The 72,089-nt window shown below is 43.3% G+C and overlaps 1 protein-coding gene across 1 annotated transcript; it reads right to left on the bottom strand.

Moving 5' to 3' along the window:
* Positions 1-42,778: 42,778 nt before the first annotated feature.
* NPY (neuropeptide Y) lies at positions 42,779-51,548 on the bottom strand. Its single transcript, XM_009490516.2, has 3 exons — positions 51,361-51,548; positions 45,916-45,996; positions 42,779-42,803 (listed from the first exon to the last, which is right to left on the bottom strand). The coding sequence occupies exons 1-3, from the start codon at positions 51,546-51,548 to the stop codon at positions 42,779-42,781; spliced, it is 294 nt and encodes a 97-aa protein (XP_009488791.2).
* Between the last annotated feature and the right edge of the window lie 20,541 nt (positions 51,549-72,089).

The raw sequence follows: 72,089 nt of genomic DNA, 5'->3' as shown, positions 1-72,089 counted from the left end.
CTGAGAGAAGTTGCAACAAGGGAAATTCTGTTTAGATATCAGGATTTTTTTTTTCACCGTGATGATGGTCAAATACTGAAATATGTTGCGCAGAGTGGTTGTTCAACATCTGTTGTAGAGATATTCCAAACTCAGCTGGAAATGGCCACAAACCACCTGATCTATCTGAACCTTCTTTGAGTAGGAGGTTAGATGAGATGACCTCCAAAGGTCTCTGACTGAAATGATGCTATTATTCTGTGATTACGTGCAATAAAATGACACAGCCACCTTTCAGATATTAAGCTGAGTGCTGTGTGTTGCATGGACAGCAAAAACATTGACTAAAATAAAGATTCAATGTGTTTACCTATCCCCACCAGTATCCAGCCTTTTACTTGGCTATTCTTTAATAAGCAGAGTAATTTTCATTTCTATGCAAAAAACAACTCTTCTGTTATTACCCCACTAGAGGGTGCTTTAGCAATATAAATCTTAAATACCTGATTTAATGCTTCATAACAGCCAACATGCTAGAGAACTACTTTGCATATTGGAGACTGCCGATTCTTTGAGACACTCTGGAAAACTTTGTAATAATGGATCTAGGATACTGCATTTGTGCATGTGTGATAAGCATGCAAACAACATAAAAAAATACAAAAAGTTGTTTGGGGTCATTTCCTGAAGGCCAAGAAACTGGAAAAGGCTATGCACTATCTTTTACAATAGCAGCTGTCCTGCAAAGCAATCATTTTCTTTTCTCTCTGTTTGCTGGTATCTGGCATCTTGGGTCAGCTCTCCACAACTAGACATAAGAGCCAGTCTATATTCAGATCATTTGAGTTGCTGTTGACAGGATTTGCAGGGTTGTTAACTTTTGTGATTTCAGTGTGAGTGTCCCGATATGAAGAGGTTTTGCTTTTGTTACTGTTTTTAAAGGACAGGTCTTACAGCATGCTGTTTGCTTAGAAATGTTAATGTTCCTTGGCACAAAAAATAATGAAAATACAGCCCCTCTGAGAACATCAGCAAAACCCTTGTGAACATCTGTGGAGCCATCACTGGCAGGCAGACTTAAACTGTGACTCTTAAGTCTTCAAACTTAGAAGGCAAATACAAACAGGCCCCATCCTGATAACTCTCCTGAAGATCCTGGATACACAGGAATGGAAGGAAAATGTTCTCCTTTAGCTCTTGTCATAGAAGTTGACAGATGTCATGTACAATCTTTTCATGTTATGAAAAAATGTGATGGGTCACACAGAGTGTTGGTGATGCTGTTTCACCCAAGCTCTTTTACTTGCCATTATCTGCGCTGTTGCTGAAACTCAACAGAAGCCTGACATTTATCATCAGGTAAATATGGCAAGTAGTGGCTGGGGCATTGTTCAGGTTCACTCTTCTGTAGCTTTTGAAATGCATGACAGCACATAATAAACCTGCAGGCAGTTTTATTGTAAGCTACAAATCTGTCATTTAGCTCCATGAGCAAAGCATTCTTCTATTGGCACGTGGTAGTCCTGCCTTCAACAGTAAGAAGCCAAGTAAAACCAACCTTGTTTTTGGAGACAGTTGTGAAAACTTGTTCAGAATTATATACATATTTATAAAATAATGTGAGAAATGGTAGAATTAATAAAAGGAGTAGGAGCCTTACCTTCACTTCTTATTGATCAGCAATGGCTGAGTTTCAATGCATCCAGATGAGACCTTGGATAATTCCACTTGAAGTCCTCTGGTGTCTTCATCTGGCTCTCCTGGAAGCTAGTCTACTTACCTAGTGGTGGGCTAAAATAATCTCTGACTCCATTTCAAAGATACAAAAAAGTCTCTCCCTGGCTATGTCTCAGCTATTCCCTTTTATTTCTTGAAAACACTTCCTTGTGTGTTAGCACCTTGTCCAACTCCATCAGTAACTCACAGTTAAGTGTTCAGGCATTGGTTCCAAGCAGGAAGAGGTGGATGAAAATGGGGAGGCAAAGGGCAATGTACAGTGTGAGGGGGTTCACAGCTCCTGCAAATAAAAAGAGGGAAACTGATATTATAAAGAGAATGGGTTTCACAGGAGTAAAAACCTTTTGCAGGTAAGTAAAACCCTACTGGAAGTCTTGGAGAGAAACGAGTTCACAGGACTTGGCATCTCCTTGAAGAAGCTACGTGAAGGACAGAAGTGCAAACCCCCTCCTGGCAGAGGAGGCTGTGAGGCACACTCACAGACCAGCACCACCAGCCACAAGCTCTTCTGCTGTCTCAAGAGAAGGAAGCTCCCAGAAACTTCATGTTATTATGGGCAGATATAAAGGATAATTGTGCAGGCACACAACTATAAAAGCTCAGGAGCAAAACAAGATACAGCTCCCCAGGGACACAAGTAAACAGGATATATCAATACTTTCATACTATTGAAATGACTAAGGCAAGAGTCGTCCAGACTTGTAATGGGGCAGGAAATTTTTCTACTGATTACATTGTGAAAAGCATCATCAGTTGACACTAAAAATGCCACTTGGGATCAGGTAGTTAATGTAGTTAACACCAGCAGATGAAAATAAGAAGTCAGGCTACAGCAGGGAACAGGTAGATTGCCAGTGTTCATGCAACATAGAGGCTCCCAGACCCAGTGGTTCAGAAATACCCAGCAGGGTACTGGGGTCCGGTCACACGTTTCAGTTGAGGGGGCATTGCTCGAGCCAGGTTAGGTGTTCACAGTGCCCTGCCAGCTCCCCTCCAGCGTGGAGCCAGGCACTCCTGCTGCTGTGTCTCCATGAAGGAAAAGGCTATTTTTCAGCCTGATGACAGTCCTTGGCCCAGCTCCCTGCTTGGATGTGCCCAGCAGAGAGGGGGTAATGGGGCAGCGACCGATGGCTGTGGCCATTACCTCTGCTGGGAAGCCACTCTGCAAAGCAACCCTTCGGTACCCACCTAGAGCAGCCTCAGAGCTGTTACAGAGCTTCAGAGAACTTAGATAATAAAGGGATTTCACAGCAGAGGAGGGTTAACGCTGTCGTATCTCTGAAAAAGGGAGAAAAAGAGGGATGAAGAAATTATTGACTTGTCAGCTTATCTTGATTTCCTCTCCCATATCTGGAGGAAATAATCAAGCAACTTGTAACCATCTAAAGGAGATAAATGACAGCCAACATGGATTTGTCAAGAATAAATCATGGAAAGTTTATTACCTCCTATAACAAGGTAACAAACCATGTGAATTGGAGAGAGGCACTCACTGTCATCGCTTTAGTACCTTCACTGTCACTACCCTCTCTTCACTGGCCCATACAACAAACCCATAAACAAGTGAGTGAAACGTATACTAGCTGAAGGTGTTCAGTGGTATATAACTGGCTGGGGAACCCATACTTAGGTAATAGCTACCCATAGTTCACAATCAACATGGAAGGATGTATCAAGCGAGATTCCCCAAGGATCTGTCCTCCATCCAGTATAATTCAATATTTCATTAATGACTTAGATAATGTATTAACAAGTATACTTTATTAAATTTTCAACCACACCAGTGCTGGAAAGGCTACAAGCATGTAGGAGGACAGAACTGTAATTTAAAACTTTCTCAATAAATTAGGAAAATGGTCTGAAAGTAGTAGGCAAAAATTCAATAAGGACATGAAAAGTTCTACATTTATTTCTCCAAATACAGGATGGAAAATGGCTGGCCAAACAGCAGTACTGCAGAAAAGCTCCAAGCTTTACAGTGAATCACAAACTGATCATGAGTCAAAAGTATCGCACAGTTGCAAAATAGGCAAACAGCATCCTGGTGTACCTGAGCTAGACTTCTGTCTCTGAGCCAGATGAAGAAAATTCTGCCTGTACTTGGTAGTAATAAGGGTCCAGTTTTGGACAGCACTAGCCATGAAAAATATTGGCCAGCTGCAGAGGGACCAGATGAGAATGGTGAGGATGGAAAGAAGTCTAGAAAGCATGACCTATGCTAAAAGAAGAGATTGAAGAAAATGAGGCTGTTCAGTCCAGAGAAGAGAAGGCTGAAGGGAAATCACACCAGTTCGCAAATATGCAAAAGACAGCCAAAAATAGAGTATAAGTAAACTCTTTTCCATGTTCATCCTGAGAAGACAAGCAGTAATGAGTTGAAATAAAAAGAATTGAGAATGGATACCAGCAAAAACAGTAAGGCAAACAAAGCCTTGAACAGATTGCTTAATGTAGATGTAGACTGTGTCTTTAGAGGTTTTGAAGGACAATTTAGACACTCACCTATCAAGAATGAAACAAGTCTAGGTCACACTGCCTGGGGCAAGGGAATGGTCTCTTGCTCTTAAGGAAACCTCGTAAGCCCAGCTCTCCAAGACTTTTGACTGCTGGTATGAAAGTTTTCAATGAAAAATGTTTGACACAGCTAGAACTGGTTTGAAACCTTTCAACAAAAAACATTCATCACAAGCTTAAGGGAAGATATGTTGTTCTGCTCACATCAACACATGAAGTACGTTAAATAAAGAAAGCCCCAGTATCCCAAAAATTTGGATCTGGAAGTTGAGAGCAGCTAGTGTTTCAATCCTCCAGCCTGGGCAATGGTGGGATCCTTACACTCCTCCCCATTACCCTGCTTCTCCATACACTCTGAGAGCAAGCAGACATGGGCAATGACGCTCACTGGAGTGCCAGATATGTCTATCAAAGTATTTGTCCTGTGTTTATACCAGCAATACTTGCATAACCTGGTGTCGTGGTTTAACCTCAGCCAGCAACTACGCATCACACAGCTGCTCGCTCACTTCCCCCTGGTGGGATGGGGGAGAGAATCAGAAAAGTAAAAGTGAGAAAACTCAAGGGTTGAGTTAAAGACAGTGTAATGGGTAAAGCAAAAGCCGTGCATGCAAGCAAAACAAAACAAGGAATTCCTTCACTACTTCCCATCAGCAGGCAGGTGTTCAGCCATCTCCAGGAAAGCAGGGCTCCATCATGCATAATGGTTACTTGGGAAAACAAATGCCATCACTCCAAATGTTGTTTCCCCCCCTTCTTTCTTCTTCTCCTCCCCAGCTTTGTATTTGTATTGGTTTTGTGTGGCAAGGTTTTGGTAGTTGGGGGGCTACAGGTGGCTTCTGTGAGAAGCTGATAGAAGCTTCCCTTATGTCCAATAGAGCCAATGCCAGCCGGCTCCAAGATGGACCCACCACTGACCAAGGCCAAGCCCATCAGCAATGGTGGCAGTACCTCTGGGATAATATATTTAAGAAGGGGCAGGGGCGGGGGGAGAATGGTGCAACTGGAGCCAGAGAGAGGAGTGAGAATATGTGAGAGGAATGACTCTGCAGACACCAAGGTCAGTGAAGAAGGAGGGGGAGGAGGTGCTCCAGGCACCGGAGCAGAGATTCCCCTGCAGCCCCTGGTGAAGACCATGGTGAGGCAGGCTGTCACCCTGGAGCCCATGGAGGTCCACGGTGGTGCAGATATCCACCTGCAGCCTGGGGAGGACCTCATGCTGGAGCAGGTGGATGCCCAAAGGAGGCTGTGACCGTGTGGGAAGCCCATGCTGGAGCAGGCTCCTGGCAGGACCTGCGGACCCGCGGGGAGAGAGGAGCCCAAGCTGGAGCAGATTTGCCAGCAAGACTTGTGACCCCATGGGGGACCCACACTGGAGCAGTTCCTGAAGAACTGTAGCCCGTGGGAAGGACCCCTGTTGGAGAAGTTCATGGAGGACTGTCTCCTGTGGGAGGGACCCCATGCTGGAGCAGGGGAAGAGTGTGAGGAGTCCTCCCCCTGAGAAGGAAGGAGTGGCAGAGACAACATGTGATGAACTGACTGCAACCCCCATTCCCTGTCCCCCCTACACCGCTCGGGGGAGAAGGCAGAGAAAATTGGGAGTGAAATCGAGCCCAGGAAGAAGGGAGGGGTGTGGGGAAGGTGTTTTAATATTTAGTTTTTATTTCTCATTATCCTACTCAATTTTGACTGGTATTAATTAAACTGATTTCCCCAAGTCAAGTCTGTTTTGCTCATGATGGTAATTGCTGAGTGATCTCTCCCTGTCCTTATCTCAACCCACAAGCTTTTCATTATATTTTTCTCTCCCCTGCCCAGCTGAGGAGGGGAGTGATAGAATGGCTTTGGTGGGCACCTGGCATTCAGCCAGGGTCAACCCACCAGTTTATATGCTGAGCATGACACCATATGGTATGGGATATCCCTTTGGTCAGTTGGGGTCAGCTGTCCCAGCTGTGTCCCCTCCCAACTTCTTGTGCACCCCCAGCCTACTCGCTGGTGGGGTGGGGTGAGAGGCAGAAAAGGCCTTGACTCTGTGTAAGCACTCCTCAGCAATAATGAAAAGATCTCTGTGTTATCAACACTGTTTCCAGCACAAATCCAAAATATAGCCCCATATTAGCTACTATGAAGAAAATTAATTCTACCCCAGCCAAAACCAGCACACCTAGCCTAACATTTCTGACTGATTCTGGTGTGACCTTGTCGTGGTTTAGCCCCAGCCAGCAACTCAGTACCACGCAGCCGCTCGCTCACTCCCCCTACCCCGATGGGATGGGGGAGAGAATCGGAGGAGTAAGAGTGAGAAACACTCCTGGGTTGAGATAAGAACAGTTTAATAATTGAAATAAAGTAAAATAGTAATGCTAATAGTAACAGTATAATAATGGTAATAATAATAATGATACACGAAGCAAGTGATGCACAATGCAATTGCTCACCACCCGCCGACCGATACCCAGACAGTTCCCAAGCAGCGATCGCTGCTCCCCGGCCAACCCCCCCCAGTTTATATACTGAGCATGACGTCATATGGTATGGAATAGCCCTTTGGGCAGTTTGGATCAACTATTCTGGCTGTGCCCCCTCCCAGTTTCTTGTGCGCCTGGCAGAGCATGGGAAGCTGAAAAAGTCCTTGACTAGCATAAGCAGTACTCAGCAACAACTAAAAACATCAGCATGTTATCAACATTCTTCTCCTACTAAATCCAAAACACAGCACTATGCCTGCTGCTAGGAAGAAAATTAACTCTATCCCAGCCGAAACCAGGACAGTATCCACCCCTTATTCTATACCATCTACGTCATGCACAGGCCCTCCCCTTTCCAATGTGTTCCAATTAATCACCACCGCTTTCCCTATCTTGATATACACACAGATATCATTCCCTTCGTCTATGGCCCATCCCTCTAAAATGTCCATTGAGTTCATTTAGCCCATGACTTTGGGTTCCATCTGTCATCACGGTCTTTCAGAGCAGGAGAGGTGGTGTGCAGTGTTGGACTGTTGCATGCTGAAGTCAGTTCTCATTCCAACATGGTTTCATCAAAGTTCATTTTCATTAAGCTGGGCAATTCTTACTGCAATACCATTGATGCGGCATATAGCAATCATAATATATAGTATTATATACTTAATATTAACCTACTATATTATTATATTAACATGCAGTTAAGAGATAACATATAGTTAAGAGATAACATACAGTATTATAAAGCAATTAATATTATACAATTCAGTTCATTGGCTATTTTCACCCAAAATCAAATTCCCTTGAGGTACACATTGGGCTTCCCCATCCTTTCGCATCACCCACCAAGTGCACCCAGGTCCTTGAGCAAAAGCAATCCCACGAATGGGTTTGCCTTTGCCAGAGGGGGAAGTAACCCAGACTGTCTTCCCCAGCATATTTTTCATGTGCACTACAGGAACTTTATCTCCTTCTACAGTACGTAAAAGCTTTGATTGGGCAGGGCCAGCTCGATTGGCAGATCCCCTGGTGTTGACTAACCAGGTGGCTTTTGCTAAATGCGTATCCCAATGTTTAAACGTCCCACCACCCATTGCTCTCAGGGTAGTCTTTAACAATCCATTGTATCGCTCAATTTTCCCGGAGGCTGGTGCATGGTAAGGGATGTGATACACCCACTCAATGCCGTGCTCTTTGGCCCAGGTGTCTATGAGGTTGTTTCGGAAATGAGTCCCGTTGTCTGACTCAATTCTTTCTGGGGTGCCATGTCGCCACAGGACTTGCTTTTCAAGGCCCAGGATGGTGTTCCGGGCGGTGGCATGGGGCACGGGATATGTTTCCAACCACCCAGTGGTTGCTTCCACCATGGTGAGCACATAGCGCTTGCCTTGGCGGGTCTGTGGGAGCGTGATGTAATCAATCTGCCAGGCCTCCCCATATTTATATTTCAGCCATCGTTCACTATACCCAAGGGGCTTGAACTGCTTGGCTTGCTTGATTGCAGCGCATGTTTCACACTCATGAATAACCTGTGCAATACTGTCCATAGTTAAGTCCACCCCTCGATCACGAGCCCATTTATACGTTGCATCCCTTCCTTGATGGCCTGAGGCGTCATGGGCCCACCGAGCTATAAATAATTCACCCTTATGTTGCCAGTCCAAATCCACCTGAGCCACTTCAATCTTAGCAGCCTGATCTACTTGCTGGTTGTTTTGATGTTCTTCAGTGGCCCGACTCTTAGGTACATGAGCATCTACATGACGAACTTTTACAACCAGGTTCTCTACCCGGGCAGCAATATCTTGCCACAATGCGGCAGCCCAGATTGGTTTGCCTCTGCGCTGCCAGTTGCTCTGCTTCCATTGCTGCAGCCACCCCCACAGGGCATTTGCCACCATCCATGAGTCAGTATAGAGATAAAGGATTGGCCACTTTTCTCTTTCAGCAATATCTAAAGCCAGCTGGATGGCTTTCACCTCTGCAAACTGACTCGACTCCCCTTCTCCTTCAGCAGTTTCTGCGACTTGTCGTATAGGACTCCATACAGCAGCTTTCCACCTCCGATGCTTTCCCACGAGACGACAGGACCCATCAGTGAACAGGGCATATTGCTTTTCATTTTCTGGCAATTTATTATACAGTGGGGCCTCTTCAGCACGTGTCACCTCCTCCTCTGGTGATATTCTAATGTCTTTTCCTTCTGGCCAGTCCATGATCACTTCCAAGATTCCTGGGCGACTGGGGTTTCCTATTCGAGCCCGTTGTGTGATCAATGCAACCCACTTACTCCATGTAGCATCAGTTGCATGATGTGTAGAGGGGACCCTCCCTTTGAACATCCAGCCCAACACCGGCAGTCGGGGTGCCAGCAGGAGCTGTGCTTCAGTACCAACCACTTCTGAAGCAGCTCGAACCCCTTCATATGCTGCCAGTATCTCCTTCTCAGTTGGAGTATAGCGGGCTTCGGATCCTCTGTATCCCCGACTCCAAAACCCTAGGGGTCGACCTCGAGTCTCCCCTGGTGCTTTCTGCCAGAGGCTCCAGGTAGGGCCATTCTCCCCGGCTGCAGTGTAGAGCACATTTTTAATATCCTGCCCTGCCCGGACTGGCCCAAGGGCTACTGCATGAACTATCTCACGTTTAATTTGTTCAAAGGCTTGTTGTTGCTCAGGGCCCCATTTGAATTCATTCTTCTTCCGGGTCACTTGATAGAGAGGGCTTACGATCTGGCTGTAATTTGGAATATGCATTCTCCAAAAACCCACAATGCCTAAGAAAGCTTGTGTTTCCTTTTTGCTAGTTGGTGGGGACATAGCTGTTATTTTGTTGATCACATCCATTGGGATCTGACGACGTCCATCTTGCCATTTTATTCCTAAAAACTGGATCTCTTGTGCAGGTCCCTTGACCTTACTCTGTTTTATGGCAAAACCAGCCTTCAGAAGGATTTGGACTATTTTCTTTCCCTTCTCAAAAACGTCTTCTGCTGTGTTGCCCCACACAATGATGTCATCAATGTACTGCAGATGTTCTGGAGCTTCACCCTGTTCCAGTGCTGTCTGGATCAGTCCATGGCAAATGGTGGGGCTGTGCTTCCACCCCTGGGGCAGTCGGTTCCAGGTGTACTGAACACCCCTCCAGGTAAAAGCAAACTGGGGCCTGCACTCTGCTGCCAAAGGGATGGAGAAAAATGCATTAGCAATATCAATTGTGGCATACCACTTAGCTGCCTTTGACTCCAGTTCATATTGAAGTTCTAGCATGTCTGGCACGGCAGCACTCAGCGGCGGTGTAACTTCGTTCAGGCCACGATAGTCCACTGTTAGTCTCCACTCCCCATTAGACTTTCGCACTGGCCATATGGGACTGTTAAAGGGTGAGCGAGTCTTGCTGATCACTCCCTGGCTCTCCAGTCGACGAATCAGGTTATGGATGGGAATCAGGGAGTCTCGGTTGGTGCGATATTGCCGCCTGTGCACAGTTGTGGTAGCAATCGGCACCTGTTGTTCCTCAACCTTCAGCAACCCTACAATCGAAGGGTCCTCTGAGAGACCGGGCAAAGTGGACAACTGTTTAATTTCCTCTGTCTCCAAAGCAGCTATACCAAAAGCCCACCGGTACCCTTTTGGGTCCTTGAAATACCCTCTCCTGAGGTAGTCTATGCCAAGGATGCACGGAGCGTCTGGGCCAGTCACAATGGGGTGCTTTTGCCACTCATTCCCAGTTAGGCTCACTTCAGCTTCCAGTACAGTTAGCTGTTGGGATCCCCCTGTCACTCCAGAAATACAAATGGGTTCTGCCCCTCTATAGTTTGATGGCATTAGCGTGCACTGTGCACCAGTGTCCACTAGAGCCTTATACTCCTGTGGGTCTGACGTTCCAGGCCATCGAATCCACACAGTCCAGTAAACCCGGTTGTCCCTTTCCTCCACCTGGCTGGAGGCAGGGCCCCTCTAACACTGGTCACAGTATTCGCTGTTCACTTCCTGTAAATGTGAATCAAAAGTCCCCTGATCAAGGTCGGAAGTAAAATTAGCCCTCTTACTCTGTCTCGGGAACTGCTCACTGGAAACTGGAGCTGCAATTTTCCTGGGAGAACCGCCTTTCCTAATAGTTTTTCCTTGCAACTCACGCACCCGTGCCTCTAAGGTTGAGGTGGGTTTTCCATCCCACTTTCTCATGTCCTCTCCATAATCACGCAGGCAAAACCACAGGGTGCCCCGTGGTGTGTATCCTCTATATCCTCTCTCTTGAGCATAGGGACGTTGACTCCTAATGGCTGAGACACTGGTCCGTGCAGGTGGGGAGTAGGACAGATCTTCTCTGAGTTGTTGGAACTCTTGGCACAGTTTTTCCACAGCTGAGACACAGGCCTGTAGGGAGGAAGAGAGCTTTTCTTCGTAGTCCCGGAGTTGTCTAGCCACTTCATCCACCGTTGGTGCCTCGTCGTCTTTCCAGGCTAGTATTGCCAACGAGTTGGAATACGATGCTGGTGCGCTCCGTACCACCTTCCGCCACATGGATTGTGTGCACCTGACTTCATCTGGGTCTTTGGTTAACCGCTCATCATTCAGGTCACTGTAAATCACCTCCAGCACGCCTAATTCCCTCAGGTACTGGATACCTTTCTCTACGGTGGTCCATTTGCTTGGGCGGTATAAAACATCCTCCTTGAAGGGATACCTTTCCTTCACGCTTGACAGGAGTCGCCTCCAGAGGCTGAGCGGTTTTGCCCCTTTTCCAATTGCTTTGTCAATGCCCCCTTCCCTGGAAAGGGATCCCAGCTGCTTGGCTTCCCTACCCTCTAAATCCAGGCTACTGGCCCCGTTATCCCAGCATCGGAGCAGCCAGGTGATGATGTGCTCGCCTGGATGACGACCAAAATCTTTTCGCATATCTCGCAGCTCACTCAGGGATAGGGATCGGGTGGTCACCATCTCATTTATGGGTTCTTCCTCCTCTGGTTCTCGTGATGGCCCTGGTTCATCTTCATCCCTTACTAAACGAACTGATTTCCTCGTGTATTTCTTCTTCTGTATAGGGGCAACTGATACCGGTGCAGGTTGGTTCTCTGGTTTAGCCGCAGTGTCTGTCACTGGGGTTTGAGTAGCCGCAGTGCTCATGGCTGTGGCTGGAGTAGCCACAGTGCCTGGGGCAGGGGTTTGAGTAGCTGCAAGGCCTGTAGTGGGGGTTGGAGTAGCCGCAGGGCCTGTAGTGGGGGTTTGAGTAGCCACAGTGCTTGTTGTTTTGTCATCAGATCCAAAGACCTTCTCTTTCTTTTGAGGGTACTGATTAGCGTTGACCACGGCTCGATAGGCATGGGCCAGTCCCCAGCATGTTGCAATGATTTGTGTCTCTCTGGAGCTACCAGGGTGACAACATACTTCTTCCAAATACTTTACTAATTGTTCAGGATTCTGCACTTGTTCAGGGGTGAAGTTCCAAAACACTGGAGGTCCCCACTGCCCTAGGTACTTGCGCATATGTTCCCACACACCCTGCCACTCATAACTATCCAGCCTTGGGGTAGATCTCTGGATGGTATTTTTAAACTGCTTACTGACCTTTATCAAAACGGAAACAACATTCCCAAGAATTATCAATAGAAGTATCTTAACTGCCCAGGGGTGTTCAAGATACAGGAAAGTTGTTGTAATGAAGGAGGAAACATCATAGAAGAAAGCAGCAAAGGTGCCATTCTGTATTTCCTCCACAACAAGCCTCTCAGAGTAAGAAGTATAATTGCTAACTCTCTCTATGAGGTAGTACCCGAAGTACAGTAGTGACTTCTGTATGAAACCCAAATACCAAAGAATGCTCAAGGTCAGGGTTTTGATAAGGAGCCTCCCAAGCAAAAGATCATGAATCACTGCAGAGCATAGCACACTACACAAACTGACAGCAAGCTTTAACGCGTGCTGCAAAAAAAAGAACATGGTGCAGATCAGAAGAACTAATATCGTGACCGGCAACTGTTAACAGACTCCTTAATACACTCTGGTTAATCTGTTGTTATCTCAAACCCTTCGTGCCCCACGTTGGGCGCCAAAAAGGACTGTCGTGGTTTAGCCCCAGCCAGCAACTCAGTACCACGCAGCCGCTCGCTCACTCCCCCTACCCCGATGGGATGGGGGAGAGAATCGGAGGAGTAAGAGTGAGAAACACTCCTGGGTTGAGATAAGAACAGTTTAATAATTGAAATAAAGTAAAATAGTAATGCTAATAGTAACAGTATAATAATGGTAATAATAATAATGATACACGAAGCAAGTGATGCACAATGCAATTGCTCACCACCCGCCGACCGATACCCAGACAGTTCCCAAGCAGCGATCGCTGCTCCCCGGCCAACCCCCCCCAGTTTATATACTGAGCATGACGTCATATGGTATGGAATAGCCCTTTGGGCAGTTTGGATCAACTATTCTGGCTGTGCCCCCTCCCAGTTTCTTGTGCGCCTGGCAGAGCATGGGAAGCTGAAAAAGTCCTTGACTAGCATAAGCAGTACTCAGCAACAACTAAAAACATCAGCATGTTATCAACATTCTTCTCCTACTAAATCCAAAACACAGCACTATGCCTGCTGCTAGGAAGAAAATTAACTCTATCCCAGCCGAAACCAGGACAGACCTGAGGTTTCTTCTTTTCTCTGTTACACTCAGCTGAAGGCAGCAGCATCCAGAGACTTTCCTGTGCTGTTTCAAGAATCTCCTGCCAGGGAATATCCTTGGGTGATCACAGTGCCCATATGCCATCCCTGGCACCTGTGTAACTCCACTGCTTGTGTAGGTATGCAACTAGATTTTTGTAAACCATTCAGTTAAGACTGGTTAGTCAAGGTTAGAAATGCCAGCCTGGTATTTCTCAGCTGTGTAAGGCTCCAGAGAGCTTATGTGAAGACATAATAAATAAGTTTCTCTTGGTCACTAAAATCAGATACCCTGAAACATGTTCACAGGAAGCAATTTCTTTGTTTGGGGCTCATCAATACCCCTCCCTGCTGACCACTGCTGCAGGGTAAGCACACGCAATCCATTACAGCTTGGAGTCAGAGCATTTTTTTAAATATCCTGTCGACTTGGTGAGTTCTCACAATCGAGGAGCAGTAGGGAGGTAACTGCAAGGGCAGGAACTTCTTAACCCACTGGAGAATCTTAACCTGCCTTTCCTCTTGGGAAGCTGCTCATTCCTCACTGTGCAAGTGTCACTTCCCAGGGCAGGTCCAGGGAAAAGAAATGTCAAGCAAATACTTCTATTCTCTCTTTTCCCTAAACTGCTCATCCTGTTTGAACAAAGGATGGTGGAGAACCAAATTCTGCAACCAAGTCATAGTTTCTCATGCATAATTATTTATCATGACATTGTAGGTCCTGTCTTGCCTCTGAAAACAGGAATAGGTCCTATCTGATGCTATTTCAGATTGCCAATGTAATCCCATCTCATCAGAATAAAGATTAACTCCCTGACATCACTTGTCTTATTTTCTATCAGTAGTTTCGTTATTAAATTTATTTACTTTAAAACGTTCATCTAAGACATCTGCCACACAGTAACCAAGAAACTGCATTGGGCAAACTCTGCCAACATTGCAAAGTCCAATAAACTCCAAAACCAAGGACATGCCTGTGTTACTTCATTTTATCATGTTCTTGTGCATGCTTAACATGATACAGCATTTAATTACAAGGTCACATACTATTTAATCCATGGTACTCCTGGACAACTTACTTCCCTGAATGGACAGCGAACCAATTAATGAGAAATTTTATTTTGTCTCAATCAGTATGTGGCCTCATGCACACGTGTCGGCTCCTGACCTGAATAAAGATTTGTTAATTTTCTCACCGGTTTTCTACAAGTGCTGTCCTCTCAATACATTAGGGCTCAATTCACCATCAGATTTAGGTGCCAAAAGTGGTCTGAGGAGCTGACCATGACTAATGAAATTACCACATCTTAAAGCCTTATTTCCTGTCAGTTGAGCCATAGCACCGCATATTTAACGGTTGGACTGGATGATCTTAAGGGTCTTTTCCAACCTAAACAATTCTATGATTCTATTTTCTCTTGGCCTAAATAATTTCTTATAGAAATAGATTACCTTCTAATTCATTTTGTTACACAGGTCAGCTGAAATATCCAGCTCATCTGTGGGAAGTTCGTAACATAAAGCAACTCAATCACGTAGGATAGGGTCAGCTTTACCAGGGACCTACTTACAGAGAGAACTGAAAGGGACTTTACAGGGACCTTTCAGGATGGGTAGGGAATGAGATGATGGGATTCAGGGGTGCCTGGAGTAGACCTAAATGGGTCCACGGTGTGTAGAAAAGCCTCTCCAAGGGCAGCTGGGAGCAGGTGATTAATTATCCCTAGAGTTTGGGACTGATATTATGAGGCAAGTGGGAGTGAGAGAGTGCAGTACCTTTTAGCCTCTTTGGCCAACTATGGCAGGAATTAATCTCAAAGAGACCCAGACATTTTGGAAGGGGGAATCCATCCCTATCAATGTCCTTTATCATTTCTGCATCCATTCCCAATCACAACAGGCTGTGGCCTCATCCTCACTAGCAGGACTAGGTGTGCTGTAAGTAGGTTCAGTGACAACTGAATACAATAAACCCTTAATGAAAACAAAAATCGTTGCATTGATTAGAGAAACCTCACTAGAAGGCTTCTTTGCTTTGAATAAGGTTTAAATCTACATATTCTAATCATACCTGGAGAGCTACACAGATGCATGTGGATCACGGGAGCCTAGTGGTGTAGAGTTGGATCAGGGCACCACTATGCACAGATTACGAATACAGCGATTACACCAGGGACATTGAATATGTTCCCTACAAATAGGAAGGGGAAACAGTTTTCACTGGTGCACACTATGAGCTTGCACACTGTGAGTGCAGCCTTTTGATGTGCAAAAGAGCAGAATTAATGCGACATTTTGTTTGATAAACAGTGGAATAGCATTGTAATATTTAGCTATTGGTTACAATACTTTATAGAGGTGTAAGTCGTGACGACTACTGAAGTGTGAAGAAAACAACATATGTCATTATTTTACCTTTTGTGTAAAGAAAAAAAAAAGTAAGAAGCAATTGTTCAGCCTAATTGTTGTATTTGGTTGTGATTTCTATGCCTGCCAGATAGCAGTTAGCAGGACTATTAAAGTGCATTAGCTCTCTGCTGGTGTTTAATGACAAACAGACATGGTCCATATTCATCAAGCAATTATTTATACCACGACCTTTTATAGAGCTGTGAATTACCCTTAAGACTTTTGCAGTGAGTGATATTTCTAATAAACTGTTAATTTTGCTCCATAAATTGTTCATATTTTTAAGCTGGGAAACTAAAAACTGTGAAATTAAACCTACAGTGCAAGCTGTGCAGATGGGATCTATGAGACTAGGATGCAGTTTCAGGTCACTCTAATGCAATAAAAGTGCATCATTACAACAGAAATTAAAGGGAGCTGCAGATATTAATATCTGCACAATAGACTTTTATGAGAATAAATGTATGTGACCTGCCAAGGTAAAGAATGTGCACAGATTTCTTCAGTGCTACCAGTGGGACAGGCTCAGAGATGGCATCTGCATCAGACTTACCCTCAGACCTTTAGCTGCAGCAGCTCAGTTAGACACCCTTACCCCTCACTGCTGCTCTGCCAGCTCCCTGCCATCAGGATGGCACTGACACACACACTCCGAAGCTTCCTTGTGTTAGCAACACATTTCTGCTGTGATTCAAAAAGTAGAAGAAAATTTTGGGGCTCAGGCCATGCACTTCTCAGTAAGGCCAGATGTATTCTGATGCTAATGGAGGTGTTGTCCCAAAGAGGAACACATGCTCAAGACACACCTGGCTCCTGCCACAGCATGCATGTCCCAAATCAGAAACTTGTTTAGGCTTTGTTCAGTTCTGCCAAGGGGCCTGATTTTGCAGGTACTTCACAAATTAATGTTGCAGACAAGCATCTGGCAAGCTTATCATGAGGGCCTTGGAGATAATTTCCCACATTAAGACATCCAAATGCTTTAAGGAAAAAAAATATGGTCCTAAATGACTCTGAGTGGCTTTGCCTCATTTTCAGAAGTGATGGAGGCTCTGCAGACTCTGTCCACCAGCCTGCAGAGAGGTATCTCCTTCCACCTGGGTTTCCCCAAGATCAGCCACAGACATCCGCCAGACACAGACATCCACCGCCACCATCCTTCAAACTACTGATGGCCATGAAGTGCCATTGATGTCCAAGCCCCACCTGCAGGGTGGACCAAGACAGGTAGGAGCCCATGTGTTACTGAGACTCAAACAGCCTCTGGCTTCTAAGGCTGGAGCCACAGAGGAGACTGACACAGACCATCATATGCTGGGCGATACTCCCATACATATTTCTTCCTAAACACAGTTTCCTGCTAGTAGATGTTTGGATAGTGTACTAATATAACCAGAAATTGAGCACTACTTATTTGGCCAAAAGCATTAGAATGGATCTTCAAATAATAAATTCTTACATTTCTCTAACAGGAACCAAAACCAGAAGAGTAAGACGACATTTCTCCAGGACTACCATCTTTATTGCTACATTCTAGCACAAAGCAATTTTTCAGGAACAAGGAACAAATTCCAAAGCTAGAGTTCAGAATAGAAGCACTGATTTTACAGTTTTGAACAAGAACCTTATCATTCGTGTTTCTCATGAATGTTTTATATCTCGACAATTTTCTGTTCCTCAGCAATGTACACCATCAGAAAGCTTACCTCATTATGTGCTTTCTAAATGGATTTTCCTCCTCTTCTCAATGCAGTATTGCCTCATAGTATGTGACTGATCTAGCAAAATACTTTAAAATTGCAGGGCATTAAAATGTAGTTTATATTCACTCAGCACAAACTAATTTCTTTTGTTACCCGTTGCCTTGTCGCTATCCAAATTCCAGACCAAGAATCTGCAACTTTACAACAGTACTGGGGCACTGGGACTTCCTGGGTGTTGAGCTGAAATAACAACTAATTAATTAATTTAAAAGCCTACAACTCCTTTTGACAATACCCTCTGATCCCCGAAAGATACAGCATAAAGTAGGGCTCTTACTTTACCTTACTTGGTGCCATTTAGCACCATAGGAAGGGGTGAAAGATCATGCTTCATCCTGTAGAGAAAGTAGTGTATCAGGCAAAGGCTATGTACATAAAGCAGCATTCAGGGAGGAAAGGTAACTGAAGCAAAGCACCTATTCCATCCTCTCCAGCTCACGTAATCATTTCAAACTGGCATTTATTGGTGAGAAGATACTGGCAGAGTTAGCTCTGACTGCTTCATTGCTAGCAATATGCAGCCCTGAAAATAATGATTCAGAAATGGGTTTTTTTCTTCCAATGTACCCACCATGAAAAAATTAGAGTACCACAATAAAAACTGCAAAACCAGACTGTTACGTTTTCCAGCTGTCCACAGAGAAAAGTAAAAATAATCTTTTTTTTCCACACAGGTGCTTTTGTACAATCTTGCAATATCTCACAATCTAATTTTGTTTCAAATCCCATCTCCCAGGAAAGTACCAGTAAGAACTTACAAGAGAGTACAGTACAGAGCATATTTCTGTCATGAAGAAAAATCCTAATATGCTTTCAAGGCTGTGGTGATTCTTGTTTTTGGAAAGAAATTGAACAATTACAGTACATGTAAGTTTGGTGGTGGGTAACTGGAAAAGATTAATACTTTTGCCCTACAGTTAATGGACTGGTATACTCCACTTGCTTAAGAATACAGTGATACTATTGAACCCAATGGGTTTGTAATTGCTCCTTCAAATATGGGATGAAGTAACAAAGAGGGAAAAGACTGCTCACTTTGAAACATCTCAGGTAGATGAGGAAGTATATCAGTAACTTTTTGTAACTTCAACTACTGATGTTATTTCTAAGTAATAGAGCCTTCATGGCCTTCCTGGTGGCATTTTTCAGACTGTTGATGGTATAGATATTTGTGGACACAAATGTGAAGCTCTATCTCCTTAGAGTGACATGACTTTCCAGGAATTCTTTTTATTTATTTAGGAAATTGCCATTTAATTTTCACACCAATTAATGAGCTAGTAGATAAGATGTTGTTGATTTAGCAGAACATCACTGGCTGCTTCTCTGCAGAGGAGTAGAGACCTCACACATTTATGCTTGCTACTATCTAATGGCCGCACTGACTGTCAACTGCAATCACAGCAAGAAATAGCTTGCTTTCAAAGTAAGAGTGGCTGTTAAGTAAAGATAGGGTCTTCCAGATAATTTAGCAGTTGACGAGGCTTAAGGTGTCATCTGGAGTGGGTTGTCATATAGGTGCTCAGTTCTGTATTTCACAGCCCCAGAAAGGACTTTGGTTTAGTAGCTGGATAAGAGGCCACCATGCAACAAAGACCTGCATACCTGGCTCAGGGAAGGGAGGCACCAATGTTCTAGTGAACTCAGGGATGGGTAAGGATGGTATGAGTCATAAAAAACTAAAATAATTTAGGTTGAAATGGACTTCCGTATGTCACTGTGCTGGTTTTGGCTGGGGTAGAGTTAATTTTTTCCATAGTAGCTAGTATGGGGCTATATTTTGGATTTGTGCTGGAAACAGTGTTGATAACACAGGGATCTTTTCATTACTGCTGAGCAGCTCTTACACAGAGTCAAGGCCCTTTCTGCTTCCCACCCCACCCCACCAGCGAGTAGGCTGGGGGTGCACAAGAAGCTGGGAGGGGACACAGCTGGGACAGCTGACCCCAACTGACCAAAGGGATATCCCATACCATATGGCATCATGCTCAGCAATATAAAGCTGGGGGAAGAAGAAGGAAGGGGGGGACATTTGGAGTGATGGAATTTGTCTTCCCAAGTAACTGTTACACATGATGGAGCCCTGTTTTCCTGGAGACGGCTGGACACCTGCCTGTCGATGGGAAGTAGTGAAGGAATTCCTTGTTTTGTTTTGCTTGCGTGCATGGCTTTTGCTTTACCCATTACACTGTCTTTATCTCAACCCACAAGTTTTCTCACTTTTACTCTTCTGATTCTCCCCCCCCATCCCACCCGGGGGAAGTGAGCGAGCAGCTGTGTGGTGCTTAGTTGCCAGCTGGGGTTAAACCACAACAGTCAGCTGGTCCAACCCTCCACTTGAAGTAAAAACAACTTAGATCAGACTGCTCAGAGCCTCGTCCAGTCACATTCTGATTATCTCCAGGAGTGGAGATTTCACAGCCTCTTTGGGTAGTTTGTTCCAGAGTTTTACTATCCCCATGATAAAAGATTTTCTTCCTGCTATCTGATTGACATATTTCTTGCTGCAACATGTGTCCCTTTCCTCTTGTCCTATCCCTGTGCACTTCTGGGAGGAGTCAGGGCAGAGTCCCAAAGAGAGAAAATTGATAGACCACTTTGAAATAAAGACATTTCTGATAAGATGCCTAGATAGGTATATGGTAGTAAGCATTTTGAAGGCCAAGATATACAAATTTCCCTGAATGGTCAGGAAAACTGAGGTAATACCAATTCTGAGTCTGAGCCAGTGAAAAGATTCTTGTTTCTAAGTCCGCTAGGCATTACCACCCTTCATTCTGTTCTGGAATTAAAAATAACCACCATCATAAAACTTTGCTCTTTGTCTCTGAGGTGCAAGAAACTGAGTTTTATTGCAGTCAAGGCCTGCACAGCGTTCACTTTCTGCCAAACCAGGCTCATCTGAGAGAAAATTCTGAGAATAAATAGGACAGATGATAGATAAGTTTCAGGGCAGGAAAGACAGACACTAATTCAGATGGCCTCTGGCAATAGTGTCTAAGAGCCTGCTCTCTGAAATGATGGAGCATCTTCCTGAATGGAAGTGAACAAACTTCTCTCAGGAGGGATGCATGTAGGAGGAGAGGAAGGTTAAGGAGAAAGTTCATAGCTTCTCTTTGTCTCTTTGGGGTGCCAGCAAATGAGGACAAATAGATAGAATTCTTCCTTAGGTGTTATCTTTCCTGGGTTTTGTGCTGTTCTGCTTACCACAACTAACAGTAGACTGAAGCCGTGCAGCTGGCTACAGCTTCTGAGCCACAACACACATGCGTGACTCTGCATTTCTCTTGGTGTTTGGGAAGAAGATGTCAAGACACCCAGCAATGCCTCCAGACTCAGGTGTTTTGTGGACTTCCATCCTTCCAAGCCTGAGTAGGAAAGTCTTATCAACGCCAGCCATGAAACCAGACACAGAGGCCCCTGCAGAGCAACAGAGGTGCTCAGGGTTCTGGGAGCAGAAACATAGCCTGCAGGGAAACCTGGAAGAAGGCTTGGGAAGGGACCTCTGCTGTAAGTCATGACTTTACACATGCTGTGTCCTCGCTAGTGTCAGTGGGAACAAAACTGATCAGTGTGGCCTGGTTGATGATCAGACACATTAGAACAAATCTGGTAATTTGTTAGGTGGCACTGTAACAAGGCAAAGGTGTAAATCCATTTCCCAGAGGCATCCAATTATCTGCTGTCATACTAGGATTAATAGCTATAGCTGCCAGGAGCAAAGACCACAGGTGACTAAACATAAACATGGTCTCTTCTGTAGAGACTTCATATCTGCCATTGTTTCTCATAGCTATGGGAAGACAACAGGCTGCACTATAAGATCATGGCTAGCTCTATGTTTCTGTCCTGGCTTTAAAGCTAGTTCTGGCTTTCTTCAGATGATGAGCTTTTCCATAATATGTACTGGAAAACTTCCAACAGCCTCTGACTTCTGTAGTCCCATGATTAATTCTTTGGAGACATTTGGCTATTTTAAGAGATCTTGAAAAGATTTCTTGTCACCAGTGATTGAAAAGAATTTAACCCTTACAACTGACCAAGCTGCGAAGTTACTTTCAGGAAGGCCACTGCAAAAGAAAATGTGTCCCTGAAAGCTGAAGAATCCTGAGAGCACCCTAACAACAACAGAATCAGAAGTGAAACAGAAAGAAAAAAGAAAAAAAAAGAATTAAAAAACCCCAAACCTTATTCTATGGAAACCTTTGGGAACAGAGAGGCCTATACCTCCCCACATGTCAGACAGTGTCAGACATATTGTGCTTTATGTACTCACACACCAAGCATGAGAATAAGTAGGTATGAACCCAGCTTTATGGATACTATGAGAATAAAAAAATAATCTGGTCTTTAGTGATAGTTATTGAAGCCATATACACCTTCACAACAGGAATATAGCTCTGGTTTATCTCTTGAAAATGGAGCTGGATAAGCTGACACTGAAAATGCCTTTCTTCTGAGATATTTTTCTGGATTAAAACTGTCAGTGAACACACTAGATGCTTCCAAATTTCTTCCCAGTTAAAAATGTTTGCATGTTAGGTTATGCAGATATGCTTCAGACCTTGAATTAGTCACAAATGTTTTGCTGGCAGGATTGATTCTTGTAGCCAGACTTCAGCTTTTGGACTGAACTGGGAGACCCCAGCTCAATCAGTAGCTGTGTGTGCGGGTCTCAAGGGACTGTTCCTCTTCTTTAGAGTGACCAGAACCACCTGGATTTTGAGAAGGAGTAAAGATGAATGGTCTTTGAGCAATGGGTACCTGCCAGATGGCAGAAATGTCCCTGACAGCCTGGCACACGAAGTTTCATTCATCCTGAAGGCTGGTCTACCCGAGAGGACGTGAGTCTTTTATAACAGCCATTCGATTAGCTGTCATTGCTGACTAGCCAGAGCTCCATACAAGAGGTAAAAAGTCCTCACTGTTAATCAAACATCAGCAGTAGCACAGCTTGAGAAATTACAGGCTTTACATAATATATGAAGCTGCAAAATGACACGTGCATTGTCAATCCTGTTGAGAAAATTAGCATTTGTGTTGACTGGACATTTTTACAGAAGAAAGTGTGACCTTCCTGTGACCTAGCAGCAGGTAAAATGTCTCATTGTAAAATCACAAAAGTACTGTGCATTGCTGGCCCTATGCCTGTAAAGGAAAAAGCAACAAAACAGTCAAAGCAGAATTATAGGATTTATAAATGTACTAATTTTGTATGAAGTATTGCTATTTTAAGTGTACTAAATATCAGCCCTAGGAGAAAATAAGTAGTACTACACCTATAAATTTATATATAAATGTCATGGCTTGAGTAGAGAATCATATGATCAATAGATAATGACCTGAGGCACTCAGATATGCCTCACAAATGTCAACTCTCACAAAAACTCTGTGATACAGAGAAAAACTCCCTCATCTCCATTTTATAGCGGGGGCAGTTGAAGACCCTGGAGACAGAGGGCAGGAATCACCTTCCTGACCATCAGGCCTTTGACCACCGTGTGACAAGTGCAGAGAGAGGCAGCTCCAAAGCACAAGCTGGTCTTTTAAGTAAAAAGGGTTTTCAGTGATGATGCTCTTCATTTAAACATCTTCTTTCTGTTCTTAATTACACCTAGTTAATCTCAACATGAAAGGCTTTCCAAAGTGATAGGACATAGTGGTGCTACAAGCAGGAGAACTCAGTAGTCCCAACCTCTAATGTTTCATGCATGATTATTTCTTTCTACAAAAAGCAGCTTTCTTTAGCTTTCTTCAGGTTTTTTCATAGTCATGTTTCTCGGCCGAATACAAATCTGACAAATACATTTGGCATTTAGTTCTCCTCTGTTACTACTGTACAGGCTGCCTGTTGGAATTACTTGCATGAGAGTAGAAGAATGATTTAAACCTTTGCTGTTACTAGTCTCTGACTTTTTCCCAAAGTATTGGTTATGAAAGGTTTGCCACTGGCTTCTCAGAGAAAACATACAGGTCCAGAAATAGTGTTTTGTCTTTAGCTGCCAGCTTTAAATTAAACTCCTTCAGGGTGTTGGCTTGGAAGCAGCAATGAACCAGCATCCAGTGCACTTCAGATCTGCTCATCTCAGACCTACAGGGTGAATGAATGCATTTCTCCTTCTTCTAACAGGGAGGCCATGTATGCTAAGACTAGGCACCATTATTTCTGTAATGGAAGGGGGAGCATCTCTTCAAGCACAGCAGGATCCCCTTAAGTGGCGAGCAAGCCTCTTTTCAAACATCCCTGAAACATGCACATGCCATCATCAGTATTTTAAACATATTTCATGCAATCATAGAACAATTCAAGTTGGAAGGTACACGGAAGAGTGGTGCTTCTCAAAGGCTTTTCCTTGCAGAGGTCTTTGAAAAGGGATCCTATAATGGCAGAGGAAGGGCCTACCCCAGTATCCCTTTAGACAAAGTATGCACGCTCACCAGTGCAGACAGCTGTGTGGTAAAGGACCTCTGGAAGAGCTAGCAAGGAATTGCCTTGGAGCAATTTATTCCCCTTTCTTCTTTCATTAGGAGTAATTGTAGTGGGAGTACAGAAGCAGGAACCTCAGGTTCCTCCTGAATCCGCATTCAGGTCATAGGCTTTAAACTTAACAAAATATCTGATGGAAGAAGCATTAAAGTCAATTTGCAGCACAAAAGAGCCTTCCAGGAACTTGCAGTAAAACACAAAATGTCTCAGTCGCAGGGATGTTTACAAAGCTGGGAGTGCAACAAGGAGGTAAAATGGGGATTGGGATTGCCTTATTCTCTTCAGTAATGAAGGGGTTAAGTCTGGACATAAAATTGTACTGCACTACCCTGTTCCCCCTTTTATAAAACCCAGTATGAGAGTGGTTTCTTCCGCTTTTTATTCTATCTTTTTGAATGACGTTTTCCCTATGAAGTACTGAGGACTCTGCATTAGAAACAGAAGCTCCCAGAAGACAGGGAGATCACAAAAGGTGTAATACCTCCACAAATATACCTAACTCCTGTAAAAGGCAAGGGATTTGGTATGTTTCCATGGGTTAAGAAATACACAAGCATTCATAATTGAAATAAGCTGTGTAAATCACACTGCTTTCTAAAAGCTTGATCTAAAATTCACAGAAGTCAGTGAAGTCTTTCCACCAAATTAGTCCAACTTGGAAATCAAGACTAAGTGATATTATTCTTAAAATAATTAGGAATAATTTGAAAAAAATGAGTAATCTAAAATAATTATTAATCACTTGGATGTAATTAGAAAAGTTAGGAATGATACAATTATTCTAAAGATAATATATTCCTAAAATATATTATTTTAATACTAATATTAATTAATTAATAATAATAATTAATAAAATTAATTAATAATAAACCACCCTAAATAGGGTGGTAGCTAGAATCATTAATTATAGCCAGATGTAACCAGCTATAAACCTCTTCAAATCCTTCCCAGTCTTGTTTGGAATTTTTCCTCACTGGTGCAAATTATGGCCCATTTTGGGATAATTTTGTGGTTCACCAACTCATTTCATTTAGGCAATTCAACAGCCATCAAAAGCAACGACATCTGAATGAAGTGCGTAATCCTCAAGTGAAAAGCAACACATGCCATTTTCAACCTCCTTAGCCATCTGGTCTCTCATCACCAGATTATTTTTAATATCCACAGACCACAGCCATAAAACCTGCTTGGGGAATAGAGAAAAATATAATTAATTGCTATGACCTGAACTGCTTTTTTCCTACATGGAGGACACTGATTATTTAATTAACATTTTGCTTGATTGTTCCGAAGGGCTGGAGGGATTATTATCTGGGCTTAATTACCAGCATTTCACAAAGCACTACATACTCTGATGAGAATTGTTTACAAATTGATGAACTGATGCAATACCTTTGTCTGGTGTACAAGTTTTGTCACTCCTAATTAGATGTCCCTTGAAAAAGAATGCCAAAAAAAAAGCTTAGGATGGTAATGACACAGCAGGCACCAACAGGGATCGACATAATTGTCTCTATAAAACCAGAATGATGGAGCATTGTGCCACTTTCTGCTCTTTTGCAATGAGCATGCACAGGGCAAATGCTCCATCAGAGGGCTAGATGGGAGAGAAGTGTGCGCACATGCACGCGCGTGTGTGCATGCAGACCACATGCAGAACATCAGCTCTGCACCAAAAACATCACGGGGCTCAGAAACTGCAGGTCGTGGGTGAGGTGTTGTCCTAGGAGGTCCCCAGGGGAAAAAGCCCAAGGCTGGACCTGAGCCAGAAGTGATTGCCATGGGTGAAGCAGCAGTCACTGAGAGGACAAGAATGCCCAGGGCCAGCCAGGTTATGGTATCACTGAAATACCTCCCACGGGTATGGATCTCATCTGGCAAAAGTCTTTGCAAGCCTGTGCACTTATGGCCCACCATCAGATGAAGAAAGGTGACCCTCGTGCTGATGCACAACCCAGGTTAGCAGTCCCTGACTGCAGCATGTACGTGTGTGTGTGAGGGCGAGAAAAAGAGGGGGAGGATGTAGCAGCTTGGTAAAAAGCCATGGCACAGAGGCTGGAGAAGGCTGTCCTGAAGTGCCTCTGGTGCCCCAGTTGGCATATTGACCTCAACCAAGATCTCACCTTAGCGAGAGCTGGTTTCGGGGCAGGACCTGAGCACCATGATTGTCTCCCTTTGCCAGGCCTCTGCAGATGTACAAAGCAGCAGGCAGCTACATTACTAAGCTCCTGGAGACCCCTGCGAACCAGGGCTGGGGGAGTTTCCCTCTGTTCCAAAATCCTCTCCATCTCCCAGAGGGCTCCTGACCTTCCTCCAGGTCTTTCCCTCGACGGGACACCTTCTCCTCATCCACCCGGCCATGGCAGAGGCAAACTGCCCCTTGCAGAGGATGCAGTGTGCTCCAAAGGTACCAGTTAGGCTCTTTGGAGCTTGTGTGAGCCTGTGCCAGACAGTTACAGAGCAGCAGCACTGTGCAGGCTCTCAGCGGGTGAGGGGCCAGGATCGCAACTGGGGGGGTGTGATCTTCAGAGGGGCAGAACGGAGCAGAGGGGAGAAGCCACAGCAGCTGATGGCAGCTGAGATCAGAGCAGGCGCCTGGCCCATGGGATGTGCTCCTGCAGCCCATGCTGAGGTGCTCAGAGGGTGTATGGGCTCCGCCGCATTGCGGGGAGCACGGCTACCATGGACATATGTCCCTCCCAGCCAAGACCAGACTCCGTCTGCATGTTTGCGTCCAAGCAAGATCCCAGCAATTCAGTGCCAAAGTCCGTACGGTGGAGCTGACTGTCCCTGATGGCCATCACATCAACAGCAGAGGTCCCTGATGTTGCCACCTCTTCCTCTCCCGGGCTCCTGGAGCTCAGCAGCCCCCCTTGCTCCCGGCAGACACTGCACACAGCCCCCCTCATTTGCACAGGCTCTGCAACGTCTCAGGCTCTGCCTTGCTTTCAGAGAGGGAGGGGGAGAAGGGGAGGAAGGGAGGCTGTCGTGACTAGTCTCTTTCAAAATGCTGTTGGTAATTTTGGGGTTGAGAGGAGCCCTCAGGAGGCAAACCTGAAGTCAGATGGGTTTCTTAATGAACCCTTGCGTGGCTTTAGTAAGGCACTTCTGGGAAGAACTGATTAGACATAGTAACTCGATTTCAAATACTAAGATTAGACAATGATCTAAAGATAGCTACAGTTACAGGGCTCTGTGGCGTATCAAAGTTAAGTAAGGCAGAAAGGATATTTTTGTTAAAAATCAATATTATGACAAAGAGGTTAACCATAAAGAGACTGACAAAAAGCTGCACAGCCCTAGGGTGCAGGGAAGCGGTTAGTAATCTGATTCCCTTCAGGGGGAAGGGAACAAAATGATTAAGTGATCTTTGAAAATATTAAGATATATGGTCTGACTTCCTAGAATAATGTGATTAATACTTTTTCCTACTTATTACAAATATCGTCTCTGCCCTTCCCCCCCCCCCCCCCCAAAAAAAATAGATACTCAAATTTTTAAAGTTAAAGAATAAAAATAGAAGAAGTTAAGAGAGCACACCTAAGGGTAAGGGAAGGAAGGAAGGGAGGAAGGGAGAGAGGGAGGGAGGGAAGAAGGAAAAAAGGAAAGAGGAAAGGAAGGAGGGAGGGAAGAAAATTCAGTAAATGCAGAGCTGATGAAAGCAGGCCATCTTTTCTAGCTTTTCTCCAGAACTGCTGAGCATCCCTCCCATTGCTTCCTGCTGCCAAACAAAACCTCTCTTGTGCCTGGAGGAGGGGAAGGGGAGCAGTTGGCTGCTAACCCAAAAGCAAGCAAGAGAAGAAGCAAGAGGTTACAAGACCAAACAGAAGCAAAAGTATATTTCCCTTAAATGCCCGTAAAAAAATATTTACATGCACACATGCATAAATGCATCTAAGTGTGTATGTATATGGATACCTGTATGTATAAAACATATGCTTGCACACCTGTACGTATACACACACAGAGCACAGCTAAGTGATCGGTACTGTATGTATATTCTGATGTCACAGGTTGCTACACGGTTCTATATGTGGTCAAGTTATGTGATCACAATAAGAAGGTTCCTGGTTTTCCTCATTACTCTTTAAGAAATACGTTTCCTCTGAAAGGAGATTTCTGGTTTTGCTAACGCTCTTTCTGGTACACCTTTCTGGTAGTATGACTAATGGCTTCATTAGCACAAATAAGCCATGTTTTCTTTTTATTATGCTCTAAAACTAGTTCCTCTCCAGGCTGCATGTAAATTGATCAATACGTGGTCACCTGTGCTTGCAGCCCTCTGGCCTGGTTTCATCTTGTGTTTGTTCACTCTAGTGGAAGGACGTATGCATACATGCATACAATCCCTTCTTCACTATGGGGTTTTAATACCTGTTTACAGCAATGTTAAAGGTAGTTATCAAGTTTATTTACTTAGATTCATCCAATTCTCTTCAGACTACTATACCTCTGACCACCTGAGCTGCTGCATACCCCTCTCTGTTTTTTCTTTGTGGAAAATTTGCACAGCTTGACCAGAGTAAATCCTTTCAGAGCGTTGTTTCAGTCAAAAAAAGAGTGACTTTGGTTACAGACAGATGAACATTTGCTGTGCCCTAAGTGCATCAGTGGGTCCCTGGTAATCACCTTTGGGCATGTTCGTACCCACGCAAGGTAGCAGAGAGGCTGCTGCGCATTTCCCATGCGCTACATGGGAACCCGGGCCATTGCCGCAGGAGGGCTGACATGCTGCGAGTCCACAGCCTGCTTTACCTCACTGCAGCGTGTTCGTCCCTCCCTCCTTTACACTAGAGTAGCTTAAATAGCATAAACTGTGGGAAGCAGCTTGCCCCAAGGCACCTGGAGAACCCGTTTTATAGAGGGGCAGAGTTGCTTGACTGTGCTACCAGCACACACCCAGATTTCAGTAGATGTAATTAGTGATTTGTGGATAGATTTGATTGAAATCACACTGATTTAGGTTTAGGTCAGACATTCATGATCAGGAATGAGGAGATTGCAGCAGGGTAACTGAATCAGGTCCAGATCACACCTGGAGGCTTGTTTTTTCAGTCTGGACCATAGTTTAACTGAGTAAAACTGAGCTGTAAAGTTGATGTTGGGCTGTGATTCACACTCCTTTTATTAAAAAACTATTTGTCTTTTAGATTACTATGTCAGTTTTCTTCCTATTTGTTTCTTCCATCTTCCTATTTCTTCCTTCCTTTGCTGCATTTTCTCCTCAGTGTCTCACTGATGGGAGAAGTACCGTGTCAATTATCTAATAAAATTCTGGCAGAAATTCAATCACACTCAATATGTGTGACATTTTTAAAAAAAATCTAAATTAGGATTGAAAAGTCAGGAATCTGGTTATCCCAATAGCAATAAAATATCAGACTTCCTTTTGTTAACACTCTCGTCTTCAGAAGGGAGTGGGAAAGGACACAAAGGCAATTTGGGTAAATGCAATTATCCAAATATATTTTTAAAAGACAGATCTTTTTTCCCCACCACCCACCTCCTGTAAGACAACGTATCTTGAGCTTAGCTTGTCAGTACCCACAGAGTCACTGCTGACAGTGCATATTACAGCTGTGGAACCCAAAACTGTTTTAAAGAGTTCTGCTCAAAAAACTGAAATCTCTGGTGTAAGTCACTACAGGATGCCTGACATACAGTGGTGAATGGGACACAGCCCAAAGTTTCCAGGTAGCTGAGTCTGTGTCGCGATGGGCACCAGCAGGAAGGTGGGGTTTGCTCTAGAGAACATTGCACACCCAAGTATTCAATCACAGATTGTCATTTGTACTTACAGAATACTTCAAGTACAAACACAGCTTAAATAGACCAAAAGGCTGTCAAAATGGTGCAACTACCAGCCATCACAGCTTCCTGATGCTAAGGAGGTCTTCTCCTGGCCCTGCCTGAGACCAGCCAGGGGAGAGTGAAGCCTTCTCCAGCCCTCAGAAACCCCGATCCCACCACAGCTGGCAAAACATGTGTCCCCAGAAAACAAGCAGGGAGTTTTGCACTCAGTGGAAATACATGTGGTGCTCATGAATGCTGACGGTCCACCCTGTAAAGCGGAGACACTCCCACCATTGCTTGTGGCACAGCTCTAGCACAGGGACTGATGGCAACTTCTCTGCAAAGTGTAAAGCTGTTAAGAAATTGTCATAAAAAGACAGCTCAGTGACCACATTTTTCAATCTTAACTGGCAAGTGAAAAGAACCATTAATTGTCTGTTTATGTCATCTCCTCCCACAGCTGACTGATGCAGAATACAGTTTAAGGTGGCATTAAAATGTAAGGTGGGTGTTATAATTTGCCTGAAGTACTTTAGCAGTTTTCAGGTTTTGTTCCAGAAATTATCTCAAGATTGCCATTCTACCGATGTCCTTGTAAGTCACCTACGTCCTTTGCCATTCAGTACGGGAGTGTACATCCCCGTGACTTACATAGCGTTTCCAGCAATGACAGTGCCTTAGTACATGATGTTCATTGTTTTGCATAAAAAGCGTATCAGAGGTGGGTAAGTACCAGTCTGGTACTCTGCAAACCTCAGAGCCAAATTCTGCCCCGGGTTCATTAATGCCTCCCACCCCCCCCCTGCTTTCACCATCGTGGGAGCTGTGCATCGGCAGCGATGCTCAGGCTGGTGCCCCCATGCCTTTCTGGAGGTAGATTTCCAGATCTGTATTTAAAAACACAGGAACTTGCTTGATACTCCTTAAACAGGCATTTTTCTGGCCTCCTGGCTTAACCTGATTAGTTGAAACTCAGCATCTCGCTGCTTTTTTCACAGCACTGGTGGGTCCTTTGCAGCCTTGAAACAGGTTCTCCAAGGGCTGAGTATGGCCGTGCCTCCTCCTGCTGCACTGAGATTCTCTGGCCAAGTGCCCCAAACCTGCCAGTGCCACGGTGAGTGCAGGAGACCACAAAAGAGCAGCTCGTAGCAAACCAAATGCAAGAGTGATCTTTTCCCATGTATGAATCACTAGTCCTGCCTGCGCTTGCACAAAGGAAAAAGCTGTGGCTACAAATCAGGCAACTTAATAGGTCATTGCACTCTCCAAGCATTTCCTTTTGAGCTTTTCTCTAAACAGTACAGAAGAAACGTCTGACCATATTCCCTTCATTAAGGGGCATAAACGAAGTAAATCTGCCAAAATATGGCATCCACTCACTGGCCGGTGAGGTGTAATATCCAGATCCTGTTAACATCACTTACAGTAATGTCACCACCAAAGCTGTTCAGGTTTGTGAACTGACTGGAGTTTTTTTTCCAGACAGGCAGCTGAGAAGGTGGGGATTTGCAAAAATCCTACTTCATGCAAGCATAAAGACAATTAGATCCAATTATGTCTGTGACAGTAGATACCCCATACTGTACCCAGAAAAGGGGGGAGGGTTCCCCCTGAGGATCACCCGGTGCTGCGCCGTGCAGCGCTGACTGCTGGTGCTGTGCCAGCTGAACCGGCACTGATGGCTGCGTCTGTTATACCCACCCTGAAGTTGTGTAAAATTTACTTTTGGCTGCCTGCTAGGCTGCCTTTTACGATTTCGCTGCTGGGGTGGGAGCCGTATTGGCTTTGACAGTTCCCTGGCAAGCAAGCCGTGGGTCTATGGTCTCTCTTCAAACAATTCCCACCCCAGGAAATGCCCCATCGTCCCCTTGTTTCATCCTGCTCCTCCGATATCCCCCTCCTTCTGCAGCCGCTGAGGGGTCACCCAACTAGAGACTGAAGGAGCGAAACAGAAATTTCCACCACTCTCTGCACACACTCTTCTCTGCCTGCTTGTGCCCCTTATACTTGTGCTCAGGACCCTGCAGGGCAGTGGAGCTGTTGCCCCCACTGAGCACGGAGCAGTTTTAGGGCACTGAGCAGAGCAGGTCCAGCCTTTGGTCAAAGCAGAAAGGGAGTGGGTGTTGGGCCGTCCCTGGTAAAAATGTAAAAGGAGAAAGCATCAATATGTAAGTGAAATTCAAGTCCATAATTTCTAAGACTGAGAGTCCTAAGAGGTTCTTCCCAAGAAAACCTAAATCTACTACGTGTCAGGGGAAGGGTTTTTTAAATACAAGTCTGAGGTATCCTGTTACTGAAACCTTTAGATTGCAAAGGAGATCTCCACAGCATGCGGTGCAGTTTCATACCCATTAGGGTCCATCAGAATGCTGAATATCTGAGGGCATGTAAAATTATTATAAAGTGGCTCTTATATGCCATTACACCTGTTTTTCTGGAAGCATCTCTTCATCATGGAAACGTTCCCAAAGCCATTTATGTTACAGCCTGGTGAGAGGTCAGTTTTATGCTTTATATTCTTCTCCTGAGCTGTACTTTGCAAACCAGCACTTATTAGAGCAGAGATGGGAAGAAAGCAGGGCCTTTTACACAAAGCATGCACAATATTAATGAAACTGCTTACCTAGACAGAGATAGGAATTGCCACAACAAGACTTACAAAAGGTCAGCTGAATTTATTGCTATGCATATAATAGTGGCCTATGCTAGATGGCCTAAGAAAGAGGCATAAAAACCCTAAGCTTTGCCAATATTTTCTCCTCTAGCCAATTCACTGAATGATCCCATTGGGGGGGTTATTCTTTATTTTACTGTACAAAATTATTTTAGTAAGCAAACAGTAAAATAAAAAAATGCAAAAATCCCATTATTTTACATACCATCTTCTTAGCATAAAAACCAGCCGCATGAGATCCACAGAAGAAAGAAATGTTCTTTTCAGAGCTCACGTACTGATTAGCTGGGGTGCTGCAGCTTTTGCTTTTGTGCTTTTCAGTACAGCTTTTCTGGTGATGTTTATTTCCACACTGTAGGTGAGGATAGTCCAAAAAATCCAGGGACCCAAGGTGTGAGAACAGGAGTTGGTATTACCATTACTGACAAATCATCGGAATTCAGCAGTGGTCCCAGTTCTGATGCCAAATGTCTGAGCTTGGCCAGCTGAGCCATTTTGGTGAGGCGAGAGCTGTGTACAACTTCCTCTCATGTACTAGCATGGATCTGATACAGAAAAATTTCTGGGGCCCTTTCTTTAGAACTGACCAGAAATGTACACAGGGGAGGGGGGAGATGGCAGAACAGAAACATTTGTCTTCCAGCTGAGCACCCAAAAATCATGAATCAGCTCCCTTTTCTCTCTTTCCCCAGTCACTATATAGAATTAAAAACCAAGGTCTTTTAGCAAGTAACAGGCCAGGTCTTTTTTACAAGCCTCTCCTGCCTGAGCATCTAGGCACACTTTTCAGAGTTTCCTTCACATGCAGCTAGAAATACCCTTGCTGAGAAAGGAAGACAAAATGACTAATTGACTGGTGACATTCTTCTATTCCCATGATTTTCATAAATCCACATGAATGCAGATGCTGGTGCTACCTGGGCACTGGTGGCCCAACCAAAGTGTGCAGGAGGAGGAAGAAGATAGGTGAAAAGGGCGGGGAAGGGGCTGATACATGTTGCTGTCCCTCAGACCTGCCGGTGGCTCGGTGGCCACTTGAGAATGAAACCTCAGTTCACATTTAGTCTTGTTTCATCTTTGATATTTCCTGACTCTCTTTCAATCAAACGTCCCCCCTTTGAGTTTACACAGGCAAAAAGACCTGTGCTGCCCAAAAATCACAGGACGTAATGCTTTCTTAGAATAATTTTTTTACCTCTCTGTGAGCTCCAGTGGGGTTTTGCTCACAAGGTTTCCATGGCCAGCATAGCTGCTGATTAGATATGGACTGTGTGTTGTATTAAAGTTCAGAGGACGTTTGCCAGCCCCTGCCACGGTCTTCACTCTGAATTGCAAAGAGCTGCTAGCAGCCTGCATTAATCAAAGTTATCCGTGTACCTTTCCAATGCTAGCTGCCTGGAATTTGTAATTCCCACAGGGAGACTAAGCCAAAATCTGACTAAGATAGTAAGGCAGACACCTTATGTCGATCCAGTACAACAAGGAGCAGATTCTCTGCTACAGCTGGCAACCGTCACAGCTCAGTGTTCACTTTATAAGCCACTTCCCACCACAGCGAAAAGGGGCAAACACAGGTCCCTAATTACTGCTTGAAATAGCACACAGATCTCCATTTGCCCAAGATCTATGGTAAAATCCTCTACAACCACTTTTTTTAAAAATACCATCAATTCATTCACTTCTGGTATTTCCAAATGACGATTTTTCTATCTGATTTAGCTTTGCCTCACATTATCTAATTAGATCAATTAATGGTAATTGTCATTACACTGCAGGTTTGACAGCGAGATAGCTGAGCAGAGCTCTCAAAGGAGAGGCACAATTGCGGCAGTCACAGTACCAGGGAAAATCCCACCCTGTTGCATTTTATGTGGAGTAAGGTACTTCAAGTTTCAAGAATGTGGCTTCAGCATACAAACCTGTGTGGCTGGCAAAATCACATGATCAACTCTTTTTACTTCTAAATAACATTAAAAGAGGTTAAAAAGTGCAATAGAAATACACATTTTCCATATAAAACCTGCTTTCTTTGTTAGCAACTGTGTGATGATGAACAGAGAAGGCAGAGTGCTGGGTAAATGCAATGCCTGTAAGCCGGCATCACTTGGATAATAGCTATCCAGCTGGTGAAGAAATGAGAAACATCAATCTAAGGTACCTTAACTACATTTTAAAGCAGAAATGTACCTGTACACCCTCAGGTACACTTCAAGAGGAAGGGCTTGTATTTTTGCCTGTTTGGTTGTTCTGCTGTAGGGTAGCAGACATTTTTCTGTGTGACTTGGCCTGGGGACAGCCAATGCCCCTTTGAAAAGCTTTGAAGTGTGCGGTAGGTTCCCTATCAAACGATATAAAGGAGGAAAAGGGTGTTAACAGTCTAAGGAGAGAAGGAGGGTGACACAAAGAGAAGCAACATTAACTGAGTGCCTGGAGTAACACTTGGTCAGGGAGAAAGACATTTAAGAAAATTTAAATATAGCAGCACATTATCTCAACCCATTTCCTTGACAGAACACAAGGCTGAACCTCTTTTTGGTTGCAGGTGATTTTCAGGGGTGTTTGGTATTTCTTTTTTTTAAAGAAGCTGGTAAATCAAAACTGATAAAAGAAATGAAAAAACGATTTCTTCCTACTTAAATGCAGCTCATTATTAATACCCAGGTCTGACTCACGGTACAGGAAATATGTTTTAGTCATCGCAGGCTATTGTGACAGTCACCACGAGCACGGAAGCACAGACACTGACGTGTGTGGAGCTGTGACAGAGCTGGGTACCACCGTTCACCTGTGGAGAAATGTAAAATGCACTTCTGGCTAAGACAGATAAGGCAGCCAATTTAAGATGTGGTTTTAAGCAGTTCTAAACACAATTCGTCTTTTAAAAGCAGATTTAAGTTAAGGTCCTGGTGCAGCAATGCAAAGCTTCACATCAAAAGTCAGTAATTTTCTGCCATTTCTGATTGCTGATTTGAAAGCAGCAAACCACCAAGGTCAAAGTTAAAATGTTTCAAATAGGAATGCATTAAAAGCAAGTTAACATTTCTGATTGATCTGATTATTTAACTTTGACTCTTCCTGCTTAGAAAAAGCTGACCATACCAAAAAGTGTCCAAGCCTTTCGACTATTAATATTCAGTTAATAAAGTTCATTTCCTGGTTTAGGTGACTTAATTCAAATCCACCTTCAAGTTTTATAATGCAGTGAAACAAGTACTGGAGCAATTGTTTTAAAAAAAATAATCTGTGCCACTACTGATGGAACAGGATTTGTAAAAGAATGTGTGGAAAGACAGTATTTCCAGCTGACTTCAGTGGGGAAAGTAGCTGAACCACAGTAATCGTCAGAAACACGGTAGAGTACATGAATGGATAAATTCAAGAAAATCATCCCTGGCTATGAGAATAGCTTGCATCATAAATGCAAAATAACATCAAATTGCAGTCCTTCTTTTCTTCCATATAAAAGAAAGCGAACCAAGAACAGAAACTAAAAAGGTGCTTTTTAAAGGAAAAGAAGCTTAAAAATGGGACACAGGTACTTGTGGAAAGACAAATATGAAAGATCTCTTAAAGAGCCAGTCACCTCCTTAGCACAGAGTCTCCTAAACCCTCCTTTTTAATTGATACAAACATATTTCTTTGACAAAGAGCATTTCACACCCTTGTACCTCTGGGAGAGGCTGCTGATTTACAGCCTACCAGGAAAGCAGCCATGGGCAGGCTGTGATAGCCATCTTCAGTATTAGTCGCCATCAGCTGTACCTGGAAGGACATCTCATGGCTCTCCTGCTCCCATCAATTCCACTTTTTCATAGGTGGGATGCCTCCAGGCACGTTTCCAAAGGGGCTTAGACACCTTGAGACTCACACCTGGAAGCAAAGACGTTGATGGCATCAGCAGCCCATGGCCTAGGACCCTCTATCCAGTGCACGGAAAAATGTGATTAACAGAAAGTCTGGAATCTTCTGAGCTGACCACCAGTCTCTGTGTGAGGGTCTGTAACGTGGATCCTAAATCCACAAAGCTTATTGTGGTTTTAGGTGCAATCATATGGCTTGAGGTGTCCTGCAGGATTTTTCCATGCATTTAAGCAGTCATGGATCATTAGGAATTAGGCAACAGGGTGCTTAAAAAAATCCCACTGGTCGTCCATCTGCTTGTCTGGGCACGTAAGTGTGCTTGATAATTTGGTTCAGGTTCTCTTGTGGAAACCCACAGTAATTCAGGAGTTTTGCTATTCTCATCCTCGTTATCTGTCCTGTCTGCTGGCCCTGTAACAGGGCTCCAAGCACAGATGCCACCTGCAGTCCCCACTCTTCTTTTCCATTCCCCAAAGACCCCTTGTGAAGAGCATTGCATGTGCACAGCACATCTAACAAATCAAGGACAAGGAATAAGTCTGCCATCACACATTACAGACTAACCTAAAATGCAAGTCCAACCCTGCCTTAACCCAAACTCTAAAAACGGCCCTAGATCTAAACAACCAGCAATAATAATCTCAGGATAGGCTAAAAACAATCACGCACAACAGTTATCTCCAGCCAGTTTCTCCGATTCAGGGTATACCCAGTTACCAGAACAGTCTGGTAGTGGCACTCTCTGTAATCAGCATTGATAGCCTGGCCCCAGGCTGAGGCTAAAGTGAGTGGCAGGCTCGCCCTTTGCCTTCAGGACTGGGTTGGCCTGGGGTATGTTATACAAAATCTTGAATTTAGTCTGAGCTTAGTGGGAGTTCATGGTTTGCAGCAAGTGCAGGACTGGAGCTGGGTGTCCATCACAGGCAGGTGGGAGCCTCTTGTAGGTCTAGGCTAAATATAGCTTGGAAGGTCTCTGGGCCTGGCAAAGATCTGGTCATTAGAGAAAAACAAATAACTTAGATGAGGAAGAGCTTAGCAAACACACATAGTAACTGGAAACAAGATAACATTGCACTACCTGTTTTATAGCACATTCTTAATTGCTGTAATCAAAGTCTATAAGGACAAGCCTGCAGGTGCAGTAGGACCACTATAACCTACTTACCAGATTTATTTATGAGCCCGAGTTTCCTCCCACTTTCTTTCTTTGCATGTGGATGGAATATCTCTCTAGCCTGGGCTTATTTTTTTATTATGGTCCTACAGACTGGAGCACAATAGGCCCTGTATCCGTAGTCTCCAGGTGCTGCTGTAGTAGAGATAAATAAACGACTGATAACAATACAGCCAGATAAATAAAATACACTGGCCTGATATGAACTACTGCATTAGGCAATTTCCACTCAGTAGCAATTTCTCACTCAGGGTACTAACCCACCAAAACAAAGCAAGAGTTTTTTTAAAATTTTCATTACCATGTGTGTTAAAATACTCTTTGATAATTTTTAACAGGAAACCATTATTAAATATTAAAATTAAACAGACGGATCTGACATAATTTCAAATTGTGATGTGATAATCCAGAATTTGTGAACTATTGACTGGAAGCCAGACACTGATTTATAACCCTAGGGCTCTTGAGGAGCATCCCAGTCTCGTAAGCTGTCCCAAAGTGATAGATTTTGCATTTAGTTTTCTGACTTCACTGAAATCCATATGGAAACTCTTTTTCTTTGGTCTGAATCCACTTATTTGGTTCACACACAAGATGTCCCAGCTACTGTATAGCTACCATAGCTTTGGTTTGCTTTTGAGATCCATCTGGTTTAGATGGCAGCATGGGGATTGATATAAACCACTTGCTTTTTGCCAAATTGTATCTCCTTTAAGGGCTACATTTTCACACCCACAAAAGGTGTTTCTCAGAGCTGTGTATCTACAAATGGGGGCAGTCCTAGGAGAAACTTTACCTTTTCTTACTCCTAGACACACACTGTGCAGATCTCAAGACAGATTTGGACTCTGACAAAAAAAAAAAAAAGTAACTGTAAAATTAATTTTGGATTTAAATTTAGAAAATATTCATTTAAATACCTTGCTGAATATCACTAGAATACTGTCAACATCCAGCAACAGTTAATCTAAGTTTGTGACACAGTTGAATTGTGCAGAGTGGGAAGGAAGATGATGGCATCTTTTCCTCTCAGTTACCATTTAGAGAAGAATATTCTGAACTGAACCTTGAAAGTAATCAAAACCTGTAATGCTTTTGATTTCAAGAGAAAACACAAATTAATGAAAGAAAAGATGTTCTAGGAAATATTTCCTAATAATATTTTCCCTAACACTTGAAAAATGAAAGCCTTACTGAAAGGAATTTATTCTTACTAGGTTTTTTGGTTGTGTTTTTTAACCCAAAGGGGGTTTTGGAAAAAAGGGAGGGGATGCTATAAAGCATCTGTACAAAGGAAAGTGAAAAGCACCCACGTCTTGTAATATCTCAGTTTGGAAACGTGAAGGAGGCGTGTTCTCCTCTTGAATTCTGCATTACAAAGCCATGGTTGCTCATTCCTGGTATTCTGCTGTTTCTCATCTTCTGACCTCGGCTTTTCACAGGAAAATTTCACAAGACAAATAGAGACTCTGTCACAACAAATTCTGGCCTATCTTCTGCTGAATTTTGTTTTAAAAGTTTGTTGACTTTTAGTGGCTAATGATCATCAGGTGATAACACAAGGGTGGGAAGGGGAAAAAAGACCCTGTGCTGGATTTACATTGGCACTCCTGAAGGTCGCACGGCCATGCAAGAGCAGGTACAATCCCATGGGAAACACAGAGCAATGGTCAGTTCAGCTTCAAAATCCCCCTCCCACATGTGCTGAGTGCCACTGGGCATCTCAGCCTAAGCACCAGGGTGAGGGGCCAGCAGAGCATGGGAAGATGGTGCAAACCACTATGGAAAGTATTTGACGCTGCAGCTGATATTTGGTATTTATTTGCCAGCTACCAGGTAACTCCCACCTCACCCCAACACAATGCGATGGTTCTTGGCAGCACTGCCCACCCTGGGGCACCATGAACGAGCACTGGGGCTCTGCAGTGGGTCCCCTGCCACAGTCTTCATCCCCGTGCCAAAGAGCAGCTGCCTGCTTGGGGCAACCAGTACCTGCAACGTCTAGGGTCTGCTTTGGGGCCAGGACATCTGTCAAGATCACTCTTACCTTGGCTGCCACTGTAATGTCACCAGCACAGCCCCCCACCCCCCAAATCCGCTGTGCCCATGTCCTCTCCAGTTTAATGCCACCAGCACCTCCCTGCTTCCCTGCATCTTCCGGCAGGTGACGGCGGAGGCTGAAGTGGGGGTGTCTTCTCCTCCCTGATCAGTCGTGATCCACCATGTTCAGGATGGTCTGGCAGAGCAAAACTGCCCTGTCTGCAGAAAGCTGTCCATGCCCTCTTCATGCCACCAGAGCGGGGTTTCCGCCTCTCAGATGACAAGTGAGGAAAAGTCAGCTTGACAGGCGGCTCTTTCCCCTTCACCAGGGAAGGGGAACAGCAGCTGGTCAGCGGGAGGGCAGGGGGCACCCACTCCATCCCAAAGTGGTCCAACACCAGTCACAAGGACAACTTTTCATGCCATGGCTAAGGAGAGGGGAAATACCCATCAGAGAAGGAATGGGGAATTTGTGTCTTTTGGCACAGAAGACTTTCAGAGCTGAAAGCATTGCAACGGGCTGGGTCTCTAGGGATGGAGAGAGAAAAGGATAAAGCTAATTGACTCTCCTGAAAGAGAAGATACATGGGATCATCTAGATCCCCTCTTTGGTTAAATCAAAGTTGGGCATAACTGAGGCATGTATTACAGAAATTGCCAAAGGTAAAGGTGGACTGTCTTTTAAATGTTTTACGCCTATCTATGTACATTCCTCATGATTTCAATCCCACAAAAAATAAAGGAGAAAATACTATCGCCTACTTTTATGGTTCTCACTTCTTGTTGGTTTTCCTAGTGCTTCCTCAGATTCTGACATAAATTTCAGCCTTTGTTTTAGAAACAAGTCTCTGTTTCTCATGGTTAGAGAGAAAAAGATTAAAAGGTTAACCCTGAAGTCAAAATGCAGAAGCCATGCCAAACAAATCCAGCTTTATCTTCATTTCACAGCTCATCTTTTAAGTCTATCCTGCGATTTAGAGAGCTGATCCAATATTTTTAATGTCCTGCCCTGTCAACAGTGGTATATGAGGTACACAAGGAAGGTAAGCGCTAAGCACACTGGACTTCTACAGCAACACTGTGTCTGCCACAAAGAACACGGGAAGATTTTAGAAAGAAAGTCATAGCACGGTGTGGATAGATAAATACTGTGTGAGTGCTTTGCCTTGCTTCTGTCTATGACAGCTTATGAGGTAATAAACCTGGCATTTTTTTAGATTTTTCTAGCTTTTCTATACAGATGGATATTCTTGAAGTTCAAAAAAACTCAGGTAATTGAGTGGAACAGCTCAGCACGAGCAATTAGCATCCACTAATTCTCCTTTAACTCTTTCTTTCTCCACTAAGGGACAGTTGTAATGATAGTGCTAAGCAACATGAGTTTAGTTTATCTTCTACTGGTTTTACCATTTACATGGTCATTAATATATATATAGATACTAGAAATTACCAGGAATTAGAGATGTTATACAGTGGATACCTCACTAATTTCCAATTTTCATTATAATAATTATTCAAAGCAGAGCTTTATGTGGACTCTAACCCAGCAGGTCCTGGCCTGCGGCTGATGGACTCCTGCTCACCCCAGCAAACTGTGGCCATCCTGGAGTCCCTCTGAACATCGTCACTTACTGCCTTGGGTGGCAATGGTTTATACTGGGGGCCTCAAACATTTTTGCAATACTAGACTGCTCTTAATCCTCATAGTTTCATGTGTAGCACTGTGGGACCCATCACCAAGTCTGTAAGTGAAAGTATTGCTACTGAAAGCAAAATTTGCCCATTCCAATGACACCCAAGCGCTTCACGAAAAGGAAAAATATGTTATGCTTTACTGAAGGAAGTATGACCACAAAAGCTAGCATGTCCTAGGTACCTGGTAACGCTTTGCGAACACACCCAGTGTGCATTTATAGAAATCTGGAACTTACTTGCACTGACACACCTCTCCTGGGGGCAACAGTCATGCAGAAACATTTGAAAAGCGGGAATGAGATGTAAATACATTAAACCTTCGCGCTGATTCTTTTCCTGTTTGGAACGTTTTATGTGCTTTATTACGCAGTGTGTAGTCACAGTCCCTAAATAAAAGAAGTTGTGCCTAAATATCAGGAACCAAGGACCAGCACTTTGTGTCATGCCCAGTGTGGGTCCTGACCGTATTGCAAGATACATACCTGTGAACCAAACCACTTAAGAACAAGGGTAATATGCTGCCATTATATTATGTTACTTCGAATAAAAACTTTGAGGGTTTCTTCAGAGGTCCTTGTGTCTAAGTCCCTCATTAGGCTAGTGATAACATTCATAAAATAAATTTTAAAAAAATAGAAAGAAAAAGAAAAACTGAAGACCGTTCTCCTTGCCCTTGTTCCAGGTACCTTCTAGTGGTAGAAATTGAAACTATGAATGACTCCAAATGAGAGACTCAGAGTGCAGGTACCCAAAGGTTGCGATTTATGAGTGTGCTCCTTCACAAGCCCTTAGGCAATGTCAAACATCTATTTTCTGGCACAAATAGCTGTAGATTTGTCCTGATTTATGAGTTACTTCAGATATTTTCTGCTGCTTTGCATATTGTCAAAACAAAGATCTTACATCTGTTTCATTTAAAATTCCTAATTCAGGCTTACAGCCAAGCTTCAAACCAATTTTGAGGAGTTAGCAGAATTAAGCGGTGACTTATTCCTTTGTATTTTGAAAATGCTATTCATTTTAATACATTTGTCAGTGTAAGTACTAAGTAAGTTTTTAATATGGTGATTCTGAAAAATTGCCTCCCAGAACACTATTTTCCTAAATTATGTAGTCTGTGATAAATTATTTTAAACAGTTTTATATAAATCAAGCAGCTGAGCTGAGTTTGAGGCTACAATAAATGATGTCTTTATCCTACTTTGCACATTAATTACTGTAATAACTGTGACACTATTGTTGTCCATACTACTTTAGACTGCAGGGAGGTTATAATTCAGTTTTAATAGTTTAAAACAACTCTTTGCTATACCAATGACAGGGTTGCTTGTTTTCATTTAGTATGTTATATTTTGGAATGCACAAATAATTTATTTAAATAAAGGTATATACAAATATGATGAAGGAAAAACTCTACAGAATTCAGTACAATGGCTGCATGCACTGGGAATGATGCTATGATTTGCTTCAGAGGCATGGAGTATGAACTGAAAACTAGGAAAAGTTCTGATGGTTTGCTGAAAATCCCATCACCACATCGAAGGATCTTCAAACCTGCAATACATATTATGAATAAAAAAAAAAAAAATTAAACACATTTTAAAACCCCTTCTGAAAAATCCAAAGTTAGAACTACCTAAAATTTTCATTTTAATAATAGCAGCAATAAGGAATACATATGCCTGTTTGCAGCTGAAGATGGTGTATGCAACTCCCACCAAAGCAGAGGCATCCTGGTTGGCCAAATGTCTATACTTTAGTACCAGAACTTGCCCCTCCATACTGCCATTAAGAAGCACTTAATGAAATTCAGCTAGAAAACTATGAAATGTTGAAACACAAATAGAGATATTTTTTGCTCTTACTCAGGAGTAAACAGTTTCCAAAGAGAATTCACTTAGCCAAAAAAAAAAAAAAAACAAATCAAAAAAACGTGTGTCATGCTGTTAGCACCTTCAAACAAAACTGAAGTCCACAGCCACCATCCTAAAATATTGTGGTATTCCACCGCTCAATATCAAACATTTGAAATACGTGTTGAAAGGGATGCTGAGGGCAGGATTTGATCTAGAGGTCCTCTGCTTGCAAACAGCTGTTCTGTCTACACAGCAAGTAAGTCAACAAGTGGAGAACATGGAGAGAGACTAGAGGAAATGCGTTTGCCATAATTTTTGCCATCTAAAAGTTGGCAAAATCTAAAATCTAGTCTTCCTTCACAGTCACTGGGGAGACACTGACGCCTTGAGAGGGCAATTGATCCTGCTCATTCGCAGATGGAAAGCTCATTTTGGAGATACCTATCTCTCCCACTGACTGCAAAGGCAGCCTAGACAACTACTTCGCACTAGATACCTAACCTTTAAAGAGGCGGTAGTAGGGGAGACACATGCTGTTATTGAGTTTTAAAGGTTTTCTCATGACTCCACAGGCTCGACAAGATCAGAAACATGCCACATCACATGTTTTTGTCATAAGAACTTATTTGTACTCAGGTCAAGGTGCCTCCTTTTTTTATTCCTTAACTTCCTATATTTTAACTGGTTTCTATAAGAATTCTAAACTTCCTTCATACAGTCAGACATACACGTAGACTGCAACTTTGGGGCATATACTAGTCAGCAGAAGTGAAATGTCAAACCAGGCCAGCCAAGCTGAATAGAGTTAAGTTGTTTATTAATACCTCAATGTTTAGTTACAAAGTTCGTAGCTGAGAACTCATGAAGTGTGTCTCTCACTGATTCACTGAGTGCAAATTACATCTGCTCCATAACTGTCTGCATATATAACTATTTCTAAAACATATACTTCATTAATTTAAGTTCAGAATAATACCAGCCTGCCTTTCATTCATTCAGCCTGGCTTCCTCCAGGAGGAAGACTTAGGCAGCCATGTTTCACCTGGGCATATCTGCTGTGTATCCAGCTGTCCACCCCTGTGTGGCTCCCCTAACTTCCCCACCAGCTTTCAAACCCTCTGGACAATTTCAACCAAGTGAGAGAGAGGTACAGATATGTCAGAGATATTAAGTTCCTGATGTGCCATGAAACACAGGACTGGGTAGAAAGAAGATTTAATTATGTCCTCACATGGAGGAAAAAGCTGGAGCAGTGTTCAGAATCCATACAGGGTTTTATCCTAGAAAATATATCCATAGGAAACTAGACATCATTGTTCCCAGGACTCCCATAATTGTCATCAATGAATGACAAATACCATACTCAGTTTAAAGTGCTGTTACAGGGGGTATGAAATAAAAATCTGTTTCTCATCAATTCTTGATCTTAAATGCAGACTAGTTTGTTATTTTGCTCATGAGTTTTTGCTCCCTGGTGTGTTATAAATAGCATTATTGAAACAATAATAATAACCATAAAGTTTTGTTATGAAGGGGTGAAAATTACAGAGAGTATTAGACTTTGTACTACCCTGTGTGTTGCCTCAAATTCATGGCAGTGGAAAGTTCCCATTATGTGAGGGCTCTGCCTTGTCATTACCAAACACAAAATAGTCTAATACATTTCACTGCACTCCATGCAGTTTTTTACATAAGCATCTGCAGAGAAAACTGCATCCCCACAGCTGCGGTTAGTCATCAAACCATAAATCAATGGTCTCCCTATGCACAGAACCGCAAGTCTCATGGACAACCTCCCTTGATGGCAGTAGAAATTCTGGTCACCTTTCAGTGACAAGATGATGCCCTAAGTTCAGTGCTACAGACTATTACGCTTAAGGACTTAACTGGTCTAACTGAGGCTTTGCACAGCTGGTGAAAATGCAGAGCACTTGCTTGTAGGCTCCTGAGATGACTACTGCATAACACATTTATTTCTGCAGTAGAAATATTATCAGCAAACTTCAGGCTATGAGTAAAGGCTTAAACTGAGCTCATTCATGCTTGATTGTAAGCAAAACTAAACCCTATATTTTCTTTCATGAGACACCCCCCCCCCATATCTTACTTTTTCAACATACTTACTTTTAGCTGTGTAAATTGTAGTCACTGCTACAGTATCTTACATTATAGCTAAAGTGTCATTACCTAACTAGATAAATACAGTATGTACATTTGAAATCCCACTGTTGCTTGAAACACCACTGTTATTTTAAACCCAGTGCAAATGGAAATATAAAGGCCTTTTTTCTCTTTGTAAAATATTAGGTACAAACCCAATGTGAAATACTGTATTTTAAAGACCAGTCATAGCCGTGCATTTGTGTATAAGTTAACATATGTGCCTATTTACCATTCATACATCTTTAGAGGAAAAACTTAAACCTGTTTGAGTAGCAAGTGAGTAGAAATATGCCTTTTGGGGGGCTCTAATCTGTCATCAGGCTTCTGCATACAATTCTGTGTAATAAAGCCCACTAAGGGGCAAGCATTGTGGGGATGCTTCCCTTCCTCCAGACAGCAGGTATGGCCTGCTCCCAAAATCAGGAAATGAGGAGTTCAGACTATATTATATCTGGTAAGGCATTTCTTGGATTCATAGATGGTGCTAGCTCTTTACAAAAAAGGAATTAAAAATGTTTTTTAGGACATGTCTACCCAGCTGTTGCTAGCATATGTTTTCTCCTTGTGAAATATATTTATTGATAACAAATAAAACTGTTAAAATTAAATGAGAAGTGAAAACCACCACAAAACTTCTTCATACGTACCTGGATCTAGGAATATTTTCTGTGCTTTCCCTCAACAAGAGGTCTGAGATCAGTGTCTCCGGGCTTGATCTCTTTCCATATCTAAGGAAAGAGAAAAAAAGTATGGTTTTGTACATGACAGTTTTTAAAAAATGAAGACTAAGCTTGGAACCATTAAACAAATCTTTTCAGAAGAACCGAATAGAGCAGACATAAAGACAACTTTCCACCAAGTATTTTAACTTAACTTGACTCAGCCATGTGAGAAAACGTTCACTCTTCAGTATTTCTTTGGATATGTTTTTTCCATAATCATTACATAATAGTACTGAGAAACTTTGAATATTTCTCAATTTGATGGCTGTTCCCAGATACTCTAAGGCTTTGCACCTTACTGATGTGAGGATGGAGGAAGGCGGAGGAAGCTGTGCATGACGTCACCTCCAAGCATGTCATTCCTGCCTACGAATCCCGTTCCATCATCTCATGAACTTTTGCATTGTTTTAGATGCTACTGTATTGTAAATGAGGAGTCAATTTTATCTATTAAGTGAATAGAAAACTAACTCAGATATGCCATATTATCCAAGGAACTAGATTTTTTTAAGATGGCTAGTACATTTGGGGCTGCCCAACACATAGCACATTAGGTTGTAAAAACCTAGCTACCCCAAGATAATCATCACTTTTGAACTACGTGGCCATGGGAGAGAAAACTTTCTGAACCAGAGTTCTTCTTCGATTAAATGGGATATCACCAGCTACCTTTGTCCTATATTTACGCAGCAGCTGTCTTTCTATTGACTTTTTTTTGTAAATCCTGGATACTATACATTGCTCAACACTTAAAAGCACTGTAATTCCTGGTTCTTGGGAAGGAATTTGCTCTCTTTTCCTGAGAAAACAGAAGCAACAATGAACAGCCAGCTTGACAGATACTTCTTCCCTATAAGGATTCATTAGCTGAAGAGTGATAGCTATAAGCAAACGGTCCCTTGGTTGAAAAGAATTAAGATCATGGTTTGTAACTAGTGTATGTAATTAGTCTGAACCACAAAGTACATTAACAGATAACAGCTTTGTGAATACCACTTGAGTAAATTTCTCATTCCAGAGAAATCAAAGGTGTAATTAAGGACTTAGATTTTATCCATTGCTATCAAGGTGTTTCTCCAGTGACTTGATCTAAATTTGGGGGGGGGAACAAAAAACCTTCAAAAACTATATTTCAAAAGCTAGCAGTTTTACCTGTTGATGGCATTACTTACTGAAAAGTGGAAACATATCTCACTTTTCAATCATTTTATTCAACTTTTGTACTTTTACATTACCTTAATAATTTGAGTACATCACCTGTGCCGCAGAAAGACAAAGCATCAGTTTCAGAATTTTAAAGTAAATTTCTTAATCTAAACTGACTGAAAGCAGGTATCTGAAAAGAACCAGCCAGACATAGTAAAATGCTATTACAATAACGCAATCAAGCATGATGCTGAATCAAATATCTTGCACTCCATCACCACAAAGGGATTTCTTTCTTTCTATTTCCCTATTCCAGTTAATACATATGTGACCTGGACTTCAACTGAGGGAGAATCTAATTTGCTGTTGTTTTAAAGAAATCGATTTAACAAATCAACAACTTGCTCCAACAGCTTGCACTTGGACAAAACTCCCACTAATCTCTTGGAAAGTTTTGTCTGAATAAGAAATGGGTAGCAGCTCTCCAGAGTGCAGAGATTCAGACAAATCATGAAGACGGCTGTGGTGGGGAGATATCTTCTATATGGGTCCCATCGGTGCTTTGGCTAGACCAGTGCTGCTACCTGTGCTGGATGGACCCACCATGTCCTCACATAGCAAAGCTGCACACGAGGCAATTGCCAACTGCGACCAGCTGTGCTGGCCAAGAAGCAGCTGTTCTTCCTATGTCAGATGCCTGAGCCTCCTGTCTGCCCTCTAATTTTGCCACTGGGAAACAACCATGCTACACCCATAATAAAAAGAGGCCATGGGCAAAGTCAATCTCTTCTTACTGAAGCAAATGTCTTGGGAGATCTTTGCTCCAGTTGCTTCGTGCTTTGCTCCTTGTCTACCCTGCCCAGCTCTGAGACAGTGTGAACACAGACAGCCAGGCCTTTATTTGCTGTTTGGGAAACACTTTTATCAAATATCATCGCTCTTTCAAAAGAGCAAGACTCCAAGCTTTGTGAAAATACCTGGTCAGGTTTTACGCTCAGCTTGAGACATCAAGGCCTTTTTTTGGGCATGCCGGTAACACGCAGCTCCAGCTGAAGTCAAAGGGATTGAAGAGTAAACATACTTACTCTGATTAGGGACATAGTATGTCAGTGAAATCTCAAAGCTTCCTTTGAAAACTTGGGTCTCGGGAGTGAAATCCCATTGATGTCCAAGGCCAGCAACAGGAGCTGAGGGATCTCAGAAGCATCATGCGGGTCTGATTCAGAAAACTGCCCAAAAACCCCAAGCTTTCAAGATCTGCTCCCTTCCCCATTAACGGGTGTTGACATGAAGCAGGAGCAGCAGTACTGCCTGTCAGACACACTTTCAGCTATTCTCTGCCCTGCCTATAGTTCAAGCCATTTCCAGCAGGAATGGCCTTACTGTTTTGCTACAGCACAGAACAGCCACAGATTCATGAACAAGCTACATGGGACGAGAAAGAAAGAGAGCCTGTTGGCAAGAGGGAGTACAGGTAGTACCAAGTAGCAGAAGGACGAGTGATTCAAGTGAAGACGGGCTTTTAAAAAAGCCCCCTGAACAGTGCAGTAGAGGTGTTTGAGGCAAGGACCACAGAACGGTTTTGAGGGCAGAGGCGGAACTAATCCAAAGACACACAGACATCTGCAGGGTAGGAGTCTGCATCTGTGCTGGTCACCTTAGGCTCTCTGTAAGTCATAAAGACCTGGCACATAAGGAACAAGGGATCTGATCAGAAACGAGAAGTCTGAAACAGACCTGGTGACTTGCACCCTACAAGTACCTCTTTCCCTCAGCTAACCTCAAAGGGGTATAAAGCTGATGGGCACAGCTGTCTAAAGCTAAGTGAGGTGGATCTGAAGGAGAAGGATCTCAAAGGAGAGAGGGAGCAAAGCAGCCACACAGACAAGGTCTAAAGACAAGAAAAGAAAGATGGTCTGGAAGGAAGAAGCTTCATGGGAGCTGGGGTGAAGACCCTGTGGGTCACAGCAGCTCAGAGGCGAATGACACCCAAATGCTTGGGTTAGGCGAGAAGCGGAAGCCAGGAAGATGAGCCAGAAGGTTATTCATAGTCACAAAATCATCAAACAAGACTAGACAGATGAACCTGAAGAGAAAAAAGCATCGACCTCTTCATCCTTTCCCAACGTGCTCTTACTGCTCCATCTCACCAGTTGCACAGTGACCAGGCTGCAGGCACCAGGTCTGGCGAGAGGCCAAGCACAGCTTGCTCACACACCTCAGGAGGAGCAGGGCGAGCCCCTGGACCCCTCGTCTCCCCCCTGCTACAGGGCTCCCAAGCAGCACCATGCACAAATGGCAGAGGTAAAAAGCTGTAAGAAGAGAAAGCTTTGAGCACATCTGCTGAAACAGACCAAATGATCATCCTTAGACCAGTCCAAAATGCTTCAAAAGTTATTAATTCATTTTGCAAGTGACCGTGTCACTGCCGAAACAGGGAACCTCCAGGAGCTCAGTTAAGCTTTCCGAACAGAGGCAGCACTTACTTTATTTCTGCACTACTAATTCACCACACAGTGGAAATAGCACACCTTTTTTTTTTTTCAGTTAACCTATGCAGTCAACTTTAAAATGTGTATCATGAAGTTGCCATCGTGGTAGGGTTTTTTCTGCCAGCTTTCTTGTACTTCCAGGTCAATTCTGTTCCCTTTAAACATGAGAGGGTGGGTGGGAAATCTAGATGAAATCTGAAGAACAAAATTTAAATTCTGCATTGTTTTGTCCATCAGGAACAATAACTATTTGTTTCAGAACCCAAATCCATACAGAAGAATGAAAGCAGTCTCAGTCTCTGAGTTATGTACTTGCACCCCAGAAATTAAGGGAAAAAAGCTACACAGTCAACATTAGCAAAATAGGGCACACACCAGAAGTGGAGGTTGAATACAGAAAGGAGAGTTTGTTTGGTTGGGTTTGGGATTTTTTTGTTTGTTTGTTTTTAAATATGACCTGGTTTTGGCCAGGAACCACCTTTGAAGTTGGAGATGAAAGAAACAAAAGAGATGAGAGACCAGCCTGGACATCCCACCACATGCAAGGGAAAAGGGCAGCAGAGGCAGAACTCAAGGATCAGATTCTTTTAGCAGTAATCTAGACAAAAAGTTACCTGAGCACAGACTATGACACAGAAGCATGCCACACACATGAATGAGTTGCGAATATTGCTTTAAAAGTTCAGGACTGAAGAACTGTATTTCTATCAGCCTCTTCATCTGTGTTATGCTATTAGTGCACTGGCAGGCAATGCTATGGGTTTGCTTGGAAAGCTCTCAGTTACATGATAGCCTCCCTTCTAATTTAATTCTTCAGACTTCTAGAGGGACAAATGAAAGCCTAATTTTAGACCTCTCATCTGGTTTTGATATTAGACACATAGACAAATATGTCAAAGCTGTTCTGGGTCACACACTCTCAGGGCCCTCAGGGGAAACTTCTATTAATCACACAGTCTAAACTGGACAGATGCTCCCAAAGAAAATGATTTTTTTTTTTAATAATAATTTGCACTTTTTTCAGACTGAGTCTTTACCCCTACTTTAACAAGTACAGTCATCCCCAGAAAGCCAGTTCAGGGCCAGGCAGGTTTGGGTCACACTCTTTTCTCTTTCAGCTTGGGCTTGGGTTCTTGCTTGTGGTCTTGAGAGAGTTTTTGCTAGGACTAGTGGGGGTTTTGGCACTCACAGCTGCATGAAGTAGCTGGCAAACTGCAAAGCATCTGGACTATTACAACTCCTCAGCAAGGCTAGAGGGACACTTTTTCTCATCAAAATCTTCACTAGAGTTGGTGGCAGCAACAGAAATGGGAAACTGCTCCTACTGCCCTATCTGACTCCCTCTCCAGCTCCCAGGTTAGTTATGTTTTCTCTCCCTTTTGGGGGGCTCTCCTTGTGCACGCTGCCCTGCGGTTCACGCTCCTGCCTGCCAGCCTGTCTGTGCCAGGGCTAGAAAGGGCTGAGAGAGCAGAGGCAGCATCAACACCCCCGCCCCTTCTGCCAACTCGGATGGTGGAAATTCAGCTCCGGACCCAGAGGTAACTCAGGGGTGCACGGCTGTCGCTCTCTAAAGGGAGTCTGTGCACCACGTCTTTCTCCGCGTCGGTGGGGGAAGCAGGGAGAGACACCCAGGTGCGAGGGGGCACCACACTTTCCTCCCCTGAGCCTCGCCAAGGAAAAAGGCAGCCTGGGGAGTGGGAAAGGGGGATGCCGGCCGGGCTGCTCTGCCTACCTCTGCCTGGTGATGAGGTTGATGTAGTGCCTCAGCGCCGAGTAGTATCTGGCCATGTCCTCTGCGGGGGCGTCCTCGCCGGGGCTGTCCGGTTTGGAGGGGTACGCTTCTGCCAGCGTCCCCAGGCAGACCAGCAGCGACAGGGCGAAAGTCAGCACCGACACCCACAGCCTGACGGTGCCCTGCATCTGCACGGTGGGGTGGGACGGGGGGAGAGCCGCCGTCAGCACCTGCCCCGACGGCGGGAGCAGCGCGGCCGCCCCAGCGCTCCCCGGCCCGGGCCGCCCCGCGCCCCCCGGCCCCGGCCCCATCCCCAGGTCCGTCCCCAAGCCCAAGCCCAAGATCAAGTCCAAACCCAAGCCCCAGCGCCAGCCCCAGCCCGCCCCGTCGCGGCACTCACGGCGGCGGCTGCAGCGGAGCGGCTCTCGGCTCAGCGAGGCGCTTCTGCCCGGGGGTCGGGGCTCCCGAGTGCGGGGCTCCGCGCCTTGCCGGGGTGTTTTAAGGCTTCCCCGGCAGGCAGGAGGGGCCTCGGGCGAGCACGCCTCGCCTGCTCCTGTCCCGTCCCGTTCCCCCCCCCCGCCTCCCCGCTCCGCCTGCCCCTGCCCCGGGAGGGGCACCGCGGCCGGGCGGGGCCGGGCGGGACCGAGGGGCGGGCGCCGCCGCTGCCCCCCCCCCGCAGCCCGCGCACCGCCCCCGCCCCCCCGCCAAATCCCACCCGCGGGCTCTGCTCCGGCACCTGCGTCCGGCCCCGCGTGTCCCGGGGGCGGCCGTGGGAGGCCGGCTGCCCGCCCGCTGCCCGGAGGCGGCAGGGGAAGGGGAGCGAGGGTGGGCAACGAGTTCACCCCGCTCCTACGGCACCCGAGGGGCCCCAGGCTTGAGCTCCTTAGCAGGAGCGCTGCCGAAATCAAAGCCAAGAAAGCCAGACCGTTTGGGGCAACCGAAAATACCGAATCAGTGCCACAGGCTCAGCCATCATACCTACTAAATGGGTAAATCTTGAGGCTTAACTCCCCAGGGGACTGGCAGCAGAGCTGCAGCAATGAAATGGTACGTCCCCCCATGCCCACTCTATACCCCTGCCCAGGGCTACCTTCTGGTGGCTTTTCTAAAGTGACTTTATTTTCTTTTACACCACAGAAAACAGCTCACCAGTGCCATTGGATCACGACAGCCTTTCTGGTAGCTGTCCCGACCCAAGGGAACCACCGCTGAATCTGGGGCACGGCGGCTTCTCCCAGCAACATGGCACTACAGGGACTGACGCAGCCAAGGTCCCAGATGGACATGTCTCCCTAAACTGGTCCAGACCTAAGGTCAGCAGGGAGAGATGGGCACCCTGACAGTGATCTGATCTGTCTTACAACAGAGGTCTGAGATAAGCAGAGTTAGCATCTTCTGGCAACGTAACTTTTCTCCACTGCTTAGCAGCAGCCTAAGCAACTAGGCTAGACTGGGCACCTGACTTACCAGAGTGCCTGAAGTCGGGTAAGATGAATCCAACCCAAACAAAGTTTCAGAATTTTTTGAAGAGTTTGGTGGAGTTGGAAACTATTCATACATATTGGTAAAATTAAGTTAATTCTTTAGAAACAGGTAATTTGATTAGCAACTTGATGACCAATGACTAATTCCAGTTGGAATGACAAATCATGATTCTGATCATATCTTATTTTTACTTTAATTTGAAGGTAAAATAACAATCACCCAAGTAAGAACATCAGACATACTGACAGAAAGCTTTAAGAGATATTCTAGAATTATATCATACATATACTACTGTAAATGTAGTTATTAATTTCTATAGTTATTATCATATGCAGTTATTGGCTTAATAATAATCCAGCAGATTCCAAAAAACAATATTCAGTTCGCAAAAGCAAAGCCAGAAATCATTTTCATCACTCCAGAAACAGAATCTCAACATTATCTAAAAAAAAAATCCCTGGCAAATAAATGGCTCTTGTGGTGTGTGAGGATGATGTCCATTTCAAGCCATGGAAGCCAAGAAAATTCCAGAGCTCTTAATGTCAAGAGATGTTTTGAAATCTTCATAACTCCGTAGTGCACCACCCACAAACCTTACAGCAGGATTACAGGCTGCCTTTTGTCACATACTGAGTGAAGAATTTTAATGTGTGTGAATAATTTTCCATGCCACAGCCAGTAAGTCTAGCTCCTGATTTCAGCAGATCTGTGCATAGGGTGACATCACGTCTCACAAAGTGGCCTCACTGCATCCCTTTGCTCTCTGTCCTCCCACCAGCAGCACTCCTGCACATCAGGTATTCACATTGTCTTCACGTTGGCTCAACAGAAGCAGCTGATGTGACAGTCTGATACCTGTGACACTGTAAATGCCCTAGAGAGCAAGTGTGCTCTGGCTCCCTCACTTTCCCTTTGCCATGCTGAATCCAATAAGTTGCCTAATCCAAAGCTTGCATTGATACAGTTCATCAGCTTTTATGGGGTGTAGGGGACAAGCAGTGACAGCATTGGAGACTGAAACTTCTGGGAAGGTGTGCCACAACGACAGCTGTCACCAGCTTCAGGCTGATTCTGCCACAACCATCTCACACTGGCTCACAGGACTGGGGGTGACTTTCTTACTGTTAAACTCTTTCACCGCTTACAACTGAGATTGCTTCTCTCCCACTAGCACCACTATTTTTACACTATCGATCTTCAAGGCAGTCCAAAGGAAGAGGAATAAGTTAATGGACTAGCAAGCAGAGCAAGATCAACGTGAAGTCTGGCATCTACACACTTACTTGGGCTATAAGGAGGCAACGACATTCCCCCATCACGGGTACCTCTGTATTGCTTGACGCAGGAGTATGTCGTGCTGCTGCATCTTGGCACAGACCACCACCCAGGCAGCTGGCTGTTGACATCTCCAGAAACCCTGGGCGCATCCCTGCTCTTTTCCCAGTGGCGAGGTACAAGCAGTAAGCTGGTCCCTCCAAGGAAACAATTAATGAATCATACCTGCTCAGTCCCTCTACAAAACACTGGGTCTGGAGCAACAGCTCTCCACAAAAATAAGGTACGGACCACACTAACAGTCAGTTTGCTTCACAGCGTGAGGAGTGAGAGAAGCCCTCTCTTTTATGCAGGAGGAGGAATCAAATTCACAGGCTGCTTGGCAGGGTCTGGGGAGAGGTTTTCTTTCTTGTGGCACCATGACCCAAATCAACTCATCTGTTGCATTTCACCTTTGGATGAGGTAGCATCTCCCAGCTTGTGCTGAGTTTGGGCTCATGCCCCCACTCTGGGTGGCCTAATGGTTCACAAGATGCCAAACCTTACCACTCTCACTGCACCTCCAGAGTAACACTTCTTTCCATACTGTTCCAGCATTTCATTTGGGAAACCCAAAACACTGAACCCAAAATTTTAATCACCCTGCTTTCCACGTGCCTATTTCTGTAACAGTATTGAGGCACTGCTCAGCTCCAGGTGTGTGCTTATGCCCCATCTCATCATTTAAGATGAAGCATAGACCTTAGAGTTTTCTTGAGTCTGGAAACTTTTATGTTTGGAGCCATACTGTAAGTTCTTACAAAAATTTCCTCTCTCTTCTGTTTTGAAACACTGAAAACCCATACAGGCTCATCCAGTTCCTGCCATAAAACATGGATTAAGGTTGAATAACATCAATAAAACATACTTTGGATACATAGCATAACCATTGGTATAATCTCAATGCAACAAATACTGGCATTTTTAAATTGATGAAACAAACCCTATACCTAAAGTTACAGCCATACATAGGCTCCGGTGTATCTGTGAGACTGAATGTCACTGGGTGTCCGTGATGTTAATGGGTCTTTTACAAGTGGTTTCCAGAGTCAAGGTCTTCTGCACCTTTGATGATGCTTGTTGATGATTACTCCACATGGATGCTTGCCCAGCGTTGCTGTCCTCACACAAAGCAGGTAGGCATTTGTATTCCAGCAAATGGCAGAGCTGCCTTTTCCCCAAGCAGCTTCAGGATGGGCTATAAAGGAGAACAAAAAGAAGGTGAGGGTAGTTGGAAAGAAATGAGTAAGACTCAGAAGAGCTGATGAAGAAAGATGGGAAGAACTGAATGGAGTTAAAGAATGCAGCCTGGGAGAGAGAGCAGAAAAACAGACATGGCTCAGATATGGCAGTACTCAGATATCCACATTTTTTCTTTGCCAAATACTATGGGCTTGCAGATGTGCAACTTGTAGCTGCACTATAGCTAAGCAATCAAGAGCATGAAGAGTATTTAACTACATACAAAGAGAAACATGGGCATTTCAAAGCTCTAGGAAGGTATCAATGCCAGGTACAGCACCAATGGGAAAGTGAAAAGGAACATGACAGTCAAATTTTGCCTACATTTTAGGGTCATGACGTTTAAAGAGTCAACAGACAGCTGTTTAGCCTACAAATTTCATACTACACTAAGAAGAGAAAGACTTCCAAGATATCAACATATTAAAAGTGAGATGATACTGTTCTACAAGCAGCATAAATGTGAAAGTAATTTCTTACTGGCAATATATACAATTGCATTAAACAGGGGCATGATATTTGCCTTAATTAAAACAAAATTTAGTGTGATTAACTTTGGACAGAATATTATTTATAGCATGCTTTCTGTGGTAGGCATAGAATTAAAGCTGTTCTTTGTTATTACAAATACAAATAATGTCATTTCTCACAGCAACAAAGTAAGGCTGTGTGCACCGGTGATCCTAAACTAACATTCCATAAATAGCCCATTAACAGTCCTTGTTTTAAATACAAGAACAAGATCAATCTCCTAGTAGAGGGAAAGTGTTAAAAATTGGAGCCCCAGGAAGAAAAGATTTATGTGGTGCTATAGACCTGGAAATGGCAGATTTTATCAGCTGATGATGCCTGTGCTCTTGCAGTTAAAATGTCTCACGAAAGGTTTCCATAGCTGAGTAAACCTTCCAGAAATGCTGAATCTTTAGGACTGGAAGCTCAGTCAGATAAGCAGTGTATAATTATTCAGTAGTCACATGAATTTATCTGAACCTATTTGGACAGAAAATAGGGCTGTTAATCTCACAAAATCAGGCTCCCACATGTTTTACGGTATTACTGATTTCAGTCTGCTTAGCAATACTTTCAGAAAAGCTTCGCATTGTGCTTGGATACATCACACCAGTACCCACATTTCCAAACTTTTATGTGTCCCTTTCAGTACTTCTATTTGCCTCTCTCTGTACGTAGCAGTAAGTGTTGAACAGAACACCCTCTAATCCTAAAGCGACCACCCCTTTCTGCCTGCGCAGCAGTAGTACTGTTTTCAAGAGGCATCCTTGGGAGTCCAGCAAGCGTTAAGCAGGTTTGTAATACTCCACCAAAAAGCAGGGCTCTGCCCAAGTACAAACAACATGAAAAAACTGTTGGATCAAGCCAAAGGCTCATCTATGTTGCCCTCAATGGCATCTAAAAGCAGATTCCTAAGACTGTCAGAACAGCAAAAGCATGTTACGCTGTTTTCCCAGTGTACCTTTCCCAACCTCTACAAAACTGTGGTTTAGGGACATCCTAACCAGCAGCTGAGGTTTTGTATATTATAGTAAACTTTGAGCATCACCAGCCTCCTGTGGCAGGCCCACAGCATTCCTGCTGTGGATTACAGGACAGGGATGGAAGTCATTAGCTGGCACCGTCCATCCATTACCGCTTTGACGTGACTACCTGTGCCTGTGTGCCACCTTTCCCCACGGCACCAGGACAGTCCAACATTGATGCCAGGGAGATGGGTGGTACACACCATCACACACCAAGGCGGTGAGTGCCTTCACATGCTACGGCGGCGTGACACCGCAGGCACCGAGCCTCAGACCTGTCCGTGCGGCACCTCCTGCCCTCCTGCACGGAAAAGGAAAGGCAACTCTGCCTGATGTGAGCTACTTCTGGTGATGCACGACTGGCTCTCATACAAGTACCTGACTGTGAGCTGCAGACCCAAGATGTAATACAAATAAATTCTTTGCTATTTAAAGCAATGTTGTTCATAGCTTCACATCAGAGGCCCTGCAACCATTTGACTCACAATCTCAACAACATATGACTGGAAATGAGAAAAGTAAAACCTGGTTTCAGTGGAATCTTATCATGAAAGTTGTTGTTTTTCTTTTCTGAAAACACAGCCAGTAAGGCTTCCGAAATGCTGCAACAAGGTCAGAGGGGCATCAGCAATTGTCCTGGGGACACACAGTACAATGCACAGTTTTGACAGGAACACAACGATACTCAAATAAGCAACAAAACCAAACCCAGTATTTGCAACGGTAATGACATTTAGTTTACTATACCTTCTTCCCTTTCCCACTCCCCCAGGACAACAGAAAAACAAAGACAGATTAGTAGGATGGAGATAAGAATGCTACCTCTGGCAACAAGTCTACTGCTGAGACCAAAGTCAGTAAGGAACAGCTTACAAAAAGATAGTGGTTTAAAGCAAATGAATCAAGTGTTTATATTACAAACAAAAAATTCTCCACACTGAGAGGAAGTGATTTTTCATGTGTATAAGATGACGAAGTTGGCAAAGGTGTCATGACTTGAAGACAACCAGAATTACCCATTCTCTGCTTCAGTGTATGTCTTGACTTCAATCCTGTTGAAGAGGGAAATAGGAGGAAAAGTGAAAGAAGCCCAGACAGGCTACACTCTAAGACGGTGCTGAATGACTCTGCCAGAAACTGAAACAACAAAGACTTGCCTGAAACATAAGAGATATCAGAGGCTGATGGGGTTGTGCCAAGGACTGAAGAAATCCAATCACACTTACATGGAGAACTGTCACACATCTTACCTGCAGGGAGTAAATCAGAGAGGCAGATATAAGAAAGACATCTGCAAAGGCTTCTGAAAAATCCTGTTATGTGTGTTCATTCGCAGAATATTACCACTTACTGATACGTGTGCAGAAGTGAATTCATCTACATCCAAGGCACTGGAGCTGAAAAACATCCTTATGCTTAAAATGTGGATATTATACAACAAAAAAAAATCTTCTCTCCTAGCAGATTCACAGTCCAAGCACAGTCAGAATCACTTTTGCTTCCTGTCCTGCAACATTGACACAGATGAGAGTTAACATTGTCCCGTATGGTTTCATAATTTTGTATGTGTTGAATGCTTTATTACTTGTCGTGGCACGCAGCACAGGAAACCTTAAGTGCCAAAGTTGCATAACTTTTTAAAAGCAGATCTGAACTTGGAGACAGGGGTGATAGATTGATTAATTTCAGGGTAATACAGGATGGGATTTGCCTCTGCTAGCTTTTGCTAATCCAAAACATAGGCAGTTGCTTTAAGAATTGGTCCAGGCTCTCCTTATTGTCAAAAATAAAAAAGCAGGCAGCTGCAGAGCAATTCACCTAAGATAAATGTCCATCACAACTGGAAACCCACCAGCAGATGCTCCTCTCTCCCTGTCATCTTAAAGCATAGAGATCATAGACTACCCAATCATGCACAGTCAAAGAAACCAAAGAAAAAAACACGTACTGGTGACAGAGAATCCTTCGCCATCACAAGGGCTTGGATACCACAGAGGACCACAACTGTTGTCCATACTAGAGATCATTCTTCATTTATACCCTGACATGCACCTTTGAAATGGTAGGCCTAGGATTTAGGAAAGGGTCATACACTTAAGATAGTGTCATACTGCCTGTACCGGTGTCACAGAGCAGGGACACATGGAAATGTCTTGATACGCTCCTAAAAAAAATGTCCAAAGGTGCACTGGCCTTATGCAGTTTGATTGTATCTTAGCTAACAGCTTTTCACTCCTGCTAAATGGATGAGTGCCATCAAATAAATTCCATGTTCAGTCATTAATTCAATATTTCTGACATCAGGAAAGACATTTTTATCCATTATTTGGGTCTTTTTTCCTCACAAACCAGTGCAGTTTCGAGCAAAACAGCATGACAGCTGTAATGGTAAGGGCAGGCTTATTTTGTATATGACAAGCATAACAAGAATATGGATTACAAACTCTAGCATTGAAACATACCTTCTAAAGTTCTTACACTATTAAAACTAATCATCTATTTCATATTTTAGTTCTTATCATCTCCTCTTAATCCACTCACACAACTTTCTGCCAGGCACTAAGGTCCTGGTAAAGTAAATCAAAACATGTCTTCAACAAACAGGACTGAAAATGGATTCTGCCTGTTGCAAGTACATTTATTCTTTTTTCCTTTGCTTGCATTTTGACAATATGTTCTTATTTACTAATGTCATACATTATTTTGTTAAAATCAGCAGTGATATTGTTTATGCAGGTAGAAGCAATTGAGCAAGAAGCGGTACGGTGCCCCCCACCCTCCTGCAGTGCTGCCTGTATCTTCACCTGTGAATTGTTGCCTGCTGAGAGACCATGTAAGTAAATATGGAGTTACCCACTTTGTAATCATGATGATTGTATTTGAGTTTAAGATCTTGCGGAAATGCCTTTCTTTCTACACTCTCCCATGAGAGAAGGAACAAACATAAATACTTTTGGCTCCCTTTATGCATTACTTTAACCTCCACCCAAAGCATGAAAAGACAAAGGGCTTTATAAGAGCTGTAATGCTTGAATGGGAGCCAAATTCTGGGAAGCATCAGCGTGGGTCAGATGAAGAGATCAGCTGCAGGCTGGAAGCCAAAGGTGGCATGCTGCCAGCCATGCTACACATACAATACCAGGGCTCTGCTGATAGCTGGAGGGATGGTCTACAGAGAAGACAGCAGCTCAGGTGTTGACCCTGGTCAGATTTTCAAAAGCTTCAAGCATAGCTTCACAGGAGAATATTTTGGTATAGCTTTTGGCTTTTGCTCTGCAAAATGCACCTGACAAAGCACAGACTTGCTACACAGGGTGTCCATCCTTTGAATCTTGAAAGGTCTGGATGTGAGATACCACTGTTGTTGTTTATATAGGCTTGATCCTTTCATTCCCATTTGTTGCCCATGTGTGTTTGAAGCAACTGATGTGATTAAGCTGTCATTTGCCAGCGCTTTGCACAAACCCCCCAACAATTTCCTGGCCACCTGGCAATGGGAGACTGTGACCTCACTGCTGAAGAGTCAGTGCTCATTCACAACAAACATATTGGCACAAAACTCATAATTTTTACACAGGGATCAGGATCAAAGTATTACTAGTCAAATAAATATCATCAGAAATCAATGCAGAATTGTATACTTCACTGAGGAGAAGGAAAGACACCGAGGATACCCACAAATCTGATTTTTCTAAGGTACCCTTTCCCACAGTATTTGTCTGCAACCATATAAAGTATGCATGTCTGTGAAATTATCTGTACATCTGTTTCTGGGCGTATAAGAACTTGCCAAACCTGTGATCATTTGCACACTTCAGTATGTTCAAATGGAACCAATAAAACATTGTTCTCAAGAAGCAAAATCTCAACAGTGCAATACAGTTCCCCAAATCTTGTTTGTTTCATAGCAGACTTGATAGATCTTTGTAAAACCAGCCAAAATTTCTCATTATAAGAATTGACATGATCACTAAATATATTCCAAAGATTTTCTGGCATTTTCTTGGATATCTGTTCTTGTGTATTTCCTACGCTCTTAATTGTTCAAAGAATAATAGTGGTTCCCCATTTTTCAGAAGTTTCTGGACAATATTTTTTTTGCCAAGCAGAAGAATCGCATTAAAAAGATAATCCATTATTTAAAGATGTTAGATCAAAGTAATCCCTATTGTAACTTTCTCAAATCCAGCAGTGCTATTGAATTGTGTTAGATTCACTATTGTGATGAATTAGCACACCTGCTTTTAATGTACTGACCTGCAGTGCAAAATTAGTATGACATTACTTTTGCATTGTCATGATGATATTATTATTGACTTTATATTCTCAGTTTTAGATTATTTTTTTAAAATCCAGGTAACAGCAATACGTGGGCAAAAGTCAAATAAAATCTCCCTCAGATCCAACCAGATCGAAACACACAGGAAAACCTTTGGTAAACATTGGCTTATCTTAGGGTTTTAGCTGCTTTTACTACTGGAAAAGACCATACTAACTCATCTGCCACCCAGGCTATATAACTACTAATGGAAATACTTTTAAATACGGTACAACAGGATGTGGTAGCCTGTTTAATTGCAGTGTGTCCACCTGCTCGGCTTGTATCAGGGGCAGGACTCTTATCAGCTATGCTTAAAAAACAGCCTCAGATATATTTTCAGGTGAAGCTTTAATCTTAGTGTTTACTGTGTCTGAAACCAGTGTTTTCAGCATGTTTCTGCCTCCACAAGATCTTAACATGCCCACCTAGCCATGAGATGGATGATAAAAATGCTGTATAGGAAACAAACGAAAAGGAGATTCTTGGAGGCCGATTGCCCAGTTCTACGTATTTTCTAAAAGTCATACATTTACAGAATTGGTCCCTGCCCTTACAGGGAGCTTGAAGAAGGGTAAGCTCACCCAAGTCCAGTTAAGTACTGAAGAGGATCCATCCAAAGGGGCAGTCTCATTACGAGCATCACCATATGACTGGGGAGGCTTTTTAGTCCTGTGCAGCTTTTAGGGGCAAATTACTCCTATGATGGACTCCCAAAGTCTCATTTATCAGCAGCTTTGACTACTGATGTGATATAACAGTACCTGTACAGGTCAGACTCACTCTGGGTGTATTTCACTGAAACCATATTTATCTGTTAGCTTGTCTGTGCTGCTCATAACTGAAGTATCCAAGCGTCTCGTGAACAGCACTGAATTAAGTTTAATTTGCCAGGGAAAAATACAGCCCCATGCCCCATTAAAAGCAAATGCCCTAACAACGTCAATGAGCGGTGCCTTTTGAGAAAAAAAAAAAAAAAATTGCAATGTCTTCTTCAGGAGTTCAGTAGGCATTCCTTGGTATACCACAGTCTCCATGGACTAGAAACTCAGTACACAACCCCTGAAGCTGTTGCTACATGAGCATGCGGTCCCCCAGGACCTGCACAGCCTTGAATGAAGCTGCTTGTTCCCAAAGCAAATTGCCCTGGCCTGGAATGCAGTAAAATTCCTTTGCTGGCATTGATTTACTGCAAGATGGTGGTATCAAAGGATCAGAACATTTCTTTTCTTGTCAAGGAAAGCAGGATGAATGTGCATTTGCAGGAAGGAAGCAATTCCAACACACGTGAAGAGTCCTAGATTCTGAACCTGGCTTCAGGGATGGTGTATACTCTGTATACCAAAAAAAGATATGTACCTCTTGTATTTTAAAGAAACACTGTGAGAAAGAGGCAACAGACAGTGTTGCCACTCTCCCTAGAGAATTCCTCTCTTACTGGGCTGAAGAGTCAAATTTTTTTGAGCAGTGGCCCAGACCTAGAAATTTTATCATTACAGTGAACATGCACGTGAACATGTTCAGCATACTCCCACCATGCCTCCTTTGTAGGATTCAGGTGGAGTTTAATCACTTCCCTAAGCAAACTGCAACTGCTCCAAATTGCAGGGGAGCTTGATGGGCATTAAGAAGTCTACTGCTTTCAAAATGGAGCCACCAGCTGACTTTGAGTGCTTTCAGCCCTGCTGCTAAAGAGCCACAGTCTAAATCTCAGCCAATGACTTAAGCACCCATATCCCACCTCAATTCCAGTTTAACCATGACTTTTGCTTTTTTTAGTTTGTTAAATTAAAACTACTCCTGAGATCAACATGGATGCCAGGATCAGATTGTGCTGCGTGTCTCTGCAAGCATAATCATTGAACAGACTAAATCTAAGCTAAGATCACCTCAAATGAAAAGCCATTTCACCTCATCTTTGTAGCTCTGAGGGGCATTCTGCAATTTCCCTGTAATTTCAGATTTCTCAGGGACCAGGTTTATATTCTGGCAGGGCTAGTGTAACAGTTGTGCCTGCTGATGATTCCAGAATTCCTCTCAGCTGGATTTAGCACTGCTGATAAAGGTGTGCTAACTCTTATCAAAAATATGTTTCCATATGGAGGAAGTTGTGTCCCTAAATGCAAAAAACAGTGCTACTGCAGAGCAGGCTATAAAAGAAATTATCCTCCTTTGGAAAGTGTCTGGATGTCTGTCTTATATCACCTTATGTGAATTACCTATTTTGCAAGTTTTTTTAAAAAAGCATAACGCATGCCATTTGCGATGGTTTAAAATATTGTCAAAGAACACAGTTGAAAAAATATCTATGTGATGGTAAGGGATGAAGATACTTTTCTTCTCATTGTGTTCAGACTCCAACAGTATTGAGCTGCAACATAATAAACAGCACCCAAACGCACCCTTCACCAAGCCAGTGTCTGCATAATCAATCACTAGCAACCGGTCCAGCTTCCCTTGTTGTTTGTTGTTTGGGTTCTCTAGTCGCTTTTGACTCTGTTTGAAATCCCATGCTCTTCTAGTCATTCTAACACAATTCAATGGGTTTGTGTTTCATTCTTAAAACTAAACCAGTTATTGCATCATTTATGCCAGCAACAGTCTGTGCCTGGGCCTGATTAGCAGTCCTCAGGAAGGTGCTGTCTTCACTGGGGTTTGGCCTGGAGGGATTTAAGTTTTATTAAAGTATAACATCACCTACATACATACTCCCATGAGACACTGAGGACCCTGCTCCAGGAAAGGGGAGAGGGCAGAGGAAGGCAAACCTCCCTGTTGCTTTTTGTCTCTGCTTTTACATTGGTAGTGTAAATATGGTTGAGACATTACCAAGACAGACTCTTCTGACAGAGAAACTGCATCAGATTAAGCCTCAAGGTTAACCTCATTTTACAAACAGGTACAGAGGAAAAACATAGTAAGCTTTAAAAAAACAAACCCTGCTATTTAAACTTACACACTCATTTCTAGGGATAAATTCTGGCTGCCGTACTGGAACAGAAAGGACACGGTTACTGCAGAGTGTCTCCTCAGACTTCAGCTAGCTTGGAAGTGTCCCTATGAATAAGTCAGGTCTTTTGAGATCCACTGAGCTCATCTTTGAGAGTTGCCTGCCCACGATTTGTGGAGGTGGGAACATGCAGGGAAATGTCATACGACCATGTAGGAGAAGTGGCCACATCTGTGTCAGCAACTACAGTGATCCAGGGCAGTTCTCTGGCCATGAAGGCAAGGTGAAGGCACAGCTTTTGCCCACACAGCTAAACTGTTTTCTCATCCCTAAAAGAGGGTAGTCTTGTCTGAACAGCCTCTCTCTGTTCCGGTCATCTCTGACAAGTGCCACCTCTTGGAAGCTTAAGCATTTACAGAGGTCTTGGCTTTTATTTCATTTGTTGTTTCATTTATTCATCGGGATTACTTTTTAGGGAGGTTGCTAGACCTCATGAGTACAAATCACTGGGGATAAAAAGATCAGTGGGCCAAATGTGAATGACCATTTGGAGATGTTCAAGACCAGATCAGCTACAAACCAATTTTTGATTATTACAAAAGCGAAGGTCAAAATCTAAAAAAAAAAAGTCAAAAGAAAGAAAATGGATGATTATGTAGATTTGAATGTAGATTATGAGCTAGGAATTTTAACACAAAAAACTGGTAAGTGAAGCAAAAGGATGCAAATCTATGGTAAATAGGGCTAACAATCGTCAGAAGGACACTTTGGACATAAAGGGAGCAAATGGAACCCTAACAGTGGAACTGGAAATTATAAAATTGCCAAAAATAGTCCAGAAAAGGCAGAAGTGTTCAATAAATAACTGTTGTATATTTGGCCAAGGATCAGATGATGTGAACATTTCCTAAGAAAATCCTGAAACAATTTTCACTCCAACAGTGCATCAGAAGGACGTCAAATAAGAGCTACTGATTTTAGAGACATTTATAGCACTAAGTCTCAAAACTAGCATATGAGAGTTTAAAAGGAGCTATGTGAAAACCCCTCCAGACCATTAGTGTTGATTTTTCAATAACTCTTGTAATACCGGGGAAGTTCCAGAAGATGAGAAAAAGTAATGCAACACCAGTATTGGGGGGGGGGGGGGGGGGACACACGAAGAGAGAGAATAAAGGATACAACTCATGTAATTACAAGATTGTCAGACTGACTAACATCAGTCCCAGGCAAAATAAAGGAATGGAGGATACAAGACCCAATTAATAAGGAATAAAAGAGAGGCAGTATAATTATCATCACTCAGCGGGGGTTTTTGGCAAATAGAACCTGTCAAACTAACTTGATATCTTTCTCTGATGAGATTACAAATTGGCTGATAGAGGTAATGGTGTCGCTATATTTGGGCTTCTACAAGACATTTTATGCAGTTAGTACCATATATTGCAAAAAACGTGGACCAAGAATGCTATGAATCAACACTGCACACATTAAATGGATTAAAAGTGGCAAGCAGTTACATACCAGAGCATCACTGTAAAGATGTGTGTTTTTAGTGAGGTTCAGTGGGGATCCAGTCTTGGTCCTACATCAGTTAATTTTTTTGCCTGAGATGCGGAAGGAAGCATAAAGTCATCATTGATGAGAACTGTAGATAACTCAAAGACTGGGTGAGATGTATATAATTAAGATGATAGATGGCTGATGCAGAGGGATTTATGGTGCTTTATGATGCATCAGAGGTGTTGTGTGATGTTATACACACACACTTTCTCCCACATATATATAGACCAGCAGGAAGATGCATAAAACAGGGAACATAAAAGAAAACATTCAGTGCTCAGCCAAATTTTACCACATGGCAAGGCAAACAGAAGAAACAAACATGGTATTAAGACCAGCTGGTGGTCATATGTCTAGAAACAAAGGAAAGAGGTCATCTCTGGGGACTCAATTTGGAGAAACAGTGTCCCTTATGAATATGAGATCTCATGCAAGCAGGAACGTAACTCCCAGGATGGAACATGTGTTCTCAGTTCAGTTCTGTGGCCCAAAAAGGAGCCCCAGATCTCCTAAAAAGATGAGGAGCTGGTCCTGCTTTTGCACTGAACATTGATGTAATCACAAGTGTAATATCATCTCCTGGAAAGGACATTGATAACTGAGAGGGATCAAGGCAGCACTGAGAAAGATTAAAGAACAAGAGGAAGCATCTGTTAGTAACACTGCAGGAACTCAATCTATTAGTTAATGAAAGAAAAGGCTAAAAGGTAATTTGATGAGTTTGTAAGTACCTACGAGGGAATACAACCTTGCTAATGGGTTATTCAGTTCAGCAGACAAAGAAAAGCAAGTACATGAAAGTTAAGGCTGGAGGTGTTTACAACGGAAATGACATGCAAAGTCTGGTTTTGGTAGAAAACAGTCTTTGAAGCACATTTTCTGGCAATGGCAATTCTCAAACAAAGACTGAATGTTCTGAAAGCCAGTACCGTAGACCAAGCACAAATCAGCTTAGGAGAGTCCTACAGCCTGTGATACACAAGAGGTCAGACCATAGGACCTACTTCTGCCCTTACTACCTATTTATGGGGTAAAACTGAGTATAACTGGCATAGGGATATCTCCCTGAGTCTGCAGAGAGCCTGAAATAAGAAATCAAAGAAGTCAGCACTGCCACCAGGCTCAGTAATGTTAGCGCCAAGGCTTGTTGAGCTGGAGGGCCCGGTGCAACATCAGCAGAAGGTTGTAAATTTGATCGTACAAAAGAGAGAAGCAGACAACCATGCTCCTGCAGGTGTACTGCCATTGACTGTTGAAGCAGTGAACTGTTGGAGACCAGTGACCTACCACATCAGTGAGGTGATATAGTGTACTGGGGAAAGGAATAAAGCTATAGAATGGGATTCAATGATTCCTAAGACCCAAGATGGCTTAGCCCTCCCTGGAAAGTAATGCTACAATGGGGCACTCACCCTTACAAATTCCCTTACAAGAACTGTGAATTCTGGATGCTAAATACTTACTACCAGCTTAATACTCCTTCCTACTGTCCTTCCTTCTGTCCTTACTACCAACACTACCCTCATAGCACAGGTGTATAAGGAAGGGAAAATACTATTAGCCCTATGAGAATAACATGCAGCAGATAAACAAAGAGGAAGAAACCAAAACCAGTCTATAAATTACAAAAACATTTTTTCTATCTATTATCAAAAGGTACATGCACTGAAACATACAGAATTATGTTTGTAGAAAGGTTGTGGACACAGGAATCATGGGAAAAGAGACAAAAAGAAGCAGTAAGAGGAGTAATTCTTAATAGAAGCATTTTGTAATAAAAGGAAAAGACATGCCTAAGACTGTGTTGTGCGGTATATAATTCAAGATTTAATCTAAATGTACCAATTTCCTTCACAAAACAATAGGTGATATTCTAAAGTGTCAAATTAAATGGAGGAAAAATATTATCTGCCACCCACTGCTTCCTGCATTTTGATGGTTAAAAACCTTCACTCTACTTGCAGAGTGCTTTAATTTGAGCCTTATGTTTTCAATTTCTCTCAGATCAAGCTCCTCATCTCCCTGAATTCTCCATAGATTCAATGCTGGCGTGAGAATAACAGAGGCAATCACTCGTTGTTAACAATGGCAAATACAAAATAAGCAGGAAAGAGACACACTCCTTGCCAGGCCTTGTAATTACAAATTTGGCTTGGTTCATGCAAGTTCAACTCAATCCAGATTTTTGTGTAAATATTGAGGGTGCAAACCCAACAGAGAAATGTTGCTGGAATTGCACAAAGGATGAATTTAACCCAGACGGCTTAATGCTTGTGTGTTTCTCATGTGCATGTCTCCGTTTGGTTTTGTCATGCAGGAAGTGAATGTGCAGATTATAAACCATCAACAAAAGCATTGTATGAGGAGCAGCTGGAAAATTTTGCCAATTCCAAATACATTGCAGGTATGGGTCTTTTCTGTCAACACACGGACTAAATGCTTCAGTGTATGGGCACAGTCTGGTTAAATTTTTAACTTCTTTCCTTTGGTTCTGCTTGAACCCTTTGGCTCTTGGAGCCCTGCCACAGGGAAAGCCTCTCCTCCCCTTGCCACTCAGTGAGATGGCTGATGTGAGCAAAATGATCACTGAACTGGTGTTCACCAGGAAGAACTGGATTCAAAAGTAGGTGGTGGATACCCCCCAACAAAGGGACATTTCCAGAGCAGTACCAGAACTTCAGAAACATAAAGAGGATGAGGTTAGCCAGAGGAGTCCTCCAGCCCAGAAGCGTATGTCACCATGGCAGATGACCTTTTTCAGCTTCAATTCAGGATGTTCAGTGTTGCAAATGTTTAGGTGCAAGCAAAAATACAGCCAAGATACAAAGATACGAAATGAATATAGGGTAAAATCAACTACTCTTTATCAATCATATAAAGGCAAAGCAAACTTTAGTCATGTTAAATTTGCCTACTCCTTTTCTAGACTTGCACGTTGCATGAGTGTGGGCTTATATATGCACTCTTTAGCACAAACAGTGTAAAATTTCTTCTGGATGCATGAAAGGACCATGATTCCCTCCCGTGCACCAGCTAGTTCTTTAGGCTTTTTCAGATCCTTTTTGACATCTTTACTCTTTATCTTTGACCAAGAAAAAAAGGAATTCAGTTCAACTTTTTTTCTTTGTAGCACTTACGCACTTGGTAGAAAGAAACTGCATTTTTTTCTAGCCCAATCAAGGATATAAATTACCTCCTGGCTGAGAATTTTACAAAATCAATTAACAAATAATTATTTTTTGACTAATAGTACTGTCTCTTAAATGCTTAAGGCAGGGGTAAGAAAGGCTATGATATTTAAGGAAGTGATCAATTTCCACAGTATTAACTGGTAATTCAAAGGTGTGGTTCAGCTCCTTCATAATCTGGACAGGTTTGTTAATGCTCTGAGAATCTGAGGACTGGTTTGGCTCTGCATACTAGAGTCTTTTCTTAGAACATAGATGGTCCTCGGTCGCAATTCTATTCCATTCAAACTTTGGAGAATTTCTTTATCAGTCCTTTTTTAGGCTAAATATGTCTATAAATCTCTCTGTGGTCTGTTAAGTCTTAGAAAATATGAATGTGAAACAGGGAGGGAACTTTCTTTTTCCTGCTTTGTGGCATACGAATCTCCTCGTTTCAATTAAACATGGGTTAGTCAAGCCTTCTCCCTCATTTTTTAGTAAGGGAGTGATTTAGAGTAAGTCACATCCTTCAGGTCTCTTGCTAAACCAAAGGCTGGGGAGCTGCAGGTAAAGCTGTAGTCTCTCCATAGGAGAATTATCACTGCTGCTATAGCTCTACTGAGCTCCCCTATAGTGATGTCACCCTGCGACCTCATTATCCACCTGTGGCTGAAAGCAGCCCTGCACCAAGGCAGCTGATAAGCTAACATTACAGATCTCAGAGGCCACAGTCTCAAAAAACAGGGTATTGAGTGCAGGGACAGCTCCATCAATAGTCATTACAATGAGGGTACCTAACTGGTTCTGGGAAATTATATTCAAATATTTAAACAAGACTCTTACCATCCATAATGACTGTAAAAACCCCTACAATAAAGCACTACCCACTTGTAATTGCTGATTATATGCTGGGGTTTTCAACTGAGGCTTTTTCCTTGTTTGCCTTATTATCACAAAATTGGGCAGAGATAGTTAATATAATGCACGCAAAAAAATCAGACCTTGCACAGAGCAATCTGTACTTTCCTTCTTCATTTATAGGTTTATTAGAGATAACACTAAGCAATTTCATGTTAAGGCAGAGTGAGGCATAATTGAATACATTTTCTCTCATGTTGTGTATTGTTTTATATAGCAAAAATACAAAGAACAGGTTTTCATTGAAGAAAAATAAGGATCACTTCATTAACATCTTAAAGCCATGGCCAAGTACAGAGGCATGTGTGCACCTGCTCAAATTCTCTGATTTTTTTTTTTTCTCTCTTCATAGCTTGGACACCCACATAGTTAAGGAATAGCTTGGAAAACAGCTATGCTTGCAAAACATCTCCCCTTCCAGGACAGAGAGCTGTTTACATTATAGCAATGCTTACCCAAACAAAGCTCTGTGACACTTCATTAGGACATATAGCGCATGAGCGGTGGTATCCTGCCATCTACCTGCAAGATGAATGAAGACAAGGCTATGGTCCTGGTGCTGCAGGAACCCACTTCCACTCTTACCTTTACACACTGGGTGTCCCCTTCAACGTATCCTCAGTGGCTGACCTTCGAAGACAGCCTGAAAGAACAGGGAGGAGGTGGGCTTAGGACTTTTATATCTGCTCGCTCCCAGTCCTAGCCTAAACAGTCTCCATGTTCTCTCTGAGAGACATGTGGAGTGGGACGCTATGGTAGACACCACAGGGTCCCCATGTGCTTTCTTCCCTGGACTGAATGTTACCCTCTTAATCAACTCCTTAATGACAACAGTTGGGGTCCAAGGTTGAAACTGGCAGCCTGCAAGCTCTTTCTGTTGCACAACAGTATCTGCCGGACAGATGTGTTTGGATCATATTTTTAGCGAGTGTTCATGAGCTGTTTGCTGGATGGTAGCCCAGTGTGCTTCCAGGTTCAGCTCAAATAAAGGAGACAAATGGGGTGCCTTAACAATGTCCACAAAAAAATGCATGAATGGCCAAATCCTCAGCATGAGAAAAGAGAAGAAAACACAGGTGTTTGGTCTTAATCAATGTGTTTCCATTGGGAGCTCTCTGCATCATTGTCTTATCTGTCCCCTATCTACTTTGACCCCAATCAAGTGGCTGGAGAGCAGAAACTTTCAACCCAAACAAGGTCTCTGTGAAGCTTGGTCCAAGCTTGACACCGAGCACAGCCCCTGCTCCCTGGATAGCCCTTTCTGAGAGCCAGCAAAGAGGTTCAGGCAGAAAGGTGGGAACTATGGGTCCCATTTCCCTTCAGTCACTAGTCATGAGCTCATGAGTAGAAGAGGAAAGTTCACTCTCACAAGGGCTGCAGTAACTTGTTTTTCCTTCCTACTGACTTGAGAAAGGAGGCCCTGTGCCTGAGAGAAAAGGCTGAGACAAAATGGGGAGTGCTTGTATGCAGATGAAGGGTAAATAGATACCTTCCTTCTTTAGGACAGACAGACATTTTGCTGGCTTGTATTGAGTGTCTTCTCTGGACCAAATGATTATTTGAAAGGGATCCTCAAATGCCATAACCAGATGTGCACTGTGTGTGCAACTTCCTGAGCTATCTTGGCTAGTTTCCAGCCTCTTGTCTACCTATTCTTCTTGATCTCTCTTGCCTTTAGCTGCGTAAACAAGCATGCTTTTCCAAACACTGAGCATGATTTCATTTCAGGGAAATATTTCTCACATGCTTCCTATTGTTTCTGTGGAGAAAAAGAAAAGCTTCTATATTATTTAGTATCCATGCACTAACAGAGTAACTGAATTCTTCTTACAAGTATAATTTTAGAAGAACAAGTATTCCAAAGGCTGGATAAAACTCTATTGTTTAAATTATTTAAACACTAATGCATTAACATATTAGTATGTCTGCATTAATAACATATACGAAAAAATAGTACATTTGGCAGTAAAATGTTCTAGTAAGCTGCTAATAAAAAATAAATTAGCATAATGTAGCCATTCTAATTTAATAATCTTCAGCTTTTTATGATATACAGCAGAGTAAGCAAGCCTCATTTGTTGCTTACACATACACATTTTATACGTATAAATATATTTGACATCAGTTTATATGCACAGCTATGTTCTTTCCTAAGGATTCATACATCAAATGATATTTAAATTATATCTGGCTCCAAAAAAACCCTGCTGGGATATTCAGCAACTAAATGAGTTCAT

This window comes from Pelecanus crispus, chromosome 2 (assembly GCF_030463565.1).
Source record: "Pelecanus crispus isolate bPelCri1 chromosome 2, bPelCri1.pri, whole genome shotgun sequence".
NCBI lineage: Eukaryota > Metazoa > Chordata > Aves > Pelecaniformes > Pelecanidae > Pelecanus > Pelecanus crispus.
The sequence above is the reverse complement of the archived record's forward strand: the minus strand, read 5'-3'. Positions and strand labels throughout refer to the sequence as shown.

Bases quoted from the DNA above. Each gene is read 5' to 3' on its own strand.
- NPY (XM_009490516.2), bottom strand. From the start codon at position 51,548: ATGCAGGGCACCGTCAGGCTGTGGGTGTCGGTGCTGACTTTCGCCCTG. The intron at 45,997-51,360 runs GTAGGCAGAGCA...CTCTTTCCTTAG, and splicing joins AACCTCATCACCAGGCAGAG to ATATGGAAAGAGATCAAGCC. The intron at 42,804-45,915 runs GTACGTATGAAG...TATGTATTGCAG, and splicing joins GAAAATATTCCTAGATCCAG to GTTTGAAGATCCTTCGATGT.